The following is a 72,089-nucleotide window of genomic DNA, read 5'->3' on the forward strand; positions in this document are numbered from 1 at the left end:
CTTAACTAATTAAAACAACAATATGAATAAATCAAATGGAAACAAAACACAAAAACAAAAAAAAATTTGCTCGGCAAAAAAAAAAAATTATTCGGCCGAAACCCTAATTTTTTTCTTCAAATTTTTGTTTAAATCCATTTATGAAAATCATATAAAATAATTTCGTGGCCTATGCTCTGATACCACTTGTAGGAAATATCGGTATACTTCATCAAGAATTTGGATTATAACGAAATTATAATAATGAAATTGCTAGTCATAAACGAAATTGCATAAACAAAATAGAGATTAGAATCAACCTTTGGTCCTAGCAATTTGGCCTAAGAACAATATCAAAATCGATATTCTCCTAATTGTTGCACCCAAAATGCTATGAGAAATGCCCTTGTTCTTGCTAGAAAGAGATCCCTAAAAATTGATAATTACTTTTAGGGTTTTAGTTTTTGTGATGATAGAATTAGGTCAAAAAGGAAGTAAGAAAATGATCTCCTATTCCTCCTCTTAAAACCGTGTAAATGAGAGTCAAAATGGGAAGATATTTTTCTTCCCTTTTTTTCTCTTATTTCGGTTTCACCAACCACCAAAAATAAGGAGAAAATATTCTTATTTTGGTTGTTCTAAAAATGTATAAAATGTGTATTATTTATCAATTGTCATTAATGTCGTCATGTATTAATAAGTCTATCCACAATAGTTTGTAGTCCATTTATTAATACCGGTCTGTCAATATTTATAATGACAATTTCTTATAATATATACATTAACTATAAATATCGCATATTTATAATTTGCTTATTAAATATAACCGTTTACGTTTAATTACGAATTAACATCTTAATTCGTTTAAGCTAACATTATATACATTAATTAAATATAACAGTTTATATTCAATTTTACGAATTAACGATTAATTCGTCTCAGCTGACATTATTTAATTGAATTAAATAATCGTCTCATCATCACATTGACTAACTGTTTAGTCAAATACATGGACTAACCTTTTAGTCATATAAGGCATCAATGTGATTATATTTTCATACAATCACATCTCTCAAACACATCCTTTAGGTGTGACTTTTAGGGACCAGTTGATCACCGCCTTCAGTATGATAATAACGTCAAGCTTCTAGCAAGCCAACCGTTATTAAGTAAACGTTAATCAACTGATAAAATACTAAGTATACCCTTGTGAACCTATAAGAGATTTATATATGTTATCACACTGACTGTGGAGGACACTAGCTCCAACAACAACTGTTGCAAATGAACATGGAATTGGTAGAGTCAGTTAGATTATCAAATCAGAATAGGGTGACTACACCAGCAGCTAGTATAACTCGTTTAGTTAGTCAATGGAACCCAACTACCTTCACTGGAAAGGATACTAATAAAATTAAGCAAGAGAACTGGATCCAAGAATTCGAGATTATTTTTGTTGGAGTATGTGACCTCAACAATTGTGCGATCACATTATTAAATCTTATAATAAGAATACACAAGGGATGATTCAATTATATAGTCAACTGATCAACATTAATCGGTAATGATTGGGTAACTATAGTTTGACATTACTGTCGTTTGACGGTGGTGATCAGTTGATCCCTTAAGGTCATACCTATAGGACGATTCCCAAACTGTAAAGTTTAGTAACCGTGTATTGATACGAATTAATTAATTCCTTAAATTGACCACATTTATTTATAAAGTGAGAATTATATATCTTATTGTAATGTGATTAAATAAGATTCAATTTAGTAATTAATTTGTTATATTACAGAAAATTGACTAATGTTTATGAAACATTTGAAATAAGAGTAATTTGTTAGTTATAATTACAAGATGTTGTATATTATATTAACTAGACTTAATGTGACTCATTTTATATACATGTAATTGTGAATTACTTGTTAATTTGTTAAATATAATTTATTTAATATATAATGATATTTAATTTGTTAAATATGCATTATTATGCCTAATGACATGTTACATGTCACATGTCACAATATATTACAAATGAGAAATTACAAAAGATAATATGGAGTCCATTTTAAGTCATCTGCACCGGTTTTAGTGGGTTATTTTAGAGTGTTGATAGTTGTTGTTTTTAATATTAAAAAATAGAAAAACTATAATTACCTAAGGATGCTAGATCCCTACCTATGGCTTTGAGAAGGTAAAAATAAAAAAGACCACTCACCCTTACCCATGAAAAACTCGTTGCCCTATGCTAAAAGGGGAAGAGGTTCTCATTTTTTACATTATTCTTATTACAATATTCATCCTTATCTCTTTTCTCTCTACATAAAACTTGTTCATAAATTCTAACATTGCAACAATATTACTAGAGTAGTAATATTAATAATATTAGAATTAATATTTAAGGTTACTAATACATATTATCTAGTTAGTAATTGTATTAGTGTTTGGGTTAGTCTTGGGTGCAACTAAGAGGAGTGTCTCAATACTTGATACTTGAAGATCTTGGAGGATCGTTCCAAATATACTAAGCTAAAGAACAAGTGAAGGTAGGAGATCTTACTTGTGCCGCAAAAATTCAAACAATAAACAATGTAAGAAATGTGATTTTCTCCTTATTTTTGTTCTTTTTGTTATGCATGCAACTAGATCCACTACTATATAAATTATGGGTAATTTATAAAATGAGTAGATTAGTCTAATATGGATATATGAACCTAAAAATTGGCATCAAGAGCTTTGGTTTTGCATGCATAATCGGTTTGGTTTTTCCGAGTTAAATGTAACTTAATTAAAACTAGTTATTTTGTGATTTATAAGGATAAAGCCACAAAATTTTTTGTATGTTATACATTCTGGTTCTAGAATTGTTTGAGGTCATATTGATGATTTATGGATGATTATTGCTTATTTTAGTGATTGTAGTGAAATAATTACATTTTTATGAGTAAAATGAACTTTTATTTAATAAAAATAGTTAAACTTCACTAATGGCCATGATTTTTTTAGTATGACCTCACATGCATATTTTATGTATTGTATGTAAAATTTCGTATTAATGTGATTAATATTGCATGTTTTATAATTTTTATGTGATAAAAATGCTATAAATGGAAGATAAATGACTAAAAATAGTAAAACTTCAAAACAGGCCTTGAAATTTTAATATGATGTCACATGCACATTTTATAGATTTTATGTAAAATTTGAGATAAATGTGATTTATTATGCATGATTTATATTTTTAATGGTTAAAATGATATAAATAGTGACTATTTTTAGCAAAAATAGCTAAAATGAATTTTATGGCATGGAATTTTTCTCTAATGTTATATACATGATATGAACATCAGATCTAAAGTTGCATGTTTAATGTTGATTGATTTAGTATGATTATTGATTTTCATGTGATACAATCGATAAAAGGGCAATTGTATTAGTCATAAAAATTAATTCGAAATTTTTGGTTTAAATTTTGCCATTTCAGGTTCTAGAAATTTCTTAAGAATGTTCAAAAATTTTATTTTGATTTTTTCATAATTTTTATGTTTAATTTGGAATTAAATGGTAAAAGTTATGTTTTATACGATTTATTAATGAAATAAATTATAAATATTTTGTGGGCAAATTTTATTGAGTTTTTGGAATCCTGGAAATATTCTAGTATTTACAATAATGTGATTTCATAATTGTTATGGTTAAAAGAAGTTTAATAAGCAATAATACAAAACCAAGTTGAATTATCGTCAAAAATTGAGTAACGACTAATTTTTGAGTCCTAAGAGAGTTAGGGTAATTAACTTGGGCTTAAATTTGTGTTAAATATTGATTTGTGATTTTAATAAGTTACTATCACGCATTTCCGTAGAACCGAATTATATACGATATAAGGTTTAAGTATGGCGATTTGGCATATTAATTTGGCATGTTAATCACATATAATAATGCTGATTTTTTATTGATTAATGTCATAATTTTATTTATGTAATTTTGAATTATGTAATTTTATCTTAGTATGACCTTAGTTTTAATCGGTATTACCCGCTATGTAAGGGAATACCGATTCGGTTGTAATTTTAATGTGATCTCGTATCACTTTGATTTTTACTAGTTTTTCATATTACAAATGTATAATAGGAAAAGCTATGTATTTTATTATTATTTGTAATTCCGGAGTTCCTTCATGACTGTGCCAATCGGAAAGGCGTTCCGATCAAGACGGAGTTCTTGGGAAGCGTGCCACTTGAAGTTCAAGGGATCAATGGAGTTGGTTTCCGAATTTGTAAATAGATTATTAGATTTTCTATTTTAGGAAGGCCATACTAGGAAATTTATTTATTGCTTTGCATTTTTCCATTATATGTTGCATGCATTGCCAAATCGTCATAAACTAAACATGCATATCATATCGAGTTTTCGACCATGTCAATTATAATTATCGATAGTTCAACAATTTAGTTCACTTAAATTTGATAGATAATAAATTGACTCGACCTTACACTTTTTTAAAGATTGAGACATAGCCTTACCAAATAGTAGCAACCCATGAATCTCAATTTCATAAAGGTACAATACGGTATTGAAATATTATATCGGGGTACTTACATTTGATGTTGGGTAAGTGGGGTAATAAATAGTTATTACACTTCGAAAGTTTGGTTGATCTCATTGAAGGTATTTTGTGACTGTAGCCGCAATAGGTTCGGGCTAAAGATGAACTTAACGTAAATTTATCGACCAAGATTTCTAATCGTAGAATCGGTTAAGAGGGTTAACCCACCAAGTTATATTAGTACAGGTGTAGAGGGCCCATTGGCTCACATCCAAGTTAATATGAATTTTGAATCTCGGAATCATTTATATAATTGGGTAGAGGTCATTATATAAATGTTAAAACATGCTAAAATGTTTTAATTATAACGATGAATGTTTTCTTTTCCCACTATTTCGTTATTTTATTATGTTCTTTATCATTCTCCTATTAATATACGATATCAATTCGATTGTAACACGAGTCTCCGATAAACCACTATTGCTAAAGACAAATAGAATCTCTTTTCTAAAGGCCTCAATTGAACCGTTTAAATAAGGCATGGACTAGCTCCATAGGAACCGTTCTATTCCATAGAACTCCATAGGAATTGTCCTATGTCATATAAGATTAGCATTTTAAATTCCTAACATACCTATGTATGTTTTCTTGTGAAGAAATATGACTAGAGGTAACAATTAGTCAAAATATGTTTTGATAATATCTTCTATGCATCCATGGTTCAAAAGTCTTATTGCTCAGCCTAAACATTTGTCATCAAGCACTTAAGTTGTTAAAAATATGACAATGTTAAATTGGTAAATTAATTTGTTAGAAATTTTGATTAACCAAATACCACAATAGAGTTCATCCTTGTGAAGGATTAACTAGGAATTTAAATGAAGATAAGTCTTCATCAAGTAGAAATTCTTGAACTCAGTGGGAGCAATAAGATGTAAGTACCTATCTTAATTGTTAAGGATAGAACTAGGCTCGAAAGAGAAGGTGTTCGACACTAAAATAGATACAAACCCCAATAAGTAAAGATCAAGGAAGTTAGTTATTTGACCCCAACATATTACTTCTTGAATATCTGTGACATTAACATTGCATTCTTGCCAATTACCACATCATGAGTATTTGATACAAATTTATGCATTTCATCATATTGTTTGGCATTATCGTGTGACATTAGCAAGAATAAGTTCTGAAATTTGGATGAATGGAACTAGGGTAGTTGCCATTTCATCCATGGACATATAAGTGTTATAGTATACTCATTTTAGTTTTGTATTTAGAAATGTACCTCAATAATTGTTATGATGTACACCAACTCTAAATAAGAATATAATTCAAGTTTTTGTATAAAACGCAAAGGGTTTCTTAATTATGCAATTAAAACAACCGTTGTGCCCTATCATACCACGATTAAGTTTATGGTGAGACCATACAAATTAAGGTAATTATATTCAAACTAAAAATAAATTTCATATATATTATATAATACTCAAGTTGGTGATCCCAAATTTTTCTCATTTCTTGATTGAAAGTCGCATTAAAACTAGTTATGACTAGTATCCCACACCATTTGATTGTGAATCTCATGATATGTGCAAATCTTGTATTCAAAGCAAGATGTTTCGTGACTTTTCTTGAAATGTATAGCGAATAGAATAAGTTATTCACCAAATTACACATCAATGTGTATGGTCAATTATATTTTCAATCTGAGAAGGTCATTATTACTTCTTCTCTTTTATCGACGAACTAGGTAGATACTTGGTATCCACTTAATGAGGTAAGAAGAGAAATTCTTTGAATAAATTCAATGAATTCTTCTTATGAAGTATAAAACCAAAGTATTAGTACTTGGTTAAAATGGGGAACAATAAAGTGATAACTTTTATTTGCACCAAAAGGAGTGTGATATGGTATCACAAGTTCACCTTCATAAGCACATAATATTAGATAAGGTGTGTTAGAAAGTGACAAATAATCCTATATGATATGATTGAATCTTTACAATAAAGTTGAGGTAGTTTCTGTTGTAAAATTTGTCTGGCATTTAAATTATCCACTAATATAAAACATGGTTAAAGCAATCATCTACTTTTCATATGAGATATGGTTAGGCATGGTACCTAAATTGTAGCTTGTTTCGATAGTAAACATATGCTCTCTCATCCTACATGATCACGAGAACAAAGGGTTTGTGGCTCGCGATGCTGTCTATTAAAGAAATGAGGAGTATTTCATAAATACAGAGTGGGAGAAAATGTTCAACAGCCACAAACTGAGAATAAAACGTAGGAAGATGTTCCTTCTTGGTCGAAATCAATAATTATTTCTTCGTAATCTAAAGTGGACAAGAGTCATGTTATTTTTAGAAGTAACAAACCTGTAACTTATTAAGATGCTTTATCTAGTCTCAACTCCACAAGAGTCCGAAATGAGCATAAACGTGAAGATGTTTACTTAGCTTGGTTGATTGGCAGCAAAAGGGTTTTGCACGCAACAGTAACACTTTATTGAATTCGGATATGATTTGACAGCTATCCTAAGATAGGAAGAAGTCTTAAGTAGAAGTAAAGGAGTTGAATTGTATGTTTTGATCATGTGATAAACGGAGTAGTTCTGTGTATACATGGAGTTTAGTGGGAGTAATATGGTGTTACTAGTCTTATGTGTATGGAACATATTGATTATTTTGAATGATAGAAGACTTAGGAGAAGAATAATACATCTCTAAGGTATCCGGACCTATAAAGATAGTTCTAAGAAGATATTAGCGTTGAATGAATATGTAGGTTAATATCCGTATACTACCCTTTAATTGTAGGATTATAACGTAAAATTTATATGTAGTTTATAGTCATAAAACGAAAATAACAATGAGACGATAAAGATATAGAAATAACCTTCGGTCCTAGTGCAAAAGGCAATGAGAAATCAAGTTAGATCTCCTCCTAATCGTTGCACCCAAGATGTCCGAGTAATGCCCTTGTGCTAGAGAGAATCCCCTAATTGCCTTGCAATATCGAGGGGATAGTTTTTGTGAGTTGTGTTGGATGTGAGATCCGAATTCTAGGAGGCACAATTCCCAAAACCCTAATTTTGATTAGCAAATGATCAAATTAGGTTAGACAAGAGGAGAAGCTCTCCTTTTGTCTATGTAGTGCTCGGCCAAACCGAGTGAGTAAGAGAGAAATGGGCTTTTCATTTCCTCTTCACTTAAACTCGTGATCCGGTCCATAGCTCGCTAAGTGTATACGACGCGTTTCATTATAAATGTTATCGGTTATCGGAAATTAAGGCATCAACTAATAATACGGGTTAGTTGAATTATTAATACATGTCCGACAAAACAAAAGATTGTATAATTATATTCAATATACATTTAATTAAATATAAAACGCTTATATTTAATTTTACTGAATTAATCGGTTAATTCGCCTTTAGCCCATGATATTTAATCCGTATTAAATATAAGATCTCAACATCACATTTTGACTAATTATTAGTCAAAAAACTCAGACTAACTGGTTAGTCAAATTTGGCATCTACATGACTGTATTTTCATACCGTCACATCACTCAAACGCATCCTATAGGTGTGACTTTTAGGGACCAGTTGATCACCGCCATCTGTATGACAATAACGTCAAACTTATCTAGCAAGCCAACCGTTATTGATAAACGTGGATCAACTGATAATAATACCAAAAGTATGCCCTTTGATCCTTTTAAAGATTTATAAGTCCTTGCACTAACTGTTAAGGACACCAACCCCAACAAGCTCCCACTTGTCCGTACAAGTGTATGTGCAATGACGTTATCCGCACTAACTGGAGGACACAAGCTCCAACAAACTCCCACTTGTCCGTACAAGTGTATGTGCGATAACCGATTCTCATATTCATTTAAAATTTCTCCCACTCAATGTAAAACAATTTGCGGATCTGGATCCACAAAGGTCGTATTTTACAATCGATCAGGATCTAGAGTGGTTTCCCCGACTAGAGAGTAACTTAACCGATAAAACGAATCCGTATCCGAGCATGGCCATGCATTTCGATTCTGACTCCTCGAGTGGCCCTGAGAAATATCGAGTACCTGATAAAGGCTGAATATTTCCTTCAACTCGAACTCCTTCCGATCTAAGCACAACATGAAATGACCCAGAAACAATCTACTTGGCCCCTGTTACGGATGACCGTGAGAAAGAAACCAAAGTCACCCAAAATCGCCTTAGTCTCAAGAGACAACGATAGTCAAAAGAATCGACTCTCAGGATCACCATGGAGGTCCTATCCACGACCTGGCACCGAATGTTATAAAACATTTAGGACTCCACGTCGATGTCACAAGTGTGTCCTACGAAATATCCGTATAAATCGCCTCGTGATTGGTCGACCAACTTTGTTGACTTATGGCTAGTTGAACCCACCATCAACCAACGTCACAAAATAATTGCGAGTTATCGGCTCATGTGGGCAATTAAGGACTAAAATATAATGTTTGTTCAATTCACTTTGTGGTGTTCAAAATTTGTCGTACAAATCCACATGAAAAACAATATATATATAAAAATATCAAAACGATGATGTTGTATTGAGTACAAAAGCGAATGAATCTAATCCATAAAAGAGTACTACAACTTAGGAACACGTTTAATTCCCATGGAATTAACGTGCCCTTCATGCTTATCTTGTCGTAATGCTTTAGTGAGAGGATCTGCTATGTTATCATCTGTAGCAATCTTTTCTATCACTACTGCCTTTTGCTCCACGTAATCCCGGATTAGATGAGCTTTCCGTTGTACATGTCTAGACTTGTTGCTAGACTTTGGCTCCTTAGCTTGGAAGATGGCACCACTATTGTCGCAATAGATGGTGATCGGGTCATTCGAACTAGGCACTACGATAGCCCATGTAAGAATTGACGCATCCATATCGCTTCCTTTGTAGCTTCGCACGCGGCATAGTACTCGGACTCGGTCGTAGAATCTGCTTTAACAATCTGTTTTAACTCTTCCAAACATCATAGCGCCATTAAGAGTAAAAACGAATCCAGGCGAGATTTCGAGTCATCACGATCCGTTTGGAAGCTAGCATCTGCAGAATCCGGTTGCGCATAGCTTTTGAGAGCCTCCATAAGTCAATGCCCAATCTTTAGTCCTCCGTAGGTACTTAAGAATGTTCTTGACAGCTAACCAATGTGATTCACCTGGATGCTGTTGGAATCGACTTGTCATACTCAATGCATATGCCACGTCCGGACGTGTGCATATCATGGCATACATGATTGATCCTATTGCCGAAGCATAAGGAATCCGTGTCATGCGCTCTTTCTCTTCGGTGTCTCGGTGCCGAGACTTGCTCAAATGCACCCCCTGGAGCCATAGGAAGAAACCCCTTCTTGGAGTTAGTCATGCTGAATCTCTCCAGGACTTTGTCTATGTAAGACTCCTGACTGAGAGATAGCATCCGTCGTGATCTATCTCGATAGATACGGATGCCTAGAATTCTTTGTGCCTCTCCCAGATCTTTCATCTGGAAATGGTTTTTCAACCATACTTTCACCGGAGTTAAGAGAGGTATGTCATTCCCAATCAGGAGTATGTCGTCAACATACAATATTAGGAAGACAATCTTGCTCCCACTCGACTTGATATATAAACATGGTTCCTCGACTGATCGAGTGAATCCATTTTCTTTTATCACTTGGTCGAAGCGATGATTCCAACTCCTTGATGCTTGCTTAAGTCCATAAATGGAACGCTTAAGCTTGCACACTTTCTTAGGATGTCTTTGGATCAATGAAACCTTCGGGTTGTACCATGTACAACTCTTCCTCCAAAAAGCCGTTTAAGAAGGCGGTTTTCACGTCCATTTGCCAAATTTCATAGTCATGAAAAGCGGCAATCGCTAAGATAATCCGAATGGAACGCAGCATGACTACGGGTGCAAAAATCTCATCGTAGTGCAAACCTGGCACTTGGGTGAAACCTTTAGCAACTAGTCGTGCTTTGTAGATATCTTGTTGACCTTCCACAGAATGCTTTATCTTGTAAAGCCATTTGCATTGAAGGGGACGAACCTTAGCAGGTAAGTCAACAAGATCCCACACGTTGTTCTCATACATGGAGTCCATCTCGGATTGCATGGCCTCAAGCCATAGCTTTGAGTCGAATCGGTCATGGCACCTTTATAGGTTGCGGGTTCACTACTCGTTAAGAGTAGAATGTCATCTATGTCATGTTCCTCGACCACCAATGTATCATGCGGAGGAATAGAGACTCTTCCCGACCTCCTAGGTTCCTCAGGAATATTTACCGCAGCCGGGATTGAAGGAATAGGTTCCTCCAATAGTTGCTCGGTATTTGGTTCTGGAATCTCCGACAGGTCGAAGGTTCTATCACTCTTTGCATTCTCGAGAAATTCCTTCTCTAAGAATGTCGCACTAGCCGCAACAAAAACGCGTTGTTCGGTTGGCGAATAGAAGTAATGACCACGTGTTCCTTTAGGATAACGTATAAAGTATGTCTTGACCGATCGCGGGCCGAGCTTATCTTCAGGTCTCCACTTGACATAAGCCTCGCAGCCCCAAACCCGTATAAAGGACAAGTTAGGGACCGTTCCCTTCCATAGTTCATATGGAGTCTTGTCAACACTTTAGACGGACTTGATTAAGTATTAGAGCAAATGACAAAGAGCATAACCCCATAATGAATCGGGTAAAACCGTGTGACTCATCATGGATCGAACCATATCAAGTAGTGTTCGATTTCTCCGTTCGGACACACCATTCAAATGAGGTGTTCCAGGTGGAGTTAACCGTAGGGCGATCCCACGGTCTTTAAGGTGTTGATCAAACTCGTGAGAAAGATACTCGCCACCACGATCTGAACGTAGTGTTTTTATCTTTCTACCAAGTAGGTTCTGTACCCTATTTTGGTATTCTTTGAATTTCTCAAAGGATTCACTTTTGTGCTTCATTAAGTAGACATAGCCATATCTACTTAAATCATCCGTGAAAGTGATGAAATACCTATAGCCTTCTCGTGCGGTGATTGACATAGGACCGCATACATCCGTGTGTATGAGCCCTAATAGGTCAGCAGCGCGCATTCCAACACCTTTGAAGGAAATCCGAGTCATCTTACCGATGAGACATGATTCACACGTGCCAAATGATTGAAAATCAAAGGCCGAGATAGCTCCATTTTTAATGAGTCGTTTTTACGCGTTCTCATTAATGTGTCCCATACGGCACTGCCATAGATACGTTTGATCTTTGTCACCAACCTTTAACTTTTTATTCATTACGTGTAATATTTCGGTCGTCGATCTAAAATATAAATTCCGTTCATGGAGACCGCCTTGCCATAAATCATATCGTGTAAAGAGAAAATGCAAGCATTATTTTCTATTACAAATGAAAAACCAAGTTTGTCAAGTGCGGCCCCAAATAATGTTTTTGGAAAGACTAGGAACATAATAGCAGTCATATAATGACAACTCAAATCCGCTAGGAAGCTGGATCACATATGTCCCCTTTGAGATGGCAGCCACTCTTGCTCCATTCCCAACACGCAGGTCAACCTCACCCTTTACGAGAGGCTCGAGATTTCGGAGGCCCTGCACATGATTACACAGATGAGAACCACAACCAGTATCTAGTACCCAAGTTCCGTAACTTGCATGGTTAATCTCAATCATATGAATAAAAGTAGAAGAAGAAGACATACCAACCGGTTTAACGCGACCCGCTTTTATGTCCTCATGATAAACAGGACATGTCCGCCTCCAATGCCCAGATCTTGTGGCGGTGATGGCATTCCATGTTTTCGGTTTTGCTCTTTGTCGCGCCAGATGAGTTGCTCGACTCACCAGGCCCACTCTTACCCGAACCCGACTTCTTGAACTTCGGTTTACCTCGCTAGGTTTGCACGAGCTTTGCCCTTACCTTTCCCTTTGTTGGACACAACGAGAACATCTGTTTCACGCTCCCACCGAACTTCATGTCCTTCTCGGTGCATGCGAGGAGGGAGTGCCATTCATGGGGAGTTTTCTTCAAATCATTCATATAGTAATTCGCTCTAAATTGCGAATAACCATCGTGGAGTGAGTGAAGAATGCGGTCAATAACAATGTTCTCGCCGATCTTACAATCAAAGGTCTCCGACTTCTCGACATTCTCAATCATGCGAGAATGTGTGGGCTAACCGGTTAGCCCTTACGGAGTCTCGCATCAAAGAAGCGAGTGGTATGCTCATAGGTCACGATTCTCGGTGCTTTTGAGAATTCCTTAGTGAGCGTGGTGAAAATCTTGTTTGCACCTTGGGCTATGAAGCGTTTATGCAAATTGGGTTCCATTGCAAAAATGAGTACGTTTTTAATCGCACCCGCTTCCAAGGCGAAATCGTTATACTTGTCGATCTCGTTAACTCCAGCCCGTGGGGCCAGGGTGTGACGGCATGGGCTCAAGCGAGAATATGAGCTTCCGTCGGCGGCGCGGATTCCGTAATCTTTGCCTCCCGATCCCGCGAAGTTTGATCCATCATTCTTGATCCGAGTTGACCGATTCATCTGATTCATGAAGATCCGAAGCCAGGACTCACGGTCCAATGTGGCACTAGGCATTGGGTCGTTCAAGTGACCAGACCATTTTGTTATTAGCGGTTTTAACGGTTCGTGATCTACACCAAAAAGAAAGAAAAACAAAACGAAATAAGCAACTCATCGAGGTGATTTAAGTCTATTTTAAAATTCATTTTAACATGTAGACTCAATGCACTTGCATAATTGATCTCCCTCAAGAATGATACAAGTGATTCCAAGACTCAATTTACGTAAATTGATAAGCCAACTGTTTAGCTAATTCTTCCCTAAGAACTCTTGGTCGATAGATTTCCGTAAATCCTATCTATAGTCCACCATAGTCACAGGATCGCATTTAGTGACCATAGTGTTGAGATAAAATAGGTCAATCGGTTCCAACTTACCCGACGTAGAAGGGGTCATATTATGCCTACCGACGAAGAAGGGAGTCATTGGAGTTTGACCTATAAAGACCGTTCTCAATTTTTGTTTATACGAGGAAGATCCCATCAACTAAATTATAATTCATATTAAGTGAACGAATAACTAGCGTTTGCGTGAATGAATTAATTTGGGTGATGGCTTATAATCGTGTGACATGCGAATGTCAAAGAAAACTAACTCGTGACCTCTATATGTGTCAGTTTTCATGCAATTATTAGGTGGTTTGGTTTTTAGGCGGAATATGATGCATACTATCGTTACAATAAAATAAATAAATGAATGCAATACGTAAATAAAAATTTCCTAGTGTGGCCTATCCTAGTAAAAGGAACAAAATACAACTTTGGAATCCACCGTTGGACCCGAAAAGCTTGTCTTGATGTTCCATCTTTATCCAAGTAGCGGGAGTGAGCATCCGGTCTCCATCTTTAGTCTTCTCAAGAATTACAATTTAAAATTTACAAACATAAACCTATTTACATTCTAAATAAAAAACTGTAATTAAAAGAAATAAAATGGAGATACGAGATCTCAAAATACAACCAAGACCGTGTTCCATCATTACGGCAACACGTTCTACTAAGGCCACACTAAGTTACAACCGTTTGCAAAATAATTAAATACGTAATTAAAAGGCATTCAAAACATTCAAAATATAAACAAGAACGATAAATTAAAATGCATCAACTAAAAAATTAAATTTATTCGTGACATAATTCCGTAATTATGTTAAATTTTTATCCAAACCACCAAAGATAATTAAAATTACATGACAAAACCGCTTTAGTCAAGTTAATTTTAATCCGAGATAATCCGTTACAATAAATCGTTTTAAAGTAACTTTAGTTTACGTGGGTGAACCGTTTCACTAACAAGCGAGAGCATAAAAACGTTTTATGCATAAAATGGCCGAGAAAAAAAACGAAAAATTTTTTTTCTTCTGTACTGCTGTACGTGAACAGTACCAGGGGCCAAAAAAAATTTTTTTTTTTTTTTTTTTATAAATTCGGCTGAAATGCCGAGAGCTTTAAAAGCCAAAAAGAAAAAAAATTTAACACGGCTCAAAACGTGAGCAATGAAAGATCAAAACAAAACGGTTTGATAAAACACAATTGCAATTTTAATCTAATCCGTATAGAAATCAAATTACAATTGTTAATCTTCAACATATTGCAATAATTATCGGTTAAAATTACAACATGTGAAGAAAGATTGAAAACATGAGATCGAATGACCTAAAAATCGTGTGGCACGCATAACGATGCAAAAAAAAACAGAAAACAGGCCGAGTAAGATGGAGGCCACACGGTTTTCAAAAAAAAAAATTGCCACACAAAATTTTATGCAATCATTTTGATCGATCTTTGACAAATTGCAATGAATATCGATTACAATACAATATGCAAAGATCGAAAATGAACACAAAACAAAAGACAAACATTACCGTGTAAACTTGACACGGATCACAAGGAACAAAACAAAAAAAAAACGCAGCAAAAAAAAATTTCTGCCGAGTTAAAAAAATGAGCCGTGACATTTTTTTTAACCAAAATTCATCGTTTCAACAATCGTTTGATGAAAAACACATATAAAAATTTACGTGGCCTCACTCTGATACCACTTGTAGGTTAATATCCGTATACTACCCTTTAATTGTAGGATTATAACGTAAAATTTATATGTAGTTTATAGTCATAAAACGAAAATAACAATGAGACGATAAAGATATAGAAATAACCTTCGGTCCTAGTGCAAAAGGCAATGAGAAATCAAGTTAGATCTCCTCCTAATCGTTGCACCCAAGATGTCCGAGTAATGCCCTTGTGCTAGAGAGAATCCCCTAATTGCCTTGCAATATCGAGGGGATAGTTTTTGTGAGTTGTGTTGGATGTGAGATCCGAATTCTAGGAGGCACAATTCCCAAAACCCTAATTTTGATTAGCAAATGATCAAATTAGGTTAGACAAGAGGAGAAGCTCTCCTTTTGTCTATGTAGTGCTCGGCCAAACCGAGTGAGTAAGAGAGAAATGGGCTTTTCATTTCCTCTTCACTTAAACTCGTGATCCGGTCCATAGCTCGCTAAGTGTATACGACGCGGTTTCATTATAAACTGTTATCGGTTATCGGAAATTAAGGCATCAACTAATAATACGGGTTAGTTGAATTATTAATACATGTCCGACAAAACAAAAGATTGTATAATTATATTCAATATACATTTAATTAAATATAAAACGCTTATATTTAATTTTACGAATTAATCTGTTAATTCGCTTTAGCCCATGATATTTAATCCGTATTAAATATAAGATCTCAACATCACATTTTGACTAATTATTAGTCAAAAAACTCAGACTAACTGGTTAATCAAATTTGGCATCTACATGACTGTATTTTCATACCGTCACATCACTCAAACGCATCCTATAGGTGTGACTTTTAGGGACCAGTTGATCACCGCCATCTGTATGACAATAACGTCAAACTTATCTAGCAAGCCAACCGTTATTGATAAACGTGGATCAACTGATAATAATACCAAAAGTATGCCCTTTGATCCTTTTAAAGATTTATAAGTCCTTGCACTAACTGTTAAGGACACCAACCCCAACAGAATATTCTTATGTTAATAAGAATCTTAAAAAGTTCAAAAGTATTGAATATGTAGAAATTGTATCCACATGCTTCCGCTGCGGGATTAATTCATTACTCTAAGATGTATCACCACTCTTAAATTTCGTATACTTGGAGTATGATGAAAAGTTAAAAATTGAATCTTTGAGAGAAGTTTCTATATAGCCAGATAGTTCATTAGTTAGTACTCAGGAAGTACTAAAGATATGAAGCTAGACATTTAGAATTGAGATGGATGTATGTGCAAGGAGTTACACAAAAACCATATTCTAAACACATAATGATGGTTAGAGAACCATCTTGGCTATATTATTTAAGGAGGATATCTGCTAGAAATATCCTAGGCAGTTGAAAAATTAGATATACACAACGGAAATTGAGTACACTTGCAATAATGAGATATGCAAGAAGAAAGGGATGATATTAGGATTCGGTTTTAAGAATTGGAGGAACTATGGTAGTTCGTTCCAATAACTAAAAGTCTTATCTCTACACACTGTGAGGACAGTGGGAGTTATTTAAAGGCAAGAGAGCCTATGTCCAGATTGGATCTTGACACGTACTCAAAGAAGTTCTTATAATACCAGATTATACAAAAGAATTGGAAATAGTATATAGTAAGGTTAGGCAAAGTGCAAAGTATTGCTAAAACTTGCTAACCAAGGCTTTTTCATAGGCTAAGCATGATAAGTCATGCCATCTCAATTAAGCTGAGATGTATAGTTATGTACAATATTGAGTATGGATTATAGATTATGTAGTAATTAATATGGTATCAATTTTACATATGTGATAATGCATTCATCTTTTGAGTTTTATTAAAAACTCTTTTATTGCTTTGTTATATACAATTAGGTTGTATGGACAACGCTGAACCCTATGAAAGTGAACTGGATTAACATAGAATTGGCCCCTAGTTGCTTATATGAGGTGACGTCTCGAAGTGACTAGAGTGTGATGCGATTGATGGCAAGTTCAAGTGCCATAGAGTCATAAGAGATGACTAGTCGATCACATAGGCAGACTGTATGGGACACTCTATCGAGCAGTGACCGCTTATAGAGTCTGGTAATTTTTATAAAGCCTGGTCGTGGCGAGAGCTACTATAGTATTCTTTTGAGTCGATTCTTTGACTAGAGATTGTTCGCCCAAGGTGGCACAGTTTCTGAGTGACTTTGATTTATGCTCTACGATTTTTGTAACAGAGGTCAAATGGGCATTTTTTGGGTCATGATGAGTTGTGACTATTCAAAGAGAATAGTGCGATAAGAATTTTCCACCCCCTTATCAGGGTTATCTAAAATCTCAAGGCCAGTCGAGGAGTAGTGAACTGAAAATGCGTGGCCACAATTGGAAGGTATCTACAGTAGATAATTACGGTCAAACAGTTACTCTCCAGATCGAGGAAACCACTCAAGATATGATCAAATGCAAGTACGACCTGCAAGACACATTGCATTGAGTGGGAGATAGTAATAGGACAAGAGAATTGGTGACGCACACTTGTCTCGGACAAATGGGAGATTGTTGGAGTATGTGTCCTCAACAATTGTGCGATCGCATTATTAAATATCATAATAAGAATACATAAGGGATGATTCAATTATATAGTCAACTGATCTACATTAATCGGTAATGATTGGTTAACTAGAGTTTGACATTACTTTGGTTTGACGGTGGTGATCAGTTGATCCCCTAAGGTCACACATATAGGACGATTCCCAAACTGTAAAGTTAATTAATCGTATATTGATACGGATTAATTAATTCCTTAAATTGAACAAATTTATTTATAAAGTGAGAATTATATATCTTATTGTAATGTGATTAAATAAGATTCAATTTAGTAATTAATTTGTTATATTACTAATATTGATTAAAGTTTATGAAATATTTGAAATAAGAGTAATTGGTTAGTTATAATTACAAGATGTTGTAGATTATATTAACTAGACTTAATATGACCCATTTTATATACATGTAATTGTGAATTACTTGTTAATTTGTTAAATGTAATTTATTTGATATATAATGATATTTAATTTGTTAAATATGCATTATTATGCCTAATGACATGTTACATGTCACATGTCATATGTCACTACATATTACAAATGACATATTACAAAAGATAATATGGAGTCCATTTTAAGTCATGTGCACCGGTTTTAGTGGGTTATTTTAGAGTGTTGATAGTTGTTTTTTTTAATATTAAAAAACAGAAAAACTATAATTACCTAAGGATGCTAGATCCCTACCTATGGCATTGAGAAGGCAAAAAAAAAAGACCACTCACCCTTACCCATGAAAAACCGGTTGCCCTATGCTAAAAGGGGAAGGGGTTCTCATTCTTTACATTATTCTTATTCCAATTTTCATGCTTATCTCTTTTCTCTCTACATAAAACTTGTTCATAAATTCTAACATTGCAACAATATTACTAGAGTAGTAATAATAATAATAATATTAGAATTAATATTTAAGGATACTAATACATATTATCAAGTTAGTAATTGTATTAGTGTTTGGGTTAGTCTTTTTCATAGGCTAAGCATGATAAGTCATGCCATCTCAATTAAGCTGAGATGTATAGTTATGTACAATATTAAGTATGGATTATAGATTATGTAGTAATTAATATGGTATCAATTTTATATATGTGATAATTCATTCATCGTTTGAGTTTTATTAAAACTCTTTTATTGCTTTGTTATATATAATTAGGTTGTATGGACAACGTTGAACCCTATGAAAGTGAACTGGATTAACATAGTATTGGCCCCTAGTTGCTTATATGAGGTGACATCTGGAAGTGACTAGAGTGTGATGCGATTGATGGCAAGTTCAAGTGCCATAGAGTCATAAGAGATGACTAGTCGATCACATAGGCAGACTGTATGGGACACTCTATCGGGCAGTGACCGCTTATAGAGTTCTGGTAATTTTTATAAAGCCTGGTCGTGGCGAGAGCTACTATAGTATTCTTTTGAGTCGATTCTTTGACTAGAGACTGTTCGCCCAAGGTGGCATAGTTTCTGAGTGACTTTGATTTATGCTCTACGATTTTTGTAACAAAGGTCAAATGGGCATTTTTTGGGTCATGATGAGTTGTGGCTATTCAAAGAGAATAGTGCGATAAGAATTTTCCACCCCCTTATCAGGGTTATCTAAAATCTCAGGGCCACTCGAGGAGTAGTGAGCTGAAAATGCGTGGCCACAATTGGAAGGTATCTACGGTAGATAATTACGGTCAAACAGTTACTCTCCAGAACGAGGAAACCACTCAAGATATGATCAAATGCAAGTACGACCTGCAAGACACATTGCATTGAGTGGGAGATAGTAATAGGACAAGAGAATTGGTGACGCACACTTGTCTCGGACGAGTGGGAGATTGTTGGAGTATGTGTCCTCAACAATTGTGCGATCACATTATTAAATCTCATAATAAGAATACATAAGGGATGATTCAATTATATAGTCAACTAATCAACATTAATCGGTAATGATTGGTTAACTAGAGTTTGACATTACTTTGGTTTGACGGTGGTGATCAGTTGATCCCTTAAGGTCACAGATATAGGACGATTCCCAAACTATAAAGTTAATTAATCGTATATTGATACGTATTAATTAATTCCTTAAATTGAACAAATTTATTTATAAAGTGAGAATTATATATCTTATTGTAATGTGATTAAATAAGATTCAATTTAGTAATTAATTTGTTATATTACTAAAATTGATTAAAGTTTATGAAATATTTGAAATAAGAGTTATTGGTTAGTTATAATTACAAGATGTTGTAGATTATATTAACTAGACTTAATATGACCCATTTTATATACATGTAATTGTGAATTACTTGTTAATTTGTTAAATGTAATTTATTTAATATATAATGATATTTAATTTGTTAAATATGCATTATTATGCCTAATGACATGTTACATGTCACATGTCACTACATATTACAAATGACATATTACAAAAGATAATATGGAGTCCATTTTAAGTCATGTGCACCGGTTTTAGTGGGTTATTTTAGACTGTTGATAGTTGTTTTTAATATTAAAAAATTGAAAAACTATAATTACCTAAGGATACTAGATCCCTACCTATGGCATTGAGAAGGCAAAAAGAAAAAGATCACTTACCCTTACCCATGAAAAACCGGTTGCCATATGCTAAAAGGGGAAGAGGTTCTCATTCTTTACATTATTCTTATTCCAATTTTCATGCTTATCTCTTTTCTCTCTACATAAAACTTGTTCATAAATTCTAACATTGCAACAATATTACTAGAGTAGTAATAATAATAATATTAGAATTAATATTTAAGGATACTAATACATATTATCTAGTTAGTAATTGTATTAGTGTTTGGGTTAGTCTTGGGTGCAACTAAGAGGAGTGTCTCTATACTTGAGACTTGAAGATCTTGGAGGATTATTCCAAATGTATTAAGCTCATGAACAAGTGAAGGTAGGAGACCTTACTTGTGCCCCAAAAATTCGAACCATAAACAATGTAAGAAATGTGATTTTCTCCTTATTTTTGTTCTTTTTGTTATGCATGCAACTAGATCCACTACTATATAAATTATGGGAAATTTATAAAATGATTCGATGAGTCTAATATGGATATATGAACCTAACAATTTTTACCACTTTACGATGTCCTGAGGAGCTGAGAGTAGACCAGGCCGCCTTTTATTTAAGTGAGAATGCTATTATATGGTGGAATGCTAATAAGGAAGTATTGACTTATTTGGGATCCTGTGTTAATGCAGAAGGATAGGAGGTTATAAAACCGTATCTTTGGGTTAGTCAATGCGAGAGGTGTGCACACTCGAGATCTATGGCCAGTTAGTACATAGTTGGGGAAGGCTTGTCAATCCGACAATGGCTTGCTGAAACCTTCTATAGATTGATACTCTTTCGAGATACCAAAGCGAAAAAAGTTATGATAAAGTTTACCAACCGCCAGTTTTTTGGAATCATTTTGAATAGAGGAAGAAGAACTAGATGTATTTTTTGGATTTTGTGTTGATTTTGATGCGGAATTTGATTTCGAAGAAAATGATCTCGCCATTATTATCATGTCTGCGCACAAAAGACCTAAGCGACACACCTATTTCTCGGAGCTTTTCTCACCAGTTTCTCTCTCATCGTTTTTAATTATCACAGTATTGTGCATTGTTCATGTTTATAAAGTCATAAAAACTATAAAAAAACATGAAGTAAATAAGTTTGTTACACCCTCATACTTACATGTTCGGTTGCTAGCGAGAATCGACAAAGTGTTAAACTCGTGAGTTAGAAAACACGGTTTGAAAACAAATTTGTTAAAACGAGTGTTGTTTTTACTTGTTGATTAAGTATAGTTGGTCGAAATGGCCAGTCAAGTGTTTTTAATGCACGATGACGGTACCAAACAAAGTGTGTAAGGCTCGTGTTTTGGATCGGTAGGTCAAGAACACGCGTCGGTTTTGACTTAGGAAAATAGAGTCTAGAATTTTAAGGGAGAAAAGAGGGGGCGGATTCTCGCGTTCCCTAAAATGGTGAACAAGAGGGGGTATTTATAGAAGATTGTGCGGTGTTGGTTGTTTGAGCCGGTTTTTGGCAACGTGGCATTTGGGAAGCCTAAGGATGCGCGAGCAATGATGTGGTACAAGGACTGTTAGGTTGTTTAACCCTCTTATTAGACTCTTCTAATATAGATCTAAGTTACTAATTAAATTAGATGATAAAAATCTAGTGCATGCAAACAAAATCAAGAATAAAGAGAGAAAACAATGTTTTCCTTACATTGAAATAAATGGAAAAATAGGCACAAGGAAGGACTCCTTCCAACCTTGTTCTTGAGCTATGAATATAAGGATGGTCCTCCAAGTTTCAAACTAGAAACTCTCCTTTTGGTTGCACCCGAGATTTTACCCAAATAATCCTTAATGATATTAACTAGATATTTGTTTTGGTGGAAATGTAAGTACTATTATAGCTCATTCCCAATAGGGATAACAAAGGTCACCAATTACAACCAAACCATTAGTCTAGATGCTGACTCTAGACACTAACCAAAATCATACATAGGCAGAATTATAAACTACATTCAAACTACATCAGCCCTCTTTGCCTACACCAACTATCATAAGCCAACATCAAAGTCCCTTTATTAATAACCATTAATCTTAGCTTGCTTTCCCGCTGGATACACTTAACCTGCACACTAGGTAATATGACATAACCCTCCACTCTACATCTATTCCTTTCAAACCAAATATTATAGTGCATAGCCACAATCAGAGAACTAAGCACCAGACGAACAAATCCAGAACATCCTCTCTGTCTAAGCATCTGGACAGGGTCAGTAATGCCTTGAAACTGCCTATGAAGATCTAGCTATTGATACAGCTTCAAGTAGCATTTATCAACATAAAGACATTCATGAAATAAATGCTGATGAGTTTCATTCTTTTCCCCACAGAGAAAGCATAATGTCTGCTGAGTAATTCCAAAGTTTACAAGTCATTCTAAAGTGAGCAACCTACCATGTTGAATTAACCATTGATTGAAGTTATGCTTACTAAGATCGAATCTGTTCCACACACTCCTATGCCACTTCACAACAGAATAAGTATGCTCCAACCAGGAATAACTAGTAGAAATGGAGTATTCATCATCATCACGCATCCACTTACCACATACAAAAGCAGGTTTGAACTTCTCTTTTACCTCACAAATTTTCCTCTAAGACCAGGAGCTAGCTGCAGTCGGTCTATAGTCCATCCACATCCTTCCTTTTAGATAGACCTTGTCAACCCATTGGATCCAAACATGGTCCTTCTTTTTTGCAATCCACAATACCAGCTTCCCAACTGCTGCCATGTTCCATAATTTTAAGTCCAGCAGTCCCAATCCTCCATATTCCTTCCCTTTAGAAAGCACACTCCAGGCCACAAAAGGAGCTTTATTGTAATTCTCTTCTCCTTCCCACAAAAAATTCCTACAAAGAGCTTGACTCCTGTCCATCAGTCCAGCAGGTAAGACAAAGATTTGAGACCAGTAAGTATGGATTTTTACCAAAACTAATTTAACCAGAAGAAGACTCGCTAAATAAGAAATTTTCTTCTTATTCCATCCCCTGATCGTCTTAATCATTCTGTCCACAAAAATATTACAATCTCCTTTGGACAAACGCTTGTGAGAGATCTTCACACCAAGATATTAACTAGATATTATTAAGGAATTAATCCCTTAATATTATTTTTATTACTACTCTAGTAATTTGATAATAATAATATGGTTTTTGTGAGTATATTAGAGAAATGTTTGCATAAAGTAAGAACTAGAAAAATGAGCAACAAAATTGCTTCTTAAAAGCACCCAAAACCGGCACCCTAGTGCACTAGTGGGCAATTACTTTTTCTTATTTTATTTAGCATACAAACATAGGTATGAATGCATTAGGGTAGGTTATTGTCATAAGCATACAACTAGTAGAATGATTACATGCAAGTTGATTATAAAACAAAATGCAAAATAAAAATGTTGTCCAACAACATATGTGTTTTGGCCAATATGGGTATAAAATGGACCATTTTGATTTTGAAATGTTTGTCACACAAATACAAGAATAATATGCTTATTTATCTTATATAAATAAGTATTAGTTTGATTATGTAACAATTATATGATATAAACTAATAATTAATATACAATTAACTCTTAAGTGATAGAAATTCAAAAAAAAACCCTAGAGAATGAACCCTAGAGAAACCCTAGCAAACCCTATGCAGGAGATCTCTAGATTCAATTTTCTACATTGATTCATCATCACGACACGTAATTCTTCAAGCAAGACTAAAAGTAAACGATCTAGTAGAGTTACCATGGTGAAATCAGGGTAGAAAAACAAAGGAGCATGTCCATTACCAAAGAAAACAGGGCCATCAGAAGAAGAGGTCATACGTACTAAACCCATGCAGGAAGTAACAGCGGTACCAGGACTGTCTTTTGATGAGGTTGCTGATGACAATTTGGTAGAAAGCTCAATTTGGATCACAAAACGAGGTAAGAAAACTGTAGTTCAAGATGAAGAGGATGATAAACTTGAAAATCTCATACAATTCACGAAGGAAGATATTAAGGATGAGATTGAGTACTGGAATAATGCAGTCTATTGCTTTGTTCTTAGAGCAAACCCTCCATGGGAGGTGTTAAATAGAATTATCATGCGTATTTGGCAGAAGCATAATGTTGACAAGATATCCTTTATGCCAAATGGAATATTTCTTGTTCGTTTCAAAGAAAGTAAAGACAGGGATGCTGTACTCCAAGCAGGGCATTTTATGTTTGACAATAAGCCGCTTATTGTCAGGGCATGGACTGAGGAGACTGAATTGACAAAGGAGGATGTTAAAAATGTCCCTACATGGGTGAGAATTAAAGCATTGCCTCTCAAATTCTAAGGCAAATGCTTGCCTACTATAGTAGGTCTGTTAGGCAAGTTTCAACGAGCAGACCAAGCCACAGTGGATAAGACCAGAATGGGGTTTGCACGAGTGATGATTGAGGTTGCAGTTGGTCAGAAATTCCCATCAAAGGTGAAATTCTTAGATGAGAATGGGAAGGTTGTGGCTTTGGATGTTGAATATGAGTGGAAACCTACAGTATGTTATAAATGCAAAGGGATAGGGCATGAGCATACTACTTGCAGGTCTGGTACACAGACAAGAATCAGAAAACAAGTTCCAGTTCAGAAAGTTTGGAAACATTATGTGGCAAAACCAATAGTTCAGCTGACAAATACTCAGGTTTCAGTTTCTACTGAGGAGAGGACACCTAGTTCTTCTCCTGTGAAACAGGTGAATAGTACTGAGAGCCCCCCTGACAGATCATACAGAGAAGTTGCATCAGGCATTGGGACTCCAACGGTGGGCATAGGTCAAAAGGGTAATCCAACATCTCCTAATTTAAATGAATAATATTGGTTTCTGGAATGTTAAAGGGTTAAATAGTGTAAATAAATAGAATAATGTTAAGTGGTTTATTCTATAGACCTTATTGAAACTAAGGAAAATGGTGTAAATGTGAGTAATATTTCTAGCAGTATGTTGGATGGGTGTTGTGTTACGACCAATTCTAGCTGTCATAAAGGAGGCAGAGTATGGATTTTATGGAGGCCTAGTCTCTTTGATGTTCATATACTGCAGTATGATGCACAGTTCATACACACCAGGGTCATTGCAAGAATTTCCCAGCAGCAGTTTTATTTAACAATGGTATATGCTTTTAATGATAGGATTGATAGAAGGGAACTTTGGAGTCATTTAGAAAGGATTGCTGGGCACTGTCAAGGGCCCTGGGCAATTACAGGGGACTTCAACACTGTGATTACTCCTGATGAGAGACTTGGTGGAAATACAAAACAATCTGATATGGATGAGTTTATTGACTGTTTGGCAACATGTGGTATGACTGACATTCCTGCCACTGGAGCCTTCTATACCTGGATAAATAAGCAAGACCCTGCCTCAAGGATTTATAGTAAGTTGGATAGGTTCCTTATCAATCAGGATTGGCAATCAAGTTTTCCTGATATGATGGCTCATTTCCAGCCTGTTTGTTTATTTGATCATAGTCCATGCACTGTGAGTAATGCTAAGCTAGTAATGACTAGAAGAGCCTGTTTCAAATATTTTAACATGTGGGGGAAGGCTCCTGATTTTCTAACTAGAGTGAAAGAAGAATGGGATAAGTTTTACCCTGGTCACAAGATGTTTAAGGTGGTCAAGAAGCTTAAGGCCCTAAAACCTAGGCTCAAAGATCTGAATAAAGAATGTTTTGCTGATATTGAAAATTCCACAAAAATTGCTGAAAATGAGTTGACTAATATCCAAATGCAAATTGATTCTGACCCTCAGAATGCTAATCTCATCCAGAAGGAATTGGACATCATTGATAAATTAAAGCAGCTACAACCAGCAAGGATCAGCTTCCTCAAACAAAAGGTTAAGGCTCAATGGCTTGAGGATGGGGACAGTAACACTGCCTACTTTCATGGAGTAATCAGGAAGAGGAGTAATGTGAACAAAGTTATACAAATTGAGGATCAGAGGGGAGTTCTATGTTCAGACAGCAAGAGTATCCAGGATGCATTCCTGGACTATTATGAATCCCTCTTGGGTAGTAGGAAATCCACTGAAAAGGTGAGAACTGATGTTCTCAGTCATGGGAAGTGTTGTAATGATGAGCATATTCAGATACTTAATAAGCCTATCACCAATGAGGAGATTAAAGCAATCTTTTTCAACACTCCAAATGATAAAGCTCCAGGTCCTGATGGCTATACTAGTGCCTTTTTTAAAGATAGTTGGGACATTTTTGGTTAAGACACCTGTGCTGCTATAAAGGACTTCTTTACCTCAGGTAAGCTGCTGTCTCAAGTGAATGCAACAAACATCACTCTTATTCCTAAATGTGAGAGACCTGCCTCAGTCAAACATTTTAGGCCTATAGCTTGTTGTAATATGATATACAAGGCTATTTCAAAGATCATGTGCAACAGATTGTCCTTGGTCCTTCCTGACATTGTAAGTGAGAACCAAGGAGCTTTCATTAAAGGGAGATCTATTATTGAAAATGTCCTGATTTGTCAAGATATTGTGCAGCTGTATAAGAGGAAGGCTGTCTCCCCTAGATGCCTATTTAAAATTGAGTTACAAAAAGCTTATGATATAGTGGAGTGGGAGTTTCTTGAGCAGCTTCTACAAGGTCTTGGTTTCCCTGAAGATTTCTCACAGAGAGTTATGACCTCTGTGACCTCAACAAGCTTCTCCTTATGCCTGAATGGGAGCCAGTTGGGTTACATTAAAGGGAAGAGAGGGCTTAGGCAAGGGGACCCCATTTCCCCCTTTTTGTTCACCCTTTGTATGGACTATCTCACTTGGATGATTGCCTATGCCACTGATAATTGGCCTTTCCAGTACCACCCTTTATGTAAGGGAGTAAAGCTTAATCACCTTATGTTTGCAGATGACTTACTAATGTTCTGTAAAGGCAGTGCACCGTATGCTGTTGATAAGGGCCTTCTCCTCGTTTTCCAGAGCATCAGGACTCACTATGAACAATACTAAGTCTGAAGTGTACTATAATGGTGTTGCATTAGAGCTGAAGAATGACATTCAACAAGCAACAGGTTTTGTGGAAGGTTCCCTACCTTTCAGGTACCTGGGGGTCCCTATATAGGCTGGACGGTTGACCAAATTAGAATGCAATGCCCTGGTGGAGAGAATGGTGAATAGGATCAGAAGTATTGGAGCCAAAAAGTTGTCTTATGCAGGCAGGGTAGTCCTTATAAACTCTGTGCTTAATACACTATACTCCTACTGGGCAGGAATGTTCATTATTCCCAAAGGGGTAATCAGAAGAATTGAAGGCATTTGTAGGAACTATTTATGGGATGGTAGCTCTGATTACCATAGAGTTCCTTTAGTTGCTTGGAACAAGGTCACTTTACCTAAAGATGAAGGTGGCTTAAGCATAAAGAAAACAGAACTATACAACATTGCAGCTGTGGCTAAACTGGTTGATTGGGTATATAACAAAGCTGATAAGCTCTGGATCAAATGGATAAGTCAGGTATATCTTAAACAGCAGGACTGGCACACCTACATTCCTGCAGCTGGTGTTGCTTGGTCCTGGAAAAGTATTTGCAAAGTAAAGGAAATGATGAAGACTGGATATCAGAATGACCACTGGGCAGCTAACCTGAAGGGGTATTCTATCAGAGAGGGATATGAGTGGCTTAGAAATAAACAGCCTAAGCAAGATTGGGTTCAACTGGTCTGGAATGATTGGAACTTACCAAAGCATGCTTTGATTTTGTGGCTAGTGATGAACCAGGGTCTTAACATCAAGGCCAAATTATTTCAGTTTGGCTGCTGTCCTGACAACAGATGTTGCATCTGTGATCAGGAACCTGAAACTTTGGAGCATTTGTTTTTTGATTGTTTATACAGCAGACAGGTGCTGAGTTTAATTGAGCAATGGTGTGGTTTCAAAATTGCAGTGGATGCTTATACTAGTAGTCTTAGGAGTGCAGGGGCAAGACTGAAGTTGCATACTCATTATCTTCTCTGGTCTGCCTGCTTCTATCATATATGGAATCAGAGGAACAACTCAAGGGTGAACATGATCCTTACTAGGCCTGAAACTCTGGTTATGCAGATCAGGGAGGATGCCATGAGAAGGATCAGGTCAAAAATTGGAAGAACTGCAGTGAATGATGAAAGGACTTGGCTTAAGAAATGGGGCATTGTAGTCTAGATTTTGGTGGTAGGTTGTTCTAAATGCTGGCTGTTAGGGAGATTTCAGTTTGATTATGCTGTCTTTTCCTCACATGTAATTGTACTTGTTTGATATCAATATATATATATACTCACATTTGGTAAAATAAAAACTCTTAAGTGATAATTATATAATTATATCAAAATGTAATGAGTCCTATAATGTCCAATTAAATTAATTTACAACCCTTTGTAAATATGATCCACAAATAACCTCTACCTCTAAAAATACAAAACCTCGATTAATTTAACGAATTAAATTAAATCTTATTTAATCACATTATAATAAGATAAAATTTCATTAGTCAATCATCTTATAATTGAATAATAAACTTGTGTTTACTCGAGTTCTAAACTCGACTTCAACAAACTCACACAAATATATATATATATATATATATATATATATATATATATATATATATATATATATATATATATACTCCCTCCTATTCTCCATATTCTTCCCCTTTGTTGGGGGCACAAGAACTAAGGAGAGGAATAAAGTATAAATTGTGAGTTTGGAGGGGTTTGGTGATAGGAGAGGGGAATGAATAAAATAAGGAATTGTGAGTTAGGTGGGGTTTGTTGATAGGAGAGAGAAATGAATAATTAAGAATTAAATAAGGAATTGTGAGTTGGGTGTGGTTTGGTGATAGGAGAGAGGAATGAATAAAATAAGATTAAAAGTTTCCAAAAAAGGAAAGGGGAAGAACACCAATAATCCGTTTTAGGAAAGAGGGAAGAAAATGGAGAATAGGAGGGAGTATATATATATATATATATATATATATATATATATATATATATATATATATATATATATATATATATATATATATATATATATATATAAATAAATAAAAGGGATCGATCAACTCCGTATCAAATACATTTGATCATTAATAATTTGATTCCATCCTATAGGTGTGACCTCAAGGAATCAATCGATCACCACCGTCGATCTACGCAACGTCAAACTCTAGTCAGCCAATCGTTACCGATAAATGTTGATCAGTGGACTATATAATGTATCATCCCTTATGTATTCTTATTATGAGATTTAAATATGTGATCACACTACTGTTGAGGACACATACTCCAACAATCTCCCACTTGTCCGAGACAAGTGTGCGTCACCAATTCTCTTGTCCTATTACATCTCCCACTCAATGCAAGGTGTTTTGCCAGTCGTACTTGCATGGGATCATATCTAGAGTGGTTTCCTCGATCTGGAGAGTAGCTGTTTGCCCGGAATTATCTACCTTAGATACCGTCCAAGCGTGGCCACGCATTTCCAGTTCACTACTCCTCGAGTGGCCCTGAGATTTAGATAACCCTGACAAGGGGGTGGACAATTCCTATCGCACTGTTCCCATTGTTCAGCCACAGTTCATGATGACCCAAAAGATGCCCAATTGCACTCCATATTCGGAAGTCGTAGAGCAAAAATCAAAGCGAACCAGAAACTGTGTCGACTTGGGCGAACAGTCTCTAGTCAAAGAATTGACTCAAAAAGAATACTATCGTAGTTCTCGCCACGACCAGGCTATATGAATTTCAAGAACTCTATAAGCAGTCATTGCCCGACATAGTCTCCCATACAGTCTGCCTATGTGATCGACTAGTCATCTCTAATGACCCTATGACACTTGAACTTGCCATCAACCGACTCACACTCTAGTCACTAGGAGACGTCACCTCATATCAGTGATTAGGGGCCAATACTATGTTAATCCAGTTCACTTTTATAGGGTTCAACGTTGTCCTTACAACCTATTTGGATATAACAAAGTAATAAAAAAGTTTTAAAATAAAACTTAAACGATAAATGGGATTATGATATATGAACAAACAAAAACAATGTAATCATTTCATATCTCATAATCTAATACAAATTAGGCATGCGTTTATGACACATGAAAACTACATGTTGGTCGTGGTTAGCCTGCGACAAGGGCTTGGTTAGAGGATCGACAATATTATCATCTATCCCAACCTTACAAATTGTTATTTCCTTCCTTTCAATGTAATCTCTAATGACATGAAATTTTGTAGGTACATGTCTAGACTTGTTGCTAGACTTGGGTTCTTTAGCTTGAAAGATGACCCCACTGTTATCACAATAAAGTGTGATAGGATCTTTAGCGGAAGGAACTACTCCTAGCCCCTCTAAGAACTGCCTAATCCATACAGCTTCCTTGGCAGCTTCAGATGCTGCAATGTACTCAGCCTCCGTTGTAGAATCTGCAGCAACTGCCTCTTTAAAGCTTTTCCAGCTAACCGCACCACCATTTATCATGAAAACAAAGCCAGCTTGGGATTTCATATCAACCCTATCAGTTTGAAAACTCAAGTCGGTGTATCATTTCACACACAACTCGGAATCTCCTCCAAACACCAAGAATGAATGCTTAGTCCTTCTCATGTACTTCAGGAAATTCTTGACGGCTATCCAGTGACTCTCACCTTGATTGGCTTGATATCTACTCGTCATGCTCAAAGCATATGAGACATCCGGACGTGTGCATATCATGGCATACATGATCGATCCTAGCGCGGAAGCATAAGGTATCGATTTCATGTATTCAACATCTTCGGGTTTAGTAGGTGACTTTCACTTGCTCAAAGTAATCCCACTACCCATTGGAATAAAACCCCTTTGGGATTTATCCATGCTGAAACGACGAAGAATATTATCAATTTAAGACTCTTGACTTAATGCCAATAACCTTTTAGGTCTATCTCTATAGATCCGGATACCTAATATGCATTGTGACCCTCCTAAATATTTCATCTGGAAATGATTTCTCAACCACCCGTTTACGAAGGTAAGCATCGGTACATCATTCCTAATGAGTAGTATGTCATCTACATACAAGATAAGGAAGACAACTCTGCTCCCACTAGACTTCATGTATAAACACGGTTCCTCGACACTTCGAGTGAAACCATTTTCATTTATCACATGATCGAAACGATGATTCCAACTTCTTGATGCTTGCTTAAGACCATAGATGGATCTCTTAAGTTTGCATACCTTGTTAGGATTCTTAGGATCTACAAAACCCTTGGGTTGTGTCATGTAAACATCCTCCTCTAAATACCCATTTAGGAAGGCGGTTTTGACATCCATTTGCCATATTTCATAATTATGAAATGCGGCAATCGCTAACATGATCTGAACTGATCTAAGCATGGCTACGGGGGCAAAAGTTTCATCATAGTGTAAACCATGAACTTGAGTGAAACCTTTTGCAACTAACCTTGCTTTGTACACATCATCATGTCCATCTATGCCATTCTTTACCTTAAAGATCCTTTTACACTGAAGAGGTATAACATCTTTAGGTAAATTAAGAAAGTCCCATACTTGATTGTCATACATAGAGTTTCTTTCGGATTGCATGGCGTCTAGCCAAAGCTTTGACTTGGAACTAAAAAGGGCCGATTTGTAGGTTATAGGTTCTTTACTTTCTAAAAGTAACACATCTTAATCACCACCCATTTTGATAATACCTACATATCTATCAGGTTGGCGACTGACTCTACCTGACCTCCTCTGTTCGGAAGGAACAATAACTGAATTGGACGACGAAGGAACGTCTACTTGCGTCTCTTCTCCAGTTTGTGGTTCTTGAACTTTGTCAAGTTCAAATTTTCTCCCACTCTGTCTCCTAGAAATTAAATCTATTTCTAGGAAGACAGCCACATAAACCACAAACACTTTGTTCTCATGACGGTTGTAGAAGTAATATCCACGAGATAGTTTCGGATAACCTACAAAGACACATTTGTCAGACTTTGGTGCTAGCTTATCGACAGACTTGTTCTTGACATAAGCTTCGCAAACCCAAATTCTTAAGTATGACAAGTTAGGAACCTTTCCCTTCCATATCTCATATGGAGTCTTTTCGGTGGCTTTAGTTGGTCTTTCATTTAATGATCGAATAGCCGTTTGGATTCCAAATCCACAAAATGAATTTGGTAAATTTTTTTGACTCATCATGGATCGAACCATATCTAGTAAGGTTCGATTCCTCCTTTCGGCCACACCATTGAGTTGTGGGGTGCCAGGTGGAGTATGTTTTGACACAATGCATAATCTTTCAAGTGAGAATCAAATTCATTACTTAGATATTCACCACCACGATCGGATCACAATGCTTTTATCTTTTTGTTCAATTGGTTCTCTACTTCACTTTGGAATTCCTTGAATTTCTCAAAAGCTTTACTCTTATACTTCATTAAGTAGCCATGCCCATATCTACTTAAGTCGTCGGTGAAAGTGATAAAGTAGTCATAATTTCCTCTAGCGGTGATACTCATTGGACCACATACATCGGTATGTATTAGTCTCAATAGTTCACTTGCTCGTGTCCCTTTGCCACTAAAAGAAGCACGAATCATTTTGCCAAGGAGACAAGATTCGCATACTCCTTATGATTCAAAATCAAATGGTTTGATTATTCCAGTTGATACTAATTGTTTGATGCGTTTCTCGTTTATGTGACCTAATCGACAATGCGAAATGTAAGATTTATTTAGATCACTTGATTTGATTCATTTTGATTCGATGTTGTAGATATTATTTGTTTAGTTGGAAGTGTCTAGAACATAAATACCATTAATAGAAGTATCTTGGCCCATGATCAGTTCATTTTTAGACAAAATACAACGATTGTTTTTTATGGCAAAAGAAAACCCTTCCATGTCTAACATAGAAACGGAAATAATGTTCTTACACAAAGTGGGTACATAATAACAATTATGAAGATACAACTCAAAACCACTAGCTAAGGCAATAACATAGGTCCGCTTTGTAATGGCGGCTACCTTAGATCCATTTCCTAATCGAAGATCCATGTCACTCGTGATTAGTGCTTCCACATTTCTTAGCCCCTGTAAATGATTACAAAGGTGAGAACCACAACCGGTATCCAATACCCACGTTGAGGTGGATGTATAATTAATATCAATAACATAAATCTCGGAAGAAATATGACCGGCTGGAGTAACAAGTCTAGCTTTGATATCTCCCAAATACTTGGGGCAATTTCGCTTCCAATGGCCCATGACATTACAATAATGCCATTTATCCTCGGATTGGGCACCCTTCTTGGTATTGGTTGTGGTAGTCCCACTAATCACTTTCATTCCATTATGGGGTTTGGGTTTCTTACCTTTCTTTGCCTTTCTTTTAAACTTACCATAACTCCTTTTAGTTTCAAGGACATTATTGCTAAAACTCCCACTCAATTTCTTATTTCTCCTTGTTTCTAAAAATAAGGATGCCGTTGAATTAGTGAGGTTATCTTCACAAGACTCTCTTACCAAAGTGGTGGGTATGATAATGGGAGTGGGAGGTGTGGAAGTGGTATGGTAGCAAAGACTCCCATCCTCACAAATGCCAAAGCGTAGTTCCCTAGTAGTATCATTGTCATATATGGAGCATTTTTCATTGAATGATTTGAGCCATGAATCAATGGTGATCGGTGTATAAGAATTAGATGAATCCATTGCGAAAAATAACTACAAAATGGATATGAAGGAAATAATTAACATTTATCGTCTTAGACATGTAGAATATTTTCAACAAGTTTAGCATTTATATAATGACCTCCAACCAATTATATAATCTATTCCGAGACCCAAATTCATATTAACTTGGTTGTGAGCCAACGGGCCCTCTACACCCTTACTAATATAATTTGGTAGGTTAACTCATTTAACCGATTCTACACTTAGAACTCTCGGTCGATGAAATTACATTAAGTTCATCTTTAGCCCGGACCTATTGAGACAACGGTCCCTCTAATACTTCTGTTGAGATCAACCAAATATCGAAATGTAATAACATTTTATTACCCCACTTACCCAACGTAAAAAGAAAGCACCCCGGTATAGTAAAATACATTATTGTTCCTCTAATGAAATTGGGATTCATGGGTTCCTACTATTTGGTAAGGCTAAGTCTCAATCTTTTAAAATGTGAGAGGTCTTGTCAATTTATTATCTATCTCTTTTAATTAAACTAAATTAGTGATCTATCGATAATTATAATTGACAAGGTTGATGACTCGATATAAAACTGCATGAGATGTTATGGCGATTCGGCATGCATGCAAACATATAAAATAGAACATGTAAAGAAAAAACAATTTCCTAGTATGGCCTTTCCAAAAATAGAAAAACTAATTATCTATTACAAATTCGGAAACCAACTCCTTTGGTCCCTTGAATTTCATGTGACACGCCTCCCAAGGAAAACACCGTCTTGATCGGAACTCCTTTCCGAATGGCTCCGTCTTTAGGAAACTCCGGAATTACAAAATAATATTAAAATACATAGATATTCCTATTATACATTTATAATAAAAATAAAAATAAATCTATTAAATTACAAAACGGTGATGCGAAATCACATTAAAATTACAACCAAATCGATATTCCCTTACATTACGGGTAATACCGATTAAAACTAAGGCCTTACTAAGACAAATTACATCATTCAAAAATTACATAAATTTAAATGACATAATCACTAAAATATGCAAAAAAATATATGTATACAAACATGCAAAATGAATGTTCCAGATCGCCTTACTAGATTATATCATATATGGCTCGGTTTTTATGGAAATACGTGATATTTAACTTATTAAAAATCACTAATTAATACTTAAATCAAATTTAAGGCCAAGTTAATTATCCTAACTGTTTTAGGACTGAAAAATTAGTCTTCACTAAAAATTTGACAATAATTCAACTTGGTCATACATTGTTGCTCATATTTAACCTTATTTATCATAACATTTATGAAATAATTCCAAATTTAATTACAATAATCTAAAAAATTTGAAACTTAAATTTTGAACATTCTGAAATATTACCATGACCTTCATAATGTCAAAAATATGGGTTAAAATTTTTTTAATATATTTAGAGAAAATATAGTTGCGATTTATCGGTTTTATCAAATAAAATACCTAAAGCATACGAAAATTAATCTAATCAATTTTGCAACTTCACATCTGATATGTAGGATATAAATGGAAACTAAAATAATTTTTTCATGCCATGAAATTCGTTTTAGCTATTTTTAGCTTATATAATCTCGATTTATTCCATTTTAAACATTAAAATCATAAATCATGAACAATTAATCACATTAACTTCAAATTTTACATACAACAAGTAAAATATGCATGTGAGATCGTATTAAAATTTCATGGTCGGATTCGAAGTTTAAGTATTTTTAGTTAATAAACCACCATTTTACTCATTAAAATGTTATTATTATACTAAAAATCATAAAAATGAGTAATAAACTTCCATAAACCATCTAAAATGACCTATTACATTTTAGGACCATAATGTATACATGCATCAAAAGTTTCGTGTATATCTCATACTTACAAAAATTTTCCGGTTTTTATTTTAGTCATCTTAATAACTCGTAAAAAACCATAAAACGATTTGCATGCAACAACCAAAGCTCTGATACCAACTGTTAGGTTCTTTAACCCTCTTATTACACTCTTATAATATATATCTAAGTTACTAATTAAATTAGATGATAAGAATCTTGTGCATGCAAACAAAATCAAGAATAAAGAGAGAAAACAATGTTTTTCTTACATTGAAATAAATGGAAAAATGGGCACAAGGAAGGACTCCTTCCAACCTTATTCTTGAGAAATGAATATAAACATGATCTTCCAAGTTTCAAATTAGAAACTCTCCTTTTGATTGCACCCAAGAATTTACCCAAATAATCCTTAATGATATTAACTAGATATTATTAAGGAATTAATCCCATATTATTATTTTTATTACTACTCTAGTAATTTGATAATAATAATATGGTTATTGTGAGTATATTAGAGAGAAGTTTGCGTAAAGTAAGAACTAGAAAAATGAGCAACAAAATTGCTTCTTAAAAGCACCCAAAACCGGCAGCCTAGTGCACTAGTGGGCAATTACTTTTTCTTCTTTTATTTAGCATGCAAACATAGGTATGATTTCATTAGGGTAGGTTATTGTCATAAGCATGCAACTAGTGGAATGATTACATGCAAGTTGATTATAAAACAAAATGCAAAATAAAAATGTTGTCCCACAACATATGTATTTCGGCCAATACGGGTATAAAATGGACCATTTTGATTTTATAATGTTTGTCACACAAATACAAGAATAATATGCTTATTTATCTTATATAAATAAGTATTAGTTTGATCATGTACCAATTATATGATATAAACTAATAATTAATATACAATTAAATCTTAAGTGATAATTATATAATTATATCAAAATATAATGAGTCCTATAATATCCAATTAAATTAATTTAAAACCCTTTATAAATATGATCAACAAATAACCTCTACCTCTAAAAATACAAAACCTCGATTAATTCAACAAATTAAATTAAATCTTTTTTAATCACATTATAATAAGATAAAATTTCATTAGTCAATCATCGCATAATCGAGTTTTCCGACCTACCAAGTTTTTACACTTCCGTCGATTTCTCGCCAACAACCTAGCAAGTAAGTATGAGGGTGTAATTAATCCTCTTCTTTTATATCCTTTTATTTGTTTTTATGACCTTAACATGCTAAAATATGATTAACATGGTCCAAAATACGGATCGAATGAGGCAATACCGAGTTTTGACCTGAAATAGAGGCCCCTAGTCACAACTAGGTGGCCCGCTCCTATATGGGCTGTCCAGGTCACAACTCAAAAATGTTTGAGTTCATTCTTTCCAAATCATTTTTATGATAAATCTTTTAACCATAAATTATGTTCACCCTTGGTTCCTTATACCCTGACGGTTTAATCCGTGTTTCGGTGATGATATTTAGTTAATTACATTTTAAAAGGTATTTTAAAATCTTTTATTCATTTGTTTACATTTTCAAAACAACCATATTAACCATACATGCATAATCATCCTTGGTTCCCCATACCATGTCGGTTCAAACCCGAGTACAATGATGAACATTGACTAATTACAAAACAATAAACTTAACACAATTAGTTCATAATAAACATTTTTACATCCATTTTACAAAACCATTTATGTCAAGCTTGCAAAACCGAATCCGACATCGAATATTATCAACACAATAATGATTATTCAAGTCTCGTTCTCCATACTAGCACAAAAGCGGTCTAAACAACCTTTTCAACAAAGACGAGTTCAAATACCCTTTTACAAATAATTTCATAAACATTTTGAACAACCAGGAGACACACCTTTGGATCGTGTGCTGCCTCGTGCCTGAACAGGCCCACTGATTTCCAGTTTTCAAACCTGGACATGCTCCTATGCATCGCCCTAAGGCTCGCGCCTCAATAGGTTGCCTGATGTAGGTCTTGTTTCATTTCCAGCACTTGTCTAGGACGATCCTGACTTCGGTTAACCCGAACACAGGACGGATCAGATTGATAAGTCCCATTTTACTTTGTATTTGCAAAACGCCTTTCAAGGACAAATGGATCACGTTATTCACCATAAACCTAACTCGGTAAATGGACGTTTAATTTCTGAATTGCATGCAAATCAACATTAAATCCAACTTGACATCAATTACTTGATATTTGGATAAACAACCGACAAAGTAAACTTCACATGTTAGGTTTAAACTTGTGGATGTGCATTCATGCATTTTTCCGTTTTATCAACTTTGGCATTCAACCAACCAAGATCGATCAGTAGAGGCCGCTACCATGGGCGGGATTGGGTGTCCGATTAAAGGGCTTCCCAATACGTACCTTCACCTCTTACTCAAAAACTTTGGATAGTGGACGACCTTATCTAGGGCGAACGAGAGTCATTCTAGAGATAGGATGCTAAAGAGGGATGACTCCTTATATTTAGTACCTATGTCAAACACCGCTTTTTGCCTTAGTTGACCTAAGTATAAAGTGGATTCGAAGGGTTTCCAAGCATCCCACAATTGCTTGGTGGCGAGTCTGAACATCTATAACATCGTTTCGAGACCCTTACCGAGACAAAACCGACCGATCTAAAACGATCTGGTCGAAAGCATTTAATACGCCACCAAGCATGGCTTTCCAACCGCCACATGTCCACAGACTGGTTTGGCATTGCATGTGGGCCCATGTCCATAGATTGGTGACTCCACTGGAGATAACTAAGGCACTTGTGTCATGGCGATCCCTAGATGGCGAGACTCGAACGAGGTCATGGTTGAAATGCATTAATTGATATTACGGCCATAAGTCGGGTTCCTTGTCCGGGCCCACAACCTAACCTTTATCGACCAATTGGCTCGTCCTGTCGGCGTGAGTTTTTTCATCCCCGCGTTTCGAATCCTGATTCTGTCAAGCATACCATTGACGTTACACATTTCTGTTTTGTCAAAGAGCTTTCATTTCCTTCGTGCACGAGGCTAGGGCACCCTCCTTATACATTTTGTTTGGATTGGTATCCCTCTAGAAAGTTGGGGATTGATCGCTGGGTGTGTAACCACCCTTTTAAGCCAAAATCCGTGTCAGCATTATGGATAATATAATGGAATGTGAGTGCTTATGTGCTATGTGATCATAAGTCCTTCCGTGTCACTTCCAACCTTTTTAAAAAAAACATCTTTTTGCGCCGTTATAATGCCATTTCAAACCTCGGTCTTTCGCTGACCGTTGTACACCTTTTTAGGCCGTCGTAATGACGATTTTCAAACCCAGTTTTCTACTACCGTTCAAAAAGCACCTTTTTAAGCCGTCGTAATGACGACTTTCAAACCCGCTTTTTTTTATGACGGTTTCAAAAAACACCTTTTTAGGGCGTCGTAATGACGACTTTCAAACCCGGTTCTCACAAACCATTTCAAAAACACCTTTTTTCGCCGTTATAATCGCCGCTTCAAGACACGGATTTTAAACAGTCTCGCGCCGACATAATGGCTCTTTCAAAACCCGAAAATCACACACCCTTTTTCAAGGCTTTTCAAGTCCCCAAGACCACACACCGTCCCTGAGACCACAACAATTTCAAACCTTTCAAACCTCGATTTTCAAAACGCACGATTTTGGATTTCAATAGCCGTCTTTGGAAACAACAGATTGTTTTCAAAGCTGCTGCAACTCATACTCAAACCGTCTTTTGAAACAAACCTAAGATAACCCCTTTTCAACTGGCCGACCTTTTGAAGATCCCTACTCTTCGGAAGCCGTCCATAAAACGACAAATGAATCTTTTTGAAAATTTCAGTCCACCATTCCAATGCCCCCTCATGTTAATCGAGTCAAACCAAATGTACTTATGGGTCTTTACTTATGAGTCGTCTCATCTCGAGACACGTTCAACGGCGTCATCACCTTACGTTGAACGCGAGTAAAAGTCTGGTCAACACCGTCACACCATAAATCGAGTTAGCACCGAGGTACCACACACGGTCGTCCTCGTCTCGCTGGGTCCAAAAGTGTATTTCCGTCTTCTGTGTTGTCTGTGTTTGGTCGTTAAATCGTGTCAGATTGGGATGTAACATGAGCCATTTTCTGCCTCAGAACCATGGCCCCATGTTTAGCTTCCTCCAAGAAAAACAACGATGAGAACAAAGATATCACAACTGCTCAGCTAGCCAGCCTACTAACATCCCTTAAGGTGACGCAGGACGGTGTCAAGATCGGTATTGACACCCTGGAAAACAAGGAAACCGGAGAACACAACACTTCGCCTTTAACCGAAATTGAGAAAAGGCTTATGCTCTTGGAGAGCAACTCTTAGCTCGCGGTAACAACATTCACCTTGAAAACAATCGAAGGTTCGAACCCGTTGGGGATCACCTGCCTGACAGAGGACCCACTAAATCACACTCGGGCCTTTAAGGATTACATGCCCATCAAAGGGGTTAAACAGGAACTCTTCACTCGGATCTTTCCATCATCTTTGGAACCGATTCCCCGCCAATGGTACTATTCCCTCGACCCAAAGAGCATTGCCACTTGGGACAAAGTCGCCGTTAAATTTGCTAAACAATACGCTGACAACGTTAAAATCCAAGCCAACACCCGCACTCTTGAGGTCCTGCCTCAAAATGACAAGGAAGGATTCACCGAATTCCTGACCTGTTGGGGGAGGGTAAGCACCAATTGGTCAGTAAACCGAGTGAATCAACTTTGGTGGAGAAGTTTATCAACAACCTCCCTCCAGTTTATGCCAACCTGCTGAGATATCAAAACATCAAAACCTTCCAGGATCAGCAAATCCTCGGAACCCGTATTGAAGACGACTTACGCAAGGACATTGTAGCCAAAACTAGTAGTAGAGGCTATCATGGGTCTACATCAACTGGATCTCATCCCTACGGTCAGACAAACAAAATCGATGAGGTCAACCTCCTTGAACCAACTACAAATAAAACTGAGCGTCCTCAAAGGGCATTCAACAACATGGGAACAACCTATGCCAGCGCCCTAAAAAGACTCATGGACCAAGGGAAGCTACAGCCAATCGGGCCTACTCCGGACCCATCAGGAGCAAACAAAACCCGTTTTCAGAACCCCAACGCATACTGCCAATACATCCAAGACAAAGATCATGACACAGAAGCTTGTTTGAAACTAAAGCACGCCATTCAAGATATGATTGAGAAAGGGGAATTACCCTTATCTTCTCCAACAAAACCAAATAACATGATCAACCCCTTAGGAATCTACGCCATCTCCGATGGACGAGCCAACTTTGGATTGCTCACATCTCATCCTGCCTATTCAGGACGAGGTGAATGCCTTGGAAAAGAACACCCCAGATGGGATGTTCGTATTCAGCGCCACAACCATTCTCACCATGTTCCAATAAGTTGAAGAAGCCATAACCAGTCTCTCAGAAAGGATCACCCGACTTGAGGATGCCTACCACCGACTGATTGTCAACCCACCAACACCAGCACCACGCCCAAGGGAGGGTCCTCCAAGCACCCAAAACTACAAATTCCAGAAGAGATTCCTCCCGCCACCATTCTGGCATGCACCCCATAACTATCAACCCCACAATAATCGGCCGCACAAAAACTTCCCCTACAAAAACTATCCGCCGAGGAATACCCCTCCAAGAAACCCTCGCGGCCCCAAAATCAACCGTATCTGGAGAGATGATGTGGAAGATGTCTACATTGTTTCAGGACGCCCCTACCAGAATCTGAACAATACAATAACTAATCTAACAACAAATGACCAAATCGTCCCAGACGTAGACGTTCAACCCAGGATCCCCGAGAACTCGATCCTTAAGCAATTGCAAAAGGCCAAGGCGAAATATCCCTTTGGCAACTGATTGCTACATCCTTCGAACATCGGCAAGCCTTGCTACAAGCCTTGGGAAAGTTGACAGTTCCCTCTAACTTCTCTCTTGAAGAAGTGGTAGCACACATGACCAGAGATGTCCTTGACCTAAACAACCCAGACATCTTCTCCGACGAAAATATCCCCTCGTTCGGAGCTAATCATAACTTGGCCCTATACAACACTGTGTCGTACTTGAAGAAGAATGTACCCATGGTTCTAGTGCATGACAGATCCGCAGTCAACGTCATTCCCCTCAAAAGGGCCCGTAAACTGGGAATCAAGGAAGCTGACTTGATCCCGACTAATCAACGGGTGCGCGCCTATGACGGCCCTCGTCGTAAAGTCGCAAGGCTCATCACCCTGACCATCACAATGAGGCCCCTGGAAAGACAAGCCATTTTTCAAGTGGTCGATATCGACGCCTCATTCAACATGCTCTTGGGGCACCCCTGGATTCTGGTCGAGCCCTCTTGAGAGGTTTAGTTTTCGGTACTTGTCGTTAGGAGCATCTAGACCAAAACAATATTTATAACTCCACAAACAACTCTACTATTAGTAAAGAGGCAAGTAAAGGTCGGATCCCAAGGGACGGGTATTGAAGTGAGATTTTCAATTGCAAGTAGCGGTGTCTAGGGGTGTCACAATTTGGGGTTGGAATAGAAGATCACTAAACTAAATAGCAATGAAAGTAAACAAGCAAGATGATTAAAAAGAGATGTAAACAATTGATAAAAGGCACTAGGGTGTTATGGGGTCATAGGGGATTCATGAGAATTTATCATACAAACATATTCTCAAATTATAAGCAAACAGTTATTGTTGTGACGGATTGAGTTGGTTTATATCTTACAATCCTAGGAAAGTTTGGGTCCCGGAACCGAATCGATTAGATTTTACAACACCTACAAGTCGACTTAATCTTCCCTACTCAACTATATGCATGGTCTAATGAGACTCGAGTTGGTTTATGTCTTACAAGTCTCATTGAAAAGGTATGTGATGGGAAAAAAATGCAAGGATTCATAGGCTCGCATTTCATCAAACATAACATGTGCATAAGTTGAGATCACAACAAGCAAGCAAATAAACTATGAAAACATATTAAATTAAGCATGAATCATCCCCCGTGTTGGTTTCCCCTAATTACCCATTAACCCTAGTTAAGGAAACTACTCACTCATTATCATGTTGAACATGTTAGCAAGGTTCTGAATCATACCAACAAAGTAAAACATGATGAATAAATGAAGATGATTAACAACAATTAAAAAGGGATTAAGAGAATTATACCTACTAATGATTCCAATAATAAAGCAAAGAATAATAGAAGTACTTGATGATTGATTGGAAGGTTGTCAATGTCCCAATAATAACTCAAATAATCTTCAATTACCCAAAATAAAAGATGAACAAAAGAGAGATTAAGGAAATGAGATTTGTATTAAGACTTGATTAAAAGTTGATTACAAGATTAAAGAGAGATTTAGAATGATATAAACTACACTAAAGATTGATAAGAAGAACATGATTATCTAATTAGACTAATGGGGTATTTATAGTGGGGATTAGGTACACAAATTAGGGTTTACTGAGGGCTTAAATGACGATTAAGCCCTTGAGGAATCGCTCCTCTCAGAAAAATATGCGAGTCTTATTTTGCTAGTCTTTCCGAGGTATGCGCATCCTTCATAGAACAAGAAGAAAACGGAATAGCTGTAACACAATCCGAGCGTCCAGGGCACGGGACGAGCGGATTGTCTGGCTTTTGGACGAGCGGATTCTTTGGCTGGACGGGCGGATTGTGTTATTTTTGGACGAGCATCCCTTGGAAGAAGACGCTCGGATTCCTTATCTTGGACGGGCGTCCATAGGGCAATCCGCTCGGATTCTGAGTCAGCTTCTTCCTTTCTTCTTTTCTTCCTTCTTCTTCATACAATCCTTAGGGATTTTATCGGAGATGCAAGAATCTTTTCTCATCATTGCCCAACTACTATAATATGTACAAAGGCCTTCTAGTCTTGTCTTCTCTTTGATGCTTGATCATTGAATTCAATCAATTTAGCTCTATTTTGCCATGAAAATGCAAGGTTTCCACTCCTTTCCTACCAAGGGATCAAAACCTCAAAGAATATGCAAAACAAAGGACTAAAGACAATAAATGACCTAAATATGCACTAAAAAGCATGGGAACAAGGCTAATTCGGGGACTAAATACGCTCAAATAATGGTCACATCAGATTCATGCCGCCAAGGCCTTCACCTCAACTCTTCAGCAGAAAATCAGGGTACCCTTCAATGGAAAAACAATAACGATCCCTGCATCCCTGATCAAGGCTGCGAACGCCCTAACTGATGAATCAACACCCTTTGATTGTGACCCGTTCTCGAACCTCATAGTCAACCGCATTATGATGCACCAGGGTTATTTCCCGGGGCTACCTCTCAACCCACTGAAAAGCACCTTGCCTCCCATGAAAGAAGCTAAGGTTTCCAACATCCCCTTTGGGCTGGGCTACGAACCGGCCGATGAAGACATCCATGAAATGTGTCTCCTAGTACGGAAGCGCAAAAAGCAAGGAGTCATCCTCCGACCCTATCACTTGACTCTCAATGGCTACTTCGTCCCTGAGGGAGAATCTAAACTTTACAACGACTTCCCTGAGCCAATTTACGACCCCGTAGCAAAAGCCAAACACCCGGGCGTATAGGTCTTTGAAGACTACTACTTCATCCCCGACAACGCCAAAGCTGCCTCAACCAAATCTGATTCAACCCCTTGTCTAGACGGGCGAGCCGCGAGTCTCCTTTTTGGAGAAGACAACATCAAGCACCTCGACTATGAGCACATCATCAACATTGCTCTCAAAGACAACCAGTTCGATCCCACTGCCTTAATCTCTGATGCTGACCCAGAGAAAGTTGTTCAAGGATGGAAGAAGACTGTCAAGTGGATCGATCGTCAAGGCCGCATTCTCAAGATCACAGCTGGAGAAGGCCCCATGTTCAAAGACGGAAGTGAAGACGAGACTGAGTCTGAGTCCGAGTCTGATGACAAACTTGAGTTAGAGACTGCCTAAGCTCCTAATGCTCTCGATGCCTTGGTCAAAGTCCCTTTTCCGATATTTTATCACAAACTTGTGGCTGCCTCAGAGGTTGAGTCAACTAGGGTCACCCCCACTCCCGTAGAAGGTAGCAACTTGGAGCTTGTTCCAGGGGCCACCTCCTCTACTGTGTCGCCTCTGACTCCCCATGAGACGTATGTCCTATCCGAGCTTTTCGCTCAGGTCGACTTAATGAATGCTAAGTATGGATACGACTCGTCTCAAATTAACTGCAATGTAATTCTGAACAAATTTGATGAATTTGACTTGAGTGACTACCCACCTCACCTAGCCAAAGAACTTGACAAACGAGAAGATACGACACCTATCATTGAGGAGACTGAACCCATCAACGTAAGGACCGACAATACACCTCAAGAAATTAGGATAGGGACCACCTTTGACCCCTCGGAAAGACAACAATTATTCGAACTCTTGCACGAATACAAGGACGTATTCGCATGGTCCTTTTAATACCCCCTATACACCAAGGTACTTTCCAAGACCTCCTAATGCATGAAAGTGCTACCATCTCGGTTACCCCAGGCAATGTATATCAAAAGGACCATAAAAGAACATTATTTATTATATAAGTTTAAAGCGATACATAACCAAATTCCAAAACCAACTAAAAGAAATGTAAAGTTTGATAACACATCGGAAGACTCTTGATGACACGTGGTGGCTCAATCCCAGCTATCCCTTGCGCATCCATCTTATACCTGCTCAATAACTGCTCACCATCCCTTTATTGATCACCACAGTTTTTAAAATAATTAAACGGGGTTAGTTACTAATTACACAACATAAGATAAAGCAATATCAATAATACATACAATCCACCAACACCGTCACATCACCAATCACCTGACTAGCCTGAAGAACTACTCCTGCTAGATTACGGCCGCAACCAGTAATCCACCCCGCCAGTAGGGGACTAGAGCCATTCCCACCTAAGCCCCACTCATCAATACCGAGCGCAAACCCATGTTCCATAACGTGCACATCCCTCTTGTGGAGGGTTCCACAAGGGGCGAATCAAAGGCGTGAAGCCACTACCATCAGTGACTTCACTTAGCCGAGGGCGCACCTTGCGAACCATAGACAAACAAAACAACCAACTACAACATCAATAATTACCAATTCAATACGATATAGATCAATAAAAACAATCAACCATCAACAATCAACCAACCATCTAATACACATGTAACCAATAACTCAGTAGGAAATCCTACCTGGAAAAGTAATCACTAATATCGTCACAACAGCGAATCAGATACGTTCATCTAAGAAATCACCTCCAATCAATCACACTATCATACAATCACCATCTAATTAACAAAATACTCCCAAAACACCCAAATTACCCAATTAGGGTTTCAACCAAAATCAAAGGAACGATCTAAAAACTATACTCGGATCTTACCCACAACGCGACGGTCTCAACGGCGTAATGAATTCTTGATTCCGACATCATTAACCTTGGGATTTGAGAGCAATGAGAGAGATGAGAAGCAAGGTAACTTTGTTTAATCTTTGTGAAAGTTAAAGTAAGGTAAAAGTGAAAAGAAATTGACGGATTATGTTTTTAAATCATTCTCACGTTGCTATCAAAACCCGGAAAAATAACTTGTAAAACCAACTTACTCGATCGAGTAGCCCTTACTCGATCGAGTGGCCCCTACTTGATCGAGTACCCATCAGACAGAACACTGTTTCGTAACCAAAACTCACTTACTCGAGAGGGTAAGCTTTCTCGATAGAGTACCCAACAATACGCGGATCCTCCTTGCTAGTCCTGCCACGATCTGCTCGTCTCATGCTGAGGCACAGGTTGTTCTATGAAGGGATCCGTTCGGATCAGGGGAGGGGATGCTCGGATCTTTGTTGCACAGTCCGCTCGTCCTGGGATCAAGCCGCTCGGATCCTTGCAGTGTGGCACGCTCGGATCAAGCTCGGGCAGCTCGGATCCTTGCGCAGAGTGCTTCTCTTGTTTAGCTCCTAAACCATCCGCGAGGATCATGTTGGGGTTGCAAGGATCCTTTCATCATTGCCAATTTCACTTTATTTATCTACTTAGGCCTCTAGTGTTGGTCTTCTCTTTGATGCTTGGTCATTAGATGCGATCCATTTAGCTCCATTTCGCCTCAGAAATGAAAGGTTAGCCATCCTCTCCTACTAAGGACACAAAACCTCAAAGAATATGCAAAATGGGAAACTAAAGATAATAAATGAGCCAAATATGTGCTAAAAAGCATAGAAACGAGGTTAATTCGGGGACTAAATTTTCTCAAATATAAGTCACATCAAGACTCCCGCAATATTCTCAATATGGGATCCAATGGGATGTTTACCGAAGTTGATGACAATCAAACATGGGCCAAAATCGAAGAGATGGCGGTTCATAATTCCCAATATAGTAGGCCTCGAAAGGCCACTAGAGGAGGAAGGCATGAGGTATATTCCATCACACAATTGGGTGCTCAACTAAGTGTTCATATAGACACCATCAATTTGAAGTTTGAGAAGGCCATGGCTAAGCTTGATGAAGCTTCCAAATCACCCAAACAACATGTTAATGCTATAGTGGCATCTTCCTCAATCCCAATTGGAGTATGTGAAAGTTGTGGAACCTTGGGACATGATCAAAATGAATGTAGGGGAACAAGCGAACAAGTTAATGCTTTCCAAGCATACAAGAGTGGTACCCTTATTCCAACTACTATAATGAGAACACCAAATTCCCTCCAAATCTTTCATACAATAGCCAAAATGTCCAAAACCCCCAACAAACATACACAACACCTCCAATGAGAAACCAAGCTCAAAGACCCTTCCTACAACCAACCAAATGACCAAAGCTTTGATGTTCAAAAAGCGGTCCTCCAAATGCAAAAGAACCAACAAAATTTTTTCACCCAAATGCAAAAAAATAGCCAAGCCAAAGATATCACCATCAACAACATTCTTGCCCACACCAAGATGTTGGAAACTCAAATGACCCAATTAGCATCTTCTAGCTCTCAAAGACAAAAGGGGCAATTACCACCTCAAGGTAATCCCCCAAGACATGAGACGGTTAGTTCCATCTATTTGAGAGGTGGTACAAGATATGAAGGACCAAAGAGGCCAATTGATGAAGATGTTGTGGATGCTAGTGACAAGCAAAGTGTTATGGAGAACTCTAAGGAGGTAGATCTTACAACCAATGCAGTTTCAAAGAAAAAGAATGAAGAGAAGGCTAAGGAAAAAGAGCCTATTTTGATTAGACTTCCATTCCCAAGTCGGCAAGCTAAGCCTAAGCTTGATGATCAACTTGGAAAGTTCATGGAAATCGTGAAGAACTTAGAAGTCTCAATCCCATTCATGGAATTTATCAATCATGTTCCGGCCTATGCAAAGTATATGAAGGACATTCTTACCAAGAAGAAATCCATCCGAAAGTTGGAGACTATTGCCTTTACCAAAGTGAGTTGTGCTATTATTCAAGGGAGTTCCCCTCCAAAACTCAAATATATGTAAGAGGCTAGGAATGGGAGAGCTCAAATGCACCACCATCACTCTTCAAATGGCGGAACGATCAACAAAGGTACCTTTAGGGGTATAGGAGGATGTGCCCTTGAGAATTGGCAAATTCTTCATCCCGGTAGACTTTGTCATTGTAGACATGTAAGAGGATTCCAACATTCTTATCATTTTAGGAAGACCTTTCTTGCATACCGCCGGAGCGGTAATCGATGTGAAACATGGAGAGCTTACACTTGAGGTAGGATTGAGACAATCACTTTTAATCTTGACAAAACCATGAGAGCTCCCTGACTACATGACCCATGTTTCATGATCGATCTTTATAGCCGGGAAAGTGATAGGATGAAGTTTAAATCTCCATCCAAGGATCAAGCCATGAGTAAAGAATCAGCACCCACATGGAAGAAGAAAGTGGATGAACTTCAAGTAGCTCTATCCGGAGAGCAAGGAATTTTTAACAACAATGAGAGCTTGAATAGCTCACCCATCATGATAAACAATGAAGAAGGCCTCATTGGCCGAGACAACAAGAAAGAGGAGTTACCCTTGTCAACTCATGTCATCATTGGGGAACAAGCTAGTGAAGTTTGCGGTCTATGGGACAATGAATTTGAAGGATTAGTCAATCCTTATATTGAAAATGCTATGACCTTAGACCAAGGCTTTGTGGATCCTTGTCATCACTTTGACTTGGATGACTACAACAATGAAGAGAATAATGTGCAAAGATCTATCCAAGACCTCTATCATGCAAATGAGCAAGCTTTCGACTAATTCTACAAGGTGTTGAGCAACATCAACAACACTTTGGCTTTGCCCCCTTGACATCTCATCAAAAAAATGAGAGTTCGGTGGAGTCCTCTCTAAACCACCATTTGTAAATATTCTAACCCCTTAACTCGTATTTTATTTCCTCCATTGCATTTTTGTCATTTTTGGATTTGTATTTTTGTGCTTTGATCAATATTTTTAACATGAGAGCAAGTGAGGGAGGTATTTTAACGTGTTTTGATGTGTTGTGTTTGATCGAGTGTGGGGATAACAAGTGCTTAGGCTAACCGAGCCTTCATAGTGCAGCCACAAAAATGAACAAAGGAAAAGAAGAAAGAATGATATGGGAAAAGGAAACCCCACGGGCAGACCTGAGCCCATGGGATCTGATGATTATCTGGGCGTCCCAGGGGAGGATATAACCGTCTTGGCGTTAGGATGCGGGTCCTGGGAAAGCTTAAATTGAAGAAAGTGTCCTGTCACAAAATCAGCGCAGATCATCAGCAAGACGCTCGTCCCAGGCTATGAGCCGCTCGTTATGAGGCTAATCCGAGCGTCCTGGCATGCTTCAAATTCATGAGTTCACGCTGTTTGAAAATCCGCACGTCCCCAAGAGGATCTGAGCATACCCAGAAGCAATCCGCTCGTCCTGAAGAAGATCCGTGCGTCCTTGCACGGGTTAGAAATTTTAGAACGTACTGCATGAGAATCCGCGCGCCTCGTGTTGAATCCGAGCGTCCCCTGCTGCTATTTAACAAAAACACGGGACTCATCCCCTCCTTCCCAAAATCAGTTCTATCTTTTACAAACACAAACACACATATTTTCTCCCTCAAAACCCTCAATCCCCTCAGTCAAAAACACAAATTTCTCTACCAAATTCACCACCATCAAAACAAAACATCCTCAAATCAAGATTAAACCACTCATTTATCAACAAAAGACCATCTAAACATCAAAATCCTCACAAATTGAATCAATTTTCTAGGGTTTGGGTATAAATTCGAAAATCCTAAATTTGATTGGGAATTGATTGAAGCTTGAGGAAACAAGGAGCATTCAAGCACAATATTGGTTTGTTAATACAAATTTTAAAAGGAGAACATCATGGCAAGAACAAAAGACGGAAACAAGGCACCCAAAACTACAAATTTATCCAAGAGGCAACAAGCTCTTCTTGCATCAAAGGCTTTGGTAGTGGTACAACCAAGGGTGGAAATCCAATAAATTGCAACTCCTATTGATGAAGCCACTACACCTACTCCGGTTATAGAACAATTGCAAAATTTTCCGGAGGTAACTTTCTTAACCGATACTCATAGGAATGCATTTTTATCCCTTATAAGGAAGACTATTGTGGCTACCAAGTTTATATGTCAAGATTGTTGGAGTATGTGTCCTCGACAATAGTGCGATCACATTATTAAAACTCATAATAAGAATACATAAAGGGATGATTCATTTTTATATGTCAACTGATCAACATTAATCGGTAATGATTGGCCGACTAGACTTTGACATTACTATCGTTTGACGGTGGTGATCAGTTGATCCCTTAAGGTCACACCTAAAGGACAATTCCCTTAATAGATAAATTAATTAATTGTAAAATGATACAGATTAATTAATTTCTTAAAATTGAACAATTTACATATGTGAGTAAGAATATGAATCTTGTTGTAATTCGATTAAATGAGATTCGTTTTAGTAATTAAGATGTTATATTACTAAAACTTTGTTTTATGAAACAATTAAATTAAGAATGAACGGTTATTTATAATTGCAATATGTTGTAGATTATATTAACATGGACCATTTTATATACTTGTAATTGTGAATTACTAGCCAATTGTTGTATATAATTAAATTAATATGTAATGATATTTAATCGTTAAATATGCATTAATATTATTAATAACATGTTATATGTCACATGTCACACATTATATGACAATATTGACAAATTGACAAAAATAAAATGGACTCCATTTTAACCTAGGTTTACCGGTTTTATGGGGTAGTTTAGGTGAAATGGTTAAGATTGGTTTATTAGTGGTAAACACAATCATTACCTTCAAAACCTAAACTACACCCTAGCATCTTTGATAAGAACAATTAGAAAAGGGAAAATAGCATGCATTGGCTCAATGGCCATCCCCCTTCCCACCGGTTTTTTCACCCCCATATGATAAGAATTGTTCTTATTTTTGTACATTGATTCTTACACATTCTCACTTCTTACTTTTCTCTCCTTTTCTCTTTAAAAAGTTAAGTTTTAGAAAAGAAAATAAATTTGTTCAAAATCTTATATTTAGATTACTAAAAGTAGTAGTAGAAATAATAAAAAGATTATATTTAAGGTCTCTAATTTCATATATCTAGTTAATATATAAATTAGAATTAAGGGTTTGTTTTGGTGCAATTGAAAGGAGGTTCTCACCATAATGAGACAATGGGATCATCCATTTATTTTGAGATCAAGAACAAGTAAGAATGGTGTTCTTACTTGTGCCATATAAACCATTTTTCTCAATGTAAGGAACATTTTCTTTACTTATCTATTTATATTTTGTTATGCATGCATAAGATCATCATATTTAATTAATGAGTAATTAGATATAAAATTAAAGAGTTTAATTTAAGATTTAATGAATCCTTCCAAGTGGTATCAGAGCAAATGGTTGTTGCATGCATAATCGGTTTATAGTTTTCCGAGTTAAAAGTATAACATATAAAACTAGAAATTTTGTGATTTGTAGTATAAAGTCACCGAAATTTTTGCATGTTATATATTCTGGTCCTAAAATGAATTTAGGTCATTTTGATGATTTATGGTAATTTATGGCTCATTTTAATAACTTTTAGTAATTTTATTACATTTTATTGAGTAAAATGGTGTTTAAAATTCTAAAAATAGTTAGACTATGTTTCTGACCTTGAAATTTTTATATGACCTCACTTGCATATTTTACTTATTGTATGTAAAATTTCATACAAATTTGTTTAATTTGCATGATTTATGATTTTTATGAGATAAAATGGTTAAAATTAGTTATACATCGAAACAGGCCATGAAATTTTAATATGTTGTCACATGCACATTTTACTCACTGGTTGTAAAATTTTAGATGAACTTGATTCATTTTGCATGATTTATGAATTTTTAGTGTAAAAATGACATAAATAGTGACTATTTTAGCATAAATAGCTAAAACAAATTAAATTGCATGACAAAATTATTTTAGGTTTCATTTTTATCCCACTTATCAGATCAAAAGTTGGATCATTGATTAGATTAATCTTCATATGCTTTAGATGTTTTATTAGATAAAACCGATAAATTGCAACTATATTTTTCTCGAAATAAATTCGAAAATTTTAACCTTGATTTTTGACATTATGAGTGTCATGTAATTATTTCTGAATGTTCAAAAATTTAAAATTCAAATTTTGAAATGATTGTAATTTAATTTGGGTTTATTTCATAAAAGGTTATGATTTTAAAGTCTATATGAGGATAAATATTAAATCAAGTTGAATTATAGTAAAAAATTGAGTAATGACTAATTTTTGAGTCCTAAGATGTTAGGGTAATTAACTTGGACTAAAATTAGATTTTAGTAATATTTTGTGATTTTAATAAGTCAAAAATCGTGAATAACCATAAAACCGGATTATATACGATATAAATTAAATAGGGCGATTTGGAACAAAATTTGGCATGTTAGATACATATAATAATGCTGCATATTTCTTTGATGAATGTCATAATTTATTTATATAATTTGGGAATTATGTAATTTTATGTTAGTATGACCTTGGTCTTAATCGATATTACCCGTAATGAAAGGAAATAATGATTCGGTTGTAATTTAATGTGATCTCGTATCACTTTTATTTCATTTGTATTAGATTTTATTTTAAAAATGTATAATAGGAATTGCAATGTACTTTTATTATTAAATTATTTGTAATTCCGGAGTTTCCTAAAGACGGTGTCATTCGGAAAGGAGTTCCAATCAAGACAGTGTTTGTCCTTGGGATGCATATCAATGAAGATTCAAGGGACCAAAGGAGTTGGTTTCTGAATATGTAATAGAATATAATATTTTCTATTTTAGGAAAGCCCATACTAGGAAATTTACTTTACTTTATTTGCTTGCTTTATATGTTTGCATGTATTGTTAAATTGCCATAACATCACATGCATTTTTATATATATCATTTTTCGACCGTGTCGATTATAATTATCGTAGTTCACTAATATAGTTCACATAAAAGGTGATAGATAATAAATCGACAAGACCATTCACATATTTAAAATTGATATTAGCCTTTCCAAATAGTCGGACTCATGAATCCCTTTGACATTTGGGGTAGATTCGGTTTCCCGTGGTACTTTCATTTTTCATCAGGTAAGTGGGGTAATAACAAGTTATTACACGCGAAATTTGGTTGGTCTCAACGGGACATGAATACTAGTCTTATGTTCCGAGGCTAGAGATGAACTTAACGTAAGTTCATCGACCGAGAGTTCTAATTGTAGAATCGGTTAAGGAGTTAACCCGCCGAGTTATATTAGTGAGGGATGTATCGGTTTCCCGTGCCCGAGTTAATATGGATTTGGATCTCGGAATCATTTATATAATTGGGTGGAGGTCATTATATAAATGCTAAAACATGCTAAAATGTTTTTCACATATTTACGATGAATGTTGTTTTTCCCATTTTTTTGTTGATTTATATTATGCTTTATCATTTCTCTTATTAATATATGATATCAATTCGATTGTAACACGAATCTCCATTAAACCACTATTACTAACGTCAAAGAATCTCTTTCTGAAAATGAACCGTTTTAATAGGGCATGGACTAGTTTCATAGGAATCGTTCTATTCCATAGAACTCCATAAAAATTGTCCTATGTCATATAAGATTAGCATCTGAAATTCCAAACATACCTATGTATGATTTCTTGTGAAGAAATATGACTAGATGTAATGATTAGTCAAAATATGTTTTCATAATTCTTCTATGCATCCATGGTTCAAAAGACTTATTGCTCAACCTAAACACTTGTCATCAAGCACTCAAGTTAATAAGAACATGACAATGTTAAATTGGTAAATTGTTTTGTCAGAAATTTTGATTGACCAAATACCACTATAGAGTTCATCCTTGTGAAGGATTAACTAGAAATTTATGTGAAGATAAGTCTTCATCAAGTAGAAATTCTTAAAGTGAGTTGGAGGAATAAGAAGTAAGTACCTATCTTAATCGTTAAGGATAGAACTAGATTCGAAAAAGAAGGTGTTAGACACTTAAATAGATACAAACCCAAATAAGTACAGATCTAGGAAGTTGGTCGTGTGACTCCAACATATTCCTTCCTGAATATCTATGACATTAACATTGTATTCTTTCCAATTATCACGTCATGAGTATTTGATACAAATCTGTGAATCAAGTTAGAAATTACCATTCATGATTATAAAATATGGCAAAAGGATGTCAAAACCACCTTTCTAAATGGGTATTTAGAAGAGGATGTGTTCATAACACTATCCAAGGGTTTTGTAAATCCTTAGAATCCTAACATTGAATAATCGTATGACGACTAGCAAGAATAAATTTAGAAATTTACATGAATGGAACTAGGGTAGTTGCCATTTCATCCATGGACATATAAGTGTTATAGTGTACTAATTTTAGTTTTGTATTTAGAAATGTACCTCAATAATTGTTATAATGTACACCAACTCTAAATAAGAATATAATTCAAGTTTTTGTATAAAGCACAAAGGGTTTCCCAATTATGCAATTAAAATAAGCGTTGTGCCCTATCATACCACGATTAAGTTTATGGCGAGACCATAAAAATTAAGGTAATTATATTCAAACTAAAAATAAATGTCATATATACAAGACTCAAGTTGGTGACCCCAAATCATTTCTCAATTCTCGATTGAAAATTGCATTTAGAAAATAGTTTTGACTAGTGTCCCAAACCATTTTATTGGGAATCTCTTGGTGTGTGCGAATCTTGTATTCAAAGCAAAATTATTTCATGACTTCTTTCTAGAAATGGATGATAAATAAAACAAGATGTTCGCCCTATTTACACTTTGAAGTGTATAGTCGAATTCAATTTCAATCAGAGAAGGTTATTACTTTTTCATCTCTTTAACAAACGAACTAGGTAGATACATGGTATCCACTTAATGAGGTAAGAAGATGAATTATTTCAATAGGTTCAATAAATGTTTAAAAGGTATTAAAACCTAGATATTATAAATCCAAAGTATTAGTACTTTGTTAAAACTGGGAACAATAAAGTGAAAACTTTTATATGCACCAAAAGGAGTGTGATATGGTATCACAAGTTCACTTTCATTACGATATGATTGAATCTTTACTATAAAGTTGAAAGTAGTTTATATTACAATTTGTCTAGTATTTATTTAATCCACTAAACAAAACATAGTTAAAGCAATCAAGTACAATTCATATATGATATGATTAGGCATGGTACCTAAGTTGTAGCTTGTTTCGGAAGAAAGCATATGGCATTGTAACCCAACTATCACGAGAACAACAAGTTTGTGGCTCGTGATGTTTGTCTATTAAAGAAAAGAGGATTATTTCTTATAGACAGAGTGGGAGAAAATGTTCAAGAGCAACAAACTGAGAACAAGACGTAGGAAGATGTTGCTTCTTGGTCAAAATCAATAATTATTTCTTTGAAACCTAAAATGGACAGGAGTCATGTTACCTTTTGAAAGTAATAAACCTGTAACTTCTTAAAATGCTTTATCTAGTCTCAACTCCACAAAAGTCCGAAATAAGCATAAACATGAAAATGTTTATTTAGCTTGGTTGGATGGTGGCAAAAGGTTTTGCACGTAACAACAACGCTTCATTGTATTCAGATATGATTTGATATAGTTGGATTTTAAAATCATTTTGCATGAGTTTTGTAAATCGCAACTATCCTAAGGTAGGATACAAACTTAAGAAGAAATCTTAAGTTGAAGTTAAGGAGTTAAATTGTATGTTTTGATCATCTGATAAACCTTTCTCGAGTTGTTGATTATTTTTGTTTATACATGGAGTTTAGTGGGAGTAATGTCGTGTTACTAGTCTTATATGTGAGCAACATATTGATCATTGTGAATGATGAAAGACTTAGGAGAAGAATAATACATCTCTAAGGTATCCAAGCCTATAAAGATAGATTTAAAAAGGATATTAGCATAAAGTTAATATTCTTATGTTAATAAGAATCTTAACGAGGTCAAAAGTATTGAACATGAAGAATTTGAATCCACATGCTTCCGCTGCGAGATAAATTCATTGCGATAAGATGTATTACCATTCTTAAACCTCGTGTACTTGGAGTATAATGAGATGTTACAAATCGAATCTTTAAGGGAAGTCTTTATATAGCCACTTAGTTCATTAGTTAGTACTCAGGAAGTACTAAGGATATGAAGCTAAGCATTTAGAAATGAGATGGTTTTATGTGCAAGGAGTTACACAAAAACCATATTCTAAACTCATAAGGATGACTCGAGAACCATCTTGGCTATAATTTTAAAGGTGGATATCTACTAGAAACGTCCTAGGCAGTTGAACAATGAGATATATAAAACGGAAATTGAATACACTTGCACTAATAAGATATGCAAGAGGGAAGGGATGATATTAGGATTCGGTTTTGTGAATTGGAGGAACTATGGTAGTTCGTTCCAATAACTGAAGGTCCTATCCCCAATCACTATGAGGACAGTGGGAGCTACCCTAAGGCAAGAGAGCCTATGTCTAGATTGGATCTAGACACGTACTCAAGGGTTTTATAATAAAGATTATACATAACAAAGGGAAAAAGTATATAGTAAGGTTAGGGAAGTGCAAGGTGTTGCTAAAACTTGCTAACCAAGGCCTTTTCATAGGCTAAGCATGATAAGTCATGCCATTTCAATTGAGTTGAGATGTATAGTTATATACAATATTAAGTTTGGATTATAGATTATGTAGTAATTGATATGATATCAATTTTACATATGTGATAATGCACTCATCGTTTGAGTTTTATTCAAAACTCTTTTCTTATAATACTTTATTTTCCAAATAGGTTGTCGAGAAAATATTGAACCCTATTAAAGTGAACTGGATTAACATAGTATTCGCCCCTAGTCACTTATATGAGGTGACGTCTCCTAGTGACTAGAATGTGAGTCGATTGATGGCAAGTTCAAGTGCAATAGGGTCATAAGAGATGACTAGTCGATCACATAGGCAGACTGTATGAGACACTCTGTCGGGCAGTGACCGCCTATAGAGTTCTGACAACATTTATATAACCTGGTCGTGGCGAGAGCTACTATAGTATTCTTTTAAGTCGATTTTTTGACTAGAGACTGTTCGCCCAAGTTGGAACAATTTCTTAGTGACTTTATGCTATGCTCTACGACTTTCGTAAATGAGGTCAAATGGGCATCTTTTGGGTCATGATGAACTGTGGGTAAACAAAGGGAATAGTGCGATAGGAATTGTCCACCCCTTGTCAGGTTTATTTGAAATCTCAAGGCCACTCGAGGAGTAGTGAACTGAAAATGCGTGGCCACGCTCGGAAGGTATCTACGATAGATAATTCCGGTCAAACAGTTACTCTCCAGATCGAGGAAACCACTCTTGATATGATCACTTGCAAGAATGACCTGCAAGACACCTTGCATTGAGTGGGAGATTGTAATAGGACAAGAGAATTAGTGATGCACACTTGTTTCGGACCTTTACTTACCTCTTTGCTAAGAGTAGTTTTTGATGTTATAAATATTGTTTTGGTTGGTAGCTTTTGACGATGTGTTTTAACAGGACCACTCTACATAACTTAGCCTCTCCAATAGCCACACTTGGAGGATCCTTGGAGATCCCAACGAGGGAGCTTCTCCACAAGAGCCCTTCTTTATCCAAGCTTGGATGATCTCGCCAATTACCAACCATGATGGATCCCTACCATGCTCTATTTGCTCAACCACATGCACAAGGGTCATACTACCATAGCATTTTGACCCCTCCTTCAAGGCATCAATAAAGAGGTAGGCATGCACTAGGCAAAAGGCAAGAGCCCTTCTCCTAGCCACCTCCGAGACATTAACATCCAACCGGTTGGAGAAAATGTTGAAAAGAGCCAACATATCCACACCATGAGGAGCAAGGAGAAAGTTGACTTGACTTGTTGACAAGCCCAACATTGAACGGAGCTTCTCCTTATAACACAACCGAGTCCGGGGAAGCACCGAAACACTACCCGGCCACCCACCAATGGCACCTACTTCTTCGACAAGAGGACAATTTTCGCCTTTCGGGAAAACGAAATCGTGATGTATCGAATCCCAAAACCGAGAACATGCTTCAAGAAACGAGGATTGCACCTTGACTTGACGAATCACCAACAATTGACCAACTCCCATAACAACGAGTCGATACTTTTCGGGAGGTGACAAATCCCGACACCATTGTCGCAACACATTTTCGAAAGCCTCCATGAATAATTTTTGTGGAAGAAGAAGAAAGGTTTTTGTGGAGATGTTTTTCGTATTTTGGACGATGAAACAATGAAACACAAACGTTCCTATTTATAACAAAACAATCAACGCTTTTTTTTCCGAAAAAATGGGAAGCAGACTTCTATCGCCAGTACCCTCGTGCCTCTTTGGGCTGTTCCTCAGGATCTGCACCTTGAATTGTCCCTTTCAAGTTGTGTTTCTTCCTGACACCTCAAACCTCCCGCCACAGGACTCGTGCCTCTTCGGGCCTATCTAGGATGTTTTGTGTTTTCTCACACTCACATTTCCGTGTTTTCGCGTTTTACGAAATCCGACACGGCTTCAATGACGCAGCTTTAAACATACGGGTTCTTTTCTTCTTTTTTAAGGGGGAAGGGCTAGTCGCCCCGATCCACGACGGATCATTTCCATGTCAGTCGAAACTCTGAAATTTTTTTGCTTTTTCGCATTTCCCACAAAAATCGAAAATTGATAACACGGCGTCAGTTTTCTTCAAAATTTCAAGCTCTCTGATATCCGAGTCTTGATCTCACAAAAAAATCAAATCAAATACGCTCGCAAAAATCTACTTTAAAATTCGCCCATGACAGTTTGAGTTTTGAATTTCTCGAGTTACGAATCAATTCAAGCAAATTTCGATGCAATTTAATTCAAAACACGAGTTAATTGCTCAAATTTCAAATCAATTTCTTTTTGAAATCTAAACGTGACGACTTGTCACGAAATTTTCAAAATATCATTTCAAAATTTCAATTTTAACTTCGAGTCATCGTGGCTAATTTTTGTCCCCATCAAATGCTTTTACGTGTTCACATTTATAAGTACGTGCTACCTGTTGCCTGTTTTCTACACTAACGATGCAAGAACTAGTGCGAAGCAAAGGGAAACTGACAACCAACAGCGCTTCTCCGAAACACAACACAAAAAAGCCAAAAATCACAAATAAACCACAATCCAAAAACACATATATACAAACCGCATCACGTAAAATATAAATATGTACAAACAAGAGTCCAAAACATGGACAGAACACTGCAACTACTTAGCGCCTCCCGTCGGACCAGTCCCGGTCTCACGAGGAGTCGCGGGCAAGGTAGACACCACCTCCTGCTCGATCCCCCTCTCTGGAGAACTCTCCAACGTCTCGTACTCCATCGTGACGCGAAGCTCCTCCGCCGCAGCCAACTGAGTCCTAAAAGAGGCAATCTCCTCATTTCGGCTCCGCAACTCGTCCTCGCGACGCCTCAACTCCTGGTCTCGACTGATGATCCCCAACTTCTGCCCCTGGATCATCGACCTCGCTGTGTCCAACTCAGCACGGACCCGAGCAATTTATGTCGTATCCGCATCACCCTACAAAAAACACAATTCAGATAATTGAGATCTAAAAATGTGAAATGCAAAACAAAAATACGCCAAAAAACTACAAAAAATACCTGTGCGAGTCGAGACTGTTGGAGTTAGTGTCCTCCACAATAGTGCGTTAACATAATAAATCTCATTAATGGAATATCATCAGATATTTATTTATTTGATCCTCGTCAGTTGACTAACGTAAATCGATAACGGTTGGCTGACTAGAGTTTGACGTTATTGTCGTGAGACGGCGGTGATCAACTGACCCCTTTCGGTCACACCTAAAGGAACGAACACCAATTGATAACTAATTAATTGTATGAGATACAATTTGTTTAGTCCCTTGATTTATAGACTAAGAGGTTAGTCGATTATTTTTAGAGAGATTTCGAGTTGCGAACTTGAGGAGCGGCAGTTATTATTTAATTATGCGATAATTGAGTAATAAGTTTTGGGAGACGGGTTTTAGTTAATTAACTGTTATTTTACTAAAATTGTACTAATTGATTAATGTGATTAATATTAGTACGTAAATAATATGTGTAGTGGTACACGTATATTTACGGAGTGAATTGGACGAATTAATTATGGAAGTATTTAAACATGATACGATGTTTAAAATAAAAATTACACGGATTTGTGCGACAAATATAAGAACCAACATGAACCCGTAAATGGTCAAGTGGACCGTGTAAAATAAGAGTAGTGGATGATTACTCACATAATCATTTCACCTTATTTTGTATACTACCATAATTTATCTTATACTAGATTTTACATGTGATGTAAGATAAAAATATAAGACAAAATTGTCCACTACCACACTCCATTCCACCCGCCACTTCCCTTCCCATACACTCCATATATTGTTCATTTATTCACTCTACCTCACTACTTCACTCAACACTTTTGCATGTGAATAATTCTACTACATCTCTCTAAAATAATAATCATCTCTACTAAGCTTGTTAGTAAGAACATAAATAATATTACTAAGACTAGTTAGTAATATTTCTAATAATAATCAAGGGTACAATATTAATAAGTTCTAGTTCAATACTTGTTAATATTTTTGGGTTAGTTCTTGGGTGCAACAAGAAGGAGATCTTCTTATTGAAGATTTGCAAGGAGGATCTTCCATTTGGTTTAAGCTCAAGAACAAGCTAGTAAGGTGAACTAGCTTGTACCCTTTTTACCACAAATTCAATGTAAGGAAATTGTTTTTCCTTATACTTTCTTTTTATGCTTTCATATTAGCATGCATGTTACATAGATCACCTAAATAACAATTTATGAGATAAATTAATTTTATTAGAGAGTCTAATATGGATTTATGATCTTTCAAGTGGTATCAGAGCTTAGGCTTGTAATTTGCATGTTTATTTTAAGCATTTTAATGAATTATGAGATAATTTGTAAAAACTCAAAAATTGTGTTAGAAGAGGTTTTAGCACGAAAGTTTTGGGACATGAATACCTACTGATCTAAAAAGGTTTGTGGAATTGTTTGGTGATTTTTGAAGTTATTTTGCTATTTTTAATGATTTTTGGTAGAAAACCGAGTCAAAATGTCGCATTTTAGTGAAAAATTGACTAAAATTAGTTAAAAGTTGATTCGGTGTATGGATTTTTTATGGTAGTTCATGCATATTTTCTACTGATTTTATGCAAAAAGTTGAAGGTTGGTTCGAAATTTTTGCAAGTTTATTGATTTTATGAGATAAAAGTTGATAAAAGTCAAATTAATTAATCATAATTTCTAAACTTTTGATTCTGCCCATGATAAAGTTATGTACATTTAAGAATATTATTTAAATGTCAGAAGTGATTTTGCATGTGTGGTTTCACTTTGTTTTGATGTTTATTTGTTTTAGTGGTTAAAAACCGATAAATATCGATCTTTTTCTTCACAAAATTTATCCGGAATTTTTGGACAATTTTTCTGACATTTTGGTGTTCTTGGGAGTGTTCCAGAATACTAAAATTTTTTTTTTGAATTGTTTGGGTAATTTTTCAATTATTTTGGATTTTTACTTAAATGTTATGATTTTATCGATTAAATTAGCAAATTATCACCAAATCAAACTAATAATTTATCATAAAATTAGTGAGGACTAATTTTGAGGTTCAAAACAGTTTGGACAATTAGTTTGGACTTAAATGAGATTTAAGAGTTAATTATTGATTTTTACATGTTAAAAATCGATTAAATCCACAAAAACCGAGATGGATACCAGTGAATGATAGATAGGGCGATGTTGGCATCATTTTTACATCATTTTAAGCATATTTATTTAAGTTGAATGAATGATTGTCATTTATTTAAAGTATTTATCTTATTGTACCTAGTATGGCCTAGTTAATTTTAATCGTTATTACCCGAAATGAATGGGAATATCGATTTGTTTGTAATTAAATACGATCTCGTATCGTCGGTTTGTAATTAATTAATAGTTTTATTTTATTTTATTAATTAATGTATAATAGGAATAACTATGTAATTCATTTGTAATAGTTATTTTTATCGGCGTTTCCAAAAGACGGATTACAACGAGACGGAGTCTATTTTTGGAAGGTGTTCCAAATACCACAAGGAAGAGCCACTTATGGAATGAAGAGGCAAGGGACCAAGGAGTTGGTTTCCGAAATGTAATAGACTAGTTTTTATTAACTAGGTGTCCATACTAGGATTTATTCATATGCTTACATGTTTGCTTGTTTTATTTTCGCGCATGCCAAAATCACCATTCACATGCATTTTATTTTCGCGGTTGTCAATTCACGTCATTTACATTCACCGAATTAATTCACTTATAAGGAATTTATGACTAAATTGAGAAGATCTCTCACATAACTAAAATTGAGATTAGCCTTACCAATTAGTAACACCTATGAATCTCTTGTTCATTAGAGCCACGCTCGCCCAAGCGGGGTGGTCTCTTTTTACCTTGGGTAAGTAGGGTGGTAAACGGTTATCACACGCTAAAATTGGTTGGACTCAACGGGATATAAGACGGTCTTGTGTTCCGGGGCTAGTAGATGAATTTGAGGAAATTCGTCGACCAAGAGTTCTAGAGGTAGAATTAGTCAACGTGACTTACCGAATTTAAGCAATTATGGATTTTTCGCCCAAGCGATGCTCTTTTTTGTTTAATATTTGGGTCTTTGAATCATTTATATAATTTAGTGGGATGTTATTATATAAATGCTAAAACTTGCTAAACATGTTTTTACAAGTAATTTTTTAAAATAATGAATGTTAATTTTTCCTTTTTCTTGTAGCATTTAATTCGCAATGGCAACTTCATCAACTCCATCGACTACTTCACTAGGCAAAGATTCATGGCTAAGATCCGTAATGGACAAATGTATTTTAAAAGATGACGGTAGTAACTTTCTTGAATGGGAATCCAACATCAAAAGTGCCGCGTCGTCCGACAATGTGCTTACTTACTTGACCGATGCTCCTCCAATCGAGCCCGGTGCAAGAGCTTCATCGGCGGTGCGGACCGCCTATGCTAACTATGTGAGGATGTTGAATGATATCAAGAATGTGTTGATATGGTCAATATCCCCAAAGCTCAAGCTATCATGCATTTCTTTTAATGCGTATGAGATTTTCACTCATATGATCACTATGTTTTCACAAACACCAAAAGTCCGTCAATACGATGCGACGGCACGGTTCTTTGAAGCTAAGCTTGAGAGGGGCCAAAAGGTTGGTCCCCATGTACTCAAAATGGTCGAATATGTTGACATCCTAGAGCGTCTAGGGTGTAAGATTCCTAAGACTCTTGTGGTGGATCGTATCCTCCACTCACTCCCCACCAAGTTTGCCCACTTTAGGGTAAACTACAACATGAATAACATGGATAAGAGTTACCATGAAATTCATGCACTCCTCACCCAAGCGGAGAGGGATATGGAGGCTAGTGGGAGCGAAAAAGGGGCTGTTTTAACCATGAAGTTTAAGAACATGTCCCTTGGAGTCAAGAAAGGAAAAGGGAAAGAAAAGTCCCAATTCAAGAAATCGTCAAAGAAAAATGACAATGGAAAGGGGAAAGCCGTTGAGAATGGCAATCCTAAGGCAAAAAGTGTCAAGCTCTCTGAGGCCGAATGTTTCCATTGTAATGGGAAGGGGCATTATAGGAGGAGTTGTCCCAAATACTTGGAGGATCTCAAGGAAGGGCGTGTGACGCCTATTGGTATGATTTCCTCTCTCTATGTGATAGACGTTAATTATGCTTGTACTTCCACTTGGGTACTTGATACCGGATGTGGCTCTCACCTTTGTAACCATTTGCAGGGTTTAAGGGACGTGCAAGCACTAGCAAAAGGTGATGTGGATCTCCGCATGGGCAATGGAGCTAGAGTAGCCGCCGTTTCCGTGGGGACCTATGTGATCACTTTAGCTAGTGGTTTAGAGTTGTATTTAAATAAGTGTTATTTTGTACTAACTTTAACTAAGAACATGATCTCCATTTCCGCGTTAGACGCGGAAGGCTTTTGTTTTATGATTAAGGACAAGTGTTGTACTTTTTCTTTTAATGATGTGGTTTATGGCAAGGCCATTTCAATTGGAGGCATTTATGTTTTAAATGATGTTAATGACGTTTATCATGTGGAAACTAAAAAGCTCAAAAAGGGTGATCCAAACGAATCCTACCTTTGGCATTGTCGTTTAGGCCACATAAACGAAAGACACATTAAGAGACTTGCTTCATCAAAAGTGCTCAAACCATTTGGTTTCAAATCTTATGGTACATGCGAGTCTTGCCTTTTAGGAAAGATGACTCGTGCACCTTTTGCGGGAAAAGGGACACGAGCTAGTGAGGTTTTGGCTCTCATACATACGGATGTGTGTGGACCATTAACCATCACCGCTAGAGGAGGTTTTCACTACTTCATTACTTTTACTGATGACTTAAGTAGATATGGGTATGTCTACTTAATGAAGAACAAGAGTGAAGCCTTTGACAAGTTCAAAGAGTTCCAAAAAGAAGTAGAGAACCAATTGGATAAAAAGATAAAGACCCTACGGTCCGACCGTGGTGGTGAATATCTAAATATTGAATTTGATTCACACCTAAAAGATTGTGGTATAGTATCACAATGGCCTCCTCCTGGCACACCGCAATTAAATGGTGTGGCCGAAAGGAGAAACCGAACTTTACTTGATATGGTTCGGTCAATGATGAGTCTAACTGAGCTTCCTAGTTCATATTGGGGTTTTGCTGTCTTGTTTGCAGTATTTTCACTAAATCGAAGCCCGGCTAAAGCGGCCGATAAGACTCCATATGAGATATGGACAGGGAAAGTCCCTCATTTGTCATTCACGCGTATTTGGGGTTGCGAAGCGTACGTTAAGATCAAGTCTGATAATAAGCTTGCACCTAGGTCTGACAAATGTCTTTTTGTAGGATATCCAAGGGAAACACGTGGCTATTACTTCTACAATAAACACGATAACAAAGTGTTTGTGGCTCGTGATGCTGTCTTCCTAGAAAAGGAGTTTATTTCTAGGAGACAGAGTGGGAGAAAATTTGAACTTGAAGAAGTTCGAGAGCCACAAACCGAGAATGAGGTAGAGGAGAACGTGGAGGATAGCATTCCCTCTTCCTCTGAAACGGTAATTATTTCTAGAAAGTCAAGTAGGATTTCTAATCCACCTGATCGCTAACTTGGTAACATCGAAGAGGATGGTGTTTTGTTACTTCTTGAAAGTAATGAACCCACTACCTATAAATCGGCCATGTCTAGTCCCGACTCCTCGCTTTGGCTAGAAGCCATGCGGTCCGAAATGGATTCCATGTACGAGAACCAAGTATGGGACTTGGTGGATTTACCTGAGGGAGTGCGACCCCTTCGGTGTAAATGGATATATAAAATTAAGCTCGGCGTGGATAAACATGTGGATGTTTATAAAGCTAGATTGGTGGCAAAAGGTTTCACCCAAGTTCATGGTTTACACTATAACGAAACCTTCGCTCCTGTCGCTATGCTTGGGTCCATTAGGATAATCTTAGCGGTTGCCGCATTTCATGATTATGAGATTTGGCAAATGGATGTCAAAACCTCCTTCTTGAATGGGATTCTAGAAGAAGAGGTGTACATGATACAACCTGAAGGTTTTGTGGATACATCTAACCCTAAGAAGGTGTGTAAGCTTAAAAAGTCCATCTATGGTCTTAAGCAAGCATCTAGGAGTTGGAATCATCGCTTTGATCAGGTTATTAAACAATACGGTTTCACTAGAAGTGTGGAAGAACCGTGTTTATACATGAAGTTTAGTGGGAGTAAGGTTGCATTCCTTGTTCTATATGTGGATGACATATTGCTCATTGGGAATGATGTTCCATCACTCACTTCCGTTAAGGAGTGGCTAGGGAAACACTTCCAAATGAAGGACTTGGGAGAGGCACAATGAATCTTAGGTATCCGGATCTATAGGGATAGGTCCAAGAGGATACTAGCATTGAGTCAAGAAGCTTATATTGACAAAGTTCTTGACCGGTTCAATATGAAAGACTCCAAGAGAGGATTTCTACCTATGGGCCAAGGGATTACTTTGAGCAAGTCACAGTCTCTCTCACCCCTAAGGAAATTGAACACATGAAGACCGTCCCTTATGCTTCCGCTGTTAGGTCTATCATGTATGCTATGATTTGCACTCGTCCCGACGTTGCGTATGCCTTGAGCATGACAAGTCGGTATCAAGCCAATCCTGGTGAGAGTCACTGGATAGCCGTAAAGAACATCCTTAAGGACTTGAGAAGGACTAAGGATTCGTTCTTAGTGTTTGGAGGAGAAACTAAGTTGCGTGTAAGAGGTTACACGGACACAAGTTTCCAAACCGATCGGGATGACATGAAATCCCAATCCGGCTATGTGTTTATGCTAAATGGAGGAGCATTTCTTGGAAGAGCTTCAAGGAAAGTGTTACTGCGGATTCTACAACAGAGGCTGAGTACCTTGCAGCGTCTGAGGCTGTGAAGAAAGCTGTTTGGATTAGGCAATTCATGGAGGGGCTAGGAGTAGTCCATTCCGCCAAAGATCCTATCACTCTATATTGTGATAACAGTGGAGCTGTTTTTCAAGCTAAAGATCCTAAGTCTAGTAACAAATCTAGACACATTGAAAGGAAATACCATGTAATTAGAGATTATGTGAAAAGGAAGGAAATTGACATTTGTAAGGTTGGGACAGATGATAATATTGCTGATCCTTTAACCAAGCCTTTATCAAAGGCTAAGCATGATGGTCATGTCGTCGCTATGGAATTGAGACGAGTACCAGATTTTCTTTAGATTATTGATATGTAATAATTGGATAGTTTATCTTTTATTATATATATATGATAATCACATTCATTGTTTTCGTATTCATTCTTTTATGAATCTTTTATTTAGTCTGACTAAATTTTAATACCTTGTTTATCTGAAGAAGTTATGGAGACAATGTTGAACACTATTCAAGTGAATAAGATGAACATTGTATTTTGTCCCTAGTCACTTAATGAGGTGACGTCTCGGATTGACTAGATTGTAAGTCGATTGATGGTTGTTCAACACCATAAGGTCATATGTGATGACTGGTCGATTACATAGGCAGAGTGTGTGACACTTTGGCGGACAGTGACCATTTAGAGAGTCCCTAATTTCTATTATAGACGCCTGGTCGTGGCGGGGATCTCTAAGATGTTCTAATGAGTCAATTATTTTGACTGGAGACTATTATCTGAGCAAGTGCAGTTTCCAAGTGACTTTGGTTTTTGTCCTAGGTCGTGCCGTGAAAGGAGGCCAAAAGGGCATTTACTAGGTCATGGTGAGCTGTATTGTGCAAAAGGATAGATAGGGCATACATGAATTGTCCACCCACGTTGGGTAACTATATCTCAAGAACACTCGAGGAGTTAATGACTATAAATGCCTGGCCACGCTCGTAAGTAATCTGTGAGAGATTTTTCCGGTCAGGTAGTCACACTCCCGATCGAGAAAACCACTCGCGATGTGTTCATGTGCAAGTGCGGTCTGAAAGACACCTTGCATTGAGTGGGAGATTAAAACGGACAAGAGAATTGGTAGCGCACACCTTGTGTCGGACAAGTGGGAGATTGTTGGAGTTAGTGTCCTCCACAATAGTGCGTTAACATAATAAATCTCATTAATGGAATATCATTATATATTTATTTATTTGATCCTCGTCAGTTGATTAACGTAAATCGATAACGGTTGGCTGACTAGAGTTTGACGTTATTGTCGTGAGACGGCGGTGATCAACTGACCCCTTTCGGTCACACCTAAAGGAACGAACCCCAATTGATAACTAATTAATTGTATGAGATACAATTTGTTTAGTCCCTTGATTTATAGACTAAGAGGTTAGTCGATTATTTTTAGAGAGATTTTGAGTTGCGAACTTGAGGAGCGGCAGTTATTATTTAATTATGCGATAATTGAGTAATAAGTTTTGGGAGACGGGTTTTAGTTAATTAACTGTTAATTTACTAAAATTGTACTAATTGATTAATGTGATTAATATTAGTACGTAAATAATATGTGTAGTGGTACACGTATATTTACGGAGTGAATTGGACGAATTAATTATGGAAGTATTTAGACATGATACGATGTTTAAAATAAAAATTACACGGATTTGTGCGACAAATATAAGAACCAACAAGGACCCGTAAATGGTCAAGTGGACCGTGTAAAATAAGAGTAGTGGGTGATTACTCACATAATCATTTCACCTTATTTTGTATACTACCATAATTTATCTTATACTAGATTTTGTATGTAATGTAAGATAAAAATATAAGACAAAATTGTCCACTACCACACTCCATTCCACCCGCCACTTCCCTTCCCATACACTCCATATATTGTTCATTTATTCACTCTACCTCACTACTTCACTCAACACTTTTGCATGTGAATAATTCTACTACATCTCTCTAAAATAATAATCATCTCTACTAAGCTTGTTAGTAATAACATAAATAATATTACTAAGACTAGTTAGTAATATTTCTAATAATAATCAAGGGTACAATATTAATAAGTTCTAGTTCAATACTTGTTAATATTTTTGGGTTAGTTCTTGGGTGCAACAAGAAGGAGATCTTCTTATTGAAGATTTGCGAGGAGGATCTTCCATTTGGTTTAAGCTGAAGAACAAACTAGTAAGGTGAACTAGCTTGTGCCCTTTTTACCACAAATTCAATGTAAGGAAATTGTTTTTCTTATACTTTCTTTTTATGCTTTCATATTAGCATGCATGTTACATAGATCACCTAAATAACAATTTATGAGATAAATTAATTTTATTAGAGAGTCTAAAATGGATCTATGATCTTTCAGAGACTCCCTCGCAGCCAGGTCGCCTGCAAGTATCCTCCACCGGTTAGCCATCCGCCACAAAGCCTGATGACTTGCGGTCGACACCTACAACCAAGAAGGTCATTCAATACAATGCAAGACAAAACATAAATGAGGAGGAGCTTTCAAATCAGAAACTCACCTTCAGAACAATTACCCTCCACTTCATGCCAGACTCGGTCACCTCCGTGACCGCAGGCTCTAGCAGGTGCACTTGTAGCTCCTCATTCCCCGGCCCCTGAAAGATGGTCTGTGTGAGGAAAACTGGGGGCTGGGTCCTCATCAACGCATCAACCCCCTACAATTTGGGTCCGCATCGAAGGTAATAAACCCTTATATCAAAAAAGGGAAATGAAAACAAAGAACAGAGGAAAACATACCTCAATCGGGTACCAGGCAAGCCTCGACAACCGGAAGGAGTCGCCATCCGCAACAACAGCTCCTCACCTCCGTGACCGTGAAGGTGCTCCTCAACCTCGTCGGGCGTCGACTCCTGGAACAACAACCTAGGCGAATCGACCGGCACCACGAAAGTCTTTGTGATGCACTGACGAACTAAACGCTCCCCCAAGTATTAAGCCGGCTCGATCGCCATCTCGACGTACAAACGCTGGAAACTGCGAGGTCGCAAACGCTCCCCGACAGCGGCCGTCACGTCTGTGTAGTGCTCCCAAGGCCACCCGGCAAACTGCACGCAAGGAAGGACTAATCAACTAACTAGGGGCTTTCTAGGCTACCCAGTCATCTTATCTCTATCTATTTCTACAAAACAAAAGGTTTAAGAGACAACAACTTACGTCAACAACTCGGAGGGCATTCACTTGACGCCTGCAGTCCTCGTAAGTTGACTTAGGCGACTTCTTCCGAGCCATCATCCAAGCCCTCACAGTGGGGTAGGTCGACAGAACACCACCAGTAGTCCCCGGGCGCAGAGGGACGAAGTAAGCGTACAACCAAGCCTGTGATAAAACACAACAACCATAAATCAGCCAATTTTTCAAAATTGCCAAACTCAAAATCAAAACCAAAATCAAACTCAAAAGAAAAAACTACAACAATGCTCGTACGTCCAAGATAAGGTTGGGACCGACCAAAGCAGAAGAACTACCACCCCCCATCACCTCCGGGCGCACCGCAGCGTGCAAGTACCGGGCAAAACTCGCCAAAGTCAGCGTAACCCAATAAAAATGACCCAAAGTGTCGAGGTCAGCAAGAAGAGGAAGTACTTTGGTCGACAAGTGCTCACCCTTGTCACCAAAGTACGTGGTACCCAAGAAGTACCACAACCACAACCGCGCCTCCTACGCGTCAGCTCTACCCTCAGCCTCCGGACCCGCAAACGGCGCCGGAGCGTAGCCCACTGCTCTCTCCCTGAAGTCATCCCTCACATACGTGTTCGCGATCAAATAAGGAGAGATGTCGGAACGTGCAAGAAAAACACTTCCAATCAAACCCATAACCGCAGGGGAAGATCACACGCTCTCTGGCGTCTCCGGGAACTCAACAGGCGTCTCGCCACATGGGAGGCCTGATATCATGGCAAAGTCCTCTAATGTCACACCGACCTCCCCAAACTCCATATGGAACGACGATGTCGTGTCCCAGTAAACGTCTAACATGGCGCGGATCAGACGCAGGTCCGACCTAATCGAAGCCCTGTGAATATCCCGCCAAGCAGCCACCAACGGCCCCAAAGTCGACCTCTCTATAAACGCCCTCGTACCGGCTCGGTGAACGTCATAGAAAACCAGACAAGTGGAGAAACCTGAGAAAGTCCTCATGGTACCAATCTTCTGAGATTGGGAAACAAACAACATCAGAACCTCTATTCAGGTCTGAAGTGTCAAAAACGACAAAAACTCGACAAAACGGTAAAACTTACCAAGCCCTCGTGTGCACAGTAGGAGAGGTGAGTGTCTAGCCGGAGCAACAACTGGCCACCGTCGAAACCCTCAGCCCAAACAGGCGCCGCCCGCAGGTTCATCCCCCGTGGGGCCGTAACCCCTCTAGCCTCCCAACCCGCGACGTGAGCGTCGTCCTCAACCGTCTCCACCCTCCGTCTCTTCTGTCCACGAGACTCCACACGACGGGGAGGAGGCCTCTTAACGACCCTAACGACGTTCTGCAACTCCCGTCTAGTTGGCCGAGGACCCCTCTTCCGAATAATACTTACCCTCCTCCCAGAGGTACCAGTCTCAGACCTTGTCTGAGCTCTCTCAACACCAACAGCCTCAACAATGGGCTCCTCCCGAGCCCTAGCGGCTCCCTCAGCACCAACAACCCCAACAATGGGCCCCTCACGAGCCTCAACGGCTCCCTCAGCCTCGGTAACCTCCTCGGAAGCGTCATCTACTTCCACCTCAGGTACGCTAGCCATAGTACTAGCCGGCCCAGTCCCAAATAGGTCCTCCAAAGTCTCAGCAACAGACCCGGTAGGCCGCGAACACCCCTCTGCAATCAAAGACAAGACAAAAACGTCAGCCGAAAATTCGGCATTACGACGGCACAAAATGG

At 37.1% G+C, this 72,089-nt stretch overlaps 1 protein-coding gene across 1 annotated transcript; it reads left to right on the plus strand.

Moving 5' to 3' along the window:
- Nucleotides 1–27,487: 27,487 nt before the first annotated feature.
- On the plus strand, nucleotides 27,488–28,522 carry LOC141619224 (uncharacterized). The gene has a single exon (XM_074436253.1). It carries the CDS (start codon nucleotides 27,488–27,490, stop codon nucleotides 28,520–28,522), a length of 1,035 nt encoding a protein of 344 aa, XP_074292354.1.
- Nucleotides 28,523–72,089: the final 43,567 nt, after the last annotated feature.

Source organism: Silene latifolia, chromosome X, assembly GCF_048544455.1.
Source record: "Silene latifolia isolate original U9 population chromosome X, ASM4854445v1, whole genome shotgun sequence".
Taxonomy (NCBI): domain Eukaryota; kingdom Viridiplantae; phylum Streptophyta; class Magnoliopsida; order Caryophyllales; family Caryophyllaceae; genus Silene; species Silene latifolia.

Coding starts and splice junctions, on each gene's coding strand:
- LOC141619224 (XM_074436253.1), top strand. CDS start 27,488: ATGGTGAATAGGATCAGAAGTATTGGAGCCAAAAAGTTGTCTTATGCA.